Below are 72089 nucleotides of genomic sequence, written 5' to 3' on the forward strand. Positions count from 1 at the left end.
GGAACAAGACAACATGGGAACTAGAAGCAAAAGTTTATGCAAAGGTATTGCAAAATATGAGTTAAAGAGTGAAGGAAAAATACTTTTCTGATCCCATCCAGAAAATGACTTTCTATTAATTTAGAAAACAGTCAAAGTTGGCACTGAAGTAGTCTCAACAAGTAATTTAGTAAAAGATATGTATTTTATTGTAGTTTGATAGATGATAGTTAATACTGATAAGTCTAATTAGTCTTACATTTATGACTCATTCTGTATATTTCAAAAGTACAGATTGACAATATTTCAGGTAATGAAAACTGTATTCTGTTTCTGTACACTGAGTATGATTTCCTGTGAGTAACAGAATATTATAATACAGTTATATATTTCTGGCCAATGTAAGAAATACATGCAGCCTTAGAACTACCTGTTCACATGAGATGCTACTAATCACAACCAAGTCAGACTAATTAAACTTCACTAATTTAGTTTGTACAGCTATTCACATTAGTATGCTTGAAAGACAAACTTCTTTGTTCTATTTCATTTTATTTTATCTTGTGGCTCATAAAATCATGGTATTTGGCAGCATGGAATAAGGGACATTAAATCAGCTTTTATGCTGTTGTTAAGAAACCCATAGAGGATGGGATTCAAGCAGCAGGACATCATGCCCAGCAAATGACATATGCAATATACTAATTTAAAATGTCTGTTAGAAATGAGAGTGGCATTAAAATCTGTCACAACATGGAAAAGGTGAAGAGGCATCCAACTGAAACCAAAAACAAGGATTAGCACTGTCAGTCTGCAAAAAACTCTCCTAGATCTGGTTTTAATTCTGACGATGGATTGGGATACTGTAAGCATGTCCTGGATCTCTGTGTTTTCTTCTGGTTTCATCTCAAAACAGATAGGTACCCCTGGGATGAATTTACTGGAGGAAGAGAGCTGGCTTTTTTCTGTGCCAGAGGTTTCTGGGAGGTCTCTGAAATTAGTATTATCCTGATGGTGCCTTAAAATAGCTGGCATCACACTGGAAGTCTTTTTGCTGTATCTCCTGTGGTGCTTTCTGACCAAGGCGCAGCTCCACCTGGTGTGGCTGGAGGGCTGTGTCTGAGTGCCTGTACTCTTAGATGGGTGAAGTGTGAGGTTTATCATCTCGTTTTCTTGGAACTTGTCTTCCTTGTTGGACAGCCTGGCACCTACACTCCTGCAGACGCTGGTGTGACTTGCAGTTAAACACACGAGGGGGAGTATATACTGCATGAACAGTAAGGATATGGTAAAGGCAATTCTGTATGAGTCAGAAGGCCATGACTCAATACACAAGAGCCTGTTTTCCAGTGCCTCTAAATTCAGAGTTTTGCTGAGGTCCACAATTTTGTGGAAAACTGGCAGAGGGGAGCAAATGGCACAACCGAAGGCCCAAATGATTACTATTAAGAAATAGCCTTGTTTTGCTGTTAGATTGCTGGCGAGGGGATATTTTATCATACGGTATCTGACTGCGGCGATGGATATTAGCATTAAAGTTGAAACTAGAACGGATGCACATTGGAGGAAGGGCATTATGTGGCACATGACAGTGCCAAACATCCACTGGTCAAGCAGGACAGATGTCAGTGTGAAAGGAGAACAAAACAGCACAACTAAGATGTCAGAGAAGGCCAAGTTACCGATGAGGATGTTTATTATTGTCTTCTGCTTGCGTTTTGTTAGTGCCATTAGTACAAGCAGGTTTCCCACAAAGCCAGTCAGGCTTATAAGTGTGTATAGCCCAATGAGAAAGTACTGTATGTCATCGACACTGCTCCTGTAGTCTTTCCAGGCAGAAAAATTATTTGTAGCAGCAGAAGCATTCTTGGTGGGTGTCCTGTTGTTGTGGTCTTTGAATCCTAAATCCATTTTACAGTCCTGCTTAGAACAAGAAAGGCATTAATTACCAACTGAAGTAAAGATGATACTGGCATTAAGCAGACTGTAAAAAAAATAAATCAACAACAACAAAAACATTAATTTACCTTGTATTACCTTAATGCAAATGAATTAATAGTGGTGAAGCAAATCCTGAATAACTTCAGGTTAACGCAAATTCATTTTGTAGGTTTTGTCATGTGGCATTCAGCACACCTGGGCCTGGTAGCTGGCTGCTGAGACTGGACAATAACAATGTAAGGATACACATTATGAAGCTGGCTTTTAGCTGTGCTTTGCTATAGACCGTATTGTCAGCCTTCCCATGAGGGAGTGGTTAGCTACAAAAGCAATCCATTTAGAGCCAGGGAGATTACTCATGTGAATAACAGCTCATTCATATGAGTAAGGAAATTACAACCACCATTTGGGCATGTGCCTACTCATTACATGACAGCAAACTATAATGAGCGCACCTGAAAACATATGAAGTTTTGACATATGTTAACAACTGCTATAGTATTTCTTACCTTGCTAGTAGAAAAGTGACACAAAATAGGTAAAAGATTTCAGAAATAATCAGTTTCTACAGAGATCTACTGTCAGTGCTCCAAGATGGAGCTCCTAACGTCATGTGTATACCAACCATCTTCTAATAAGTGTTGAACACGTTTTAACTGTTGCTCAGGCAGAAGGGAAAACTGCCTCCAAAACAGCTGAACAAAGCAATTTTACATAATACAAAGAGGGCAGTGTTAACTATATGCAAACCCCACCAATCATTTGAAAATTCAAGAAATTTTCAAAGTATTCAGCACAGAAACATCTACCATTGAAATCTAGCTCTACACAAAGTTTTTCTGTGTACAGAATCTCCACGTGATTCGTCCTCATTTAAGAGGAAAAATAAAGACAAAAAAAAAAAATCAATTTAAAATTCTGGATTAACTTTAAAACCCACATGTATTAAAGTTTCAAAGTCAAAATTCCCCAAAGTGCCAGTGTCCAAATTGCTTTGCATTTAGAAATCTTAGGCAAGACAAAGCAAAAAGATCTAAACAAAACCAAAACATACATAAGTTGAGCGGAAGGCTAAATTTGGCAACCAAAACTGGCAGATCTCAAGAATGCAGCTATTCTTAGAGGCCTGTATCATGCAGACTTCTTCATAGCGTGATAATATTATTGATTTCCTCTATGCTTGCAGATGTGCTCCTTCCTTCACATCACTACATGTACATTCCTACCAGATAGGTGCCATAGGGGATGTTGAACCATGTAACACCCTCAGAAGATTCACTGGCAATGTGTTGTGAGGTAATCTCAGGTAAGATTAGAATTACTTATTTTTTAAATACATTTCAAGTTTTTAGGTCTTCACTAATGTGTCAGGGGGAACTTAGCCTTGCCAACTTCTCACAATATTGAGCTAAAGTGTTTTTTAAGAACGTATAAAATAGACATAAGGATTGGATATGTGAATTTAGGTAATCTAAATATTACAGTTATGCTTGTATGAGCTGGGTGGCACTAATGCAAATCACTGCTATTTAATTTTTCACAGTCTTTCATGAAATAGGGAAAATCCATGTAGCAAACAAAAAACGTCATCTGAGACTATGCTCATCTTGAGACCAACTTTAAAGGAGCAGACTAGAGATTCTGTAAATCACCCAGTCTCTCTTTATTCGATACTGATAATACCGGAAATGTTCATTTTGGTTGGATTCTCCTTATACAACTATTAGCTTAAAAAGTTTTTTTTTTTTTTTTTTTTACTTAATTTTCCTGGGTCAATGTATCTGAGTTGCTAGCAATCATCTGAAAACAGTATTATCTGCAGACCACAGTGACTTCCACCATCAGCTGAAATTTCTTTCTGTTCTCTAAATGTGAGTCAACATAATTTCTGTCTGAGAAAACCAGAGCAGGTTTCTGCCTTGGATGAAATACATACCCTTACCTCAGTCACATGGAATTACATCCCTCACATGTCATATGTCTATCTTTTTTTTATTATTATTTTTATTTTTTCCTTTATTCAGCATGGAGGAAGCACGGGGTTGACTAATGACTGATGCTTTTGCAGACTTCGGAGTGTGCGTGCAGCTGTAACCTGCAGACTTTTTTTGATTCATGAAAGTCATTTCAGCTGTACATTGCATTTTGAAATACTGCCTGCCTGACATTTTCAGGGTGAACAATCCATTATCTTTGCATAAAAACATTCACCTTGGCTAAGAAGTGTGTAGGAAAAACCCTTGCATATAACTGAGGAGTTAATAATGAAAAAGCCATTGGTGTAATTCTAGACAATTTTCTTTTTATTTGCCTTCCTTTTGTCTTCCTTTTCCAGTTTATATTTTGCACAGACCAAGAGGGCATTACGAGCTGAGCATCCCATTGCCAACTTGTCAGTTTGAAACTAAGCAGGAGTTATTTAAGAAATGGAAATGAAACTGTACTCAAGGGCTAGAACTGTCCAAGCCTTGGTTACTAACAAACTAGTCATTGCCTGAGAATAGGAAGACTAATAAGAAAGAGAGAAGTAAATCCAGTAGCATCTCGATACTAAAAAAAAATAATAAATAAAATAAAAATAATAATTCTCAAATTCTTAAACTGTTCTTGAAGTGATGAAGACTCTGAAGGAAGGAGCTCTTCACTTCTTTTGTTTGCCTGCATATGTTAACCTTTGCAAAAAAAAAAAAAATCATTATGCATTTTCTTCTTTTTTAACTGATACTAGACTGAAGGACTACTCTGTAAAGCAGAAACAAACTGCAGATGTTTCCCTCTCTTAGGAAGATTAAGATTGCTTTTAAAGTACCTACAGGTATTTTCAGTAATGGTTAAACTCTCATGTAGTCGAATCTGCCCAGAGGTCATGCCGGGTGGTGACAGTGCACACTGATGCTTAAGTTAAAGTAGTGAGCTAAGTAAAATAGTAGGCCTCTGAGGGCAGTTATGTATGTACTGTGAAAGTTTTGTTGATCCCTGTACCCAAACTGAAGTTTCCTCCCTAGACTTTTTGGTGGTATCAGCTGTTATTGACAGGGTTCATTGGTGCATGGAGAAAGGGCAAACATCCGTGTTAGTAGAAAAGACTCTCTAATTAGTTCATTTCATTCCAGCTATGTGTCTAAAGAGAAATCTGTATAATTTCATTCACTTTTGTTTAGCTGTGTTTAATTCTTATTAAGGAACTCTGAAGAAAATTTAAACACTCTGGTGGCATTGCTGTTATTTCCTACTGCCATTTTCACCTTTGGGTGACTTAAAATAAAAAGGAGAGTCTCTCAAGACACATCACAATTATTTTCTCTCCCAAGAGTTTATATTCAATAGATGTAATCCTAAAACTAGGGTCAAGGAACAATGTTTTGTGTGTGTTGCTACACTGGAACATGTTTATTAAATGAATGTTTACTGGCTTCTTAAAGGCTTAATTAGATGATTGTTGGCAGATTCTGTGGATTCCTGCCTTCACTTAAAGACTGCAGTATGGCTTTAGCAAAGTTGTTCGTCATGTTTTTAATGTAATTCTTGAAAAACAGAAAGTGAACATGTTGTTTTTGTTGAAGAAGAAATATTTTGCCAAGACACATCAATACTGAAAAAGCTTAGCAGGAGTGCCTCTGAAGTCCAGCCAGGGCTCACCAGCTGCATCCTACCAGTGCTGGGGCTGCCCTCTGTCCTGGGTGAGAGCTGGGAGGGCACCATCTCCCATATAATGTCCTGCTTTTCATGAGGAAGGAGCATGGGAAGAAGGCACCACGTGCACTGGTCAGGTACTGATTGGACACTGTACACCAGAGCTCTGCAACCACTGCCTGCACCCTCGACCTGTAGATACAGTTTGTTTCAGACTGATAGAAAGAAAGGGAAGGACAGGCATAAAACCACAGTCTTCTGATTTCCACGGAAAACCGTTGTGCTGACAGAAGTTTCCTTTGCAAAATACCCAAACAGGTTTTATTTTCATTTTTGGTTGTGTGAAATGAAAGCAGGCTTTTCTCCAAAAATTGCACAGTTTGCTCTCCTGCTCAGAGGAAACACTTGCTCACTCAGCCTGAGTGTCACTGGCAGTAACGGTGCAAAAGGAACAATGTGTGCCTCCCATACTCCCATATCGGTGATCCGCTGTCCCCAGGCTAGTCTTAGCATACCAATGACTACACAGGGATCTATGCACTTATTGGTATTTTTCTTTTTTTTTTTTTTTTTCTTTTTTTTTAACAGTTGCTTCTCTTTATTTATTTATTTATTTTTAAGGACTCACTTACTCTCCCTTGATCATTGGAGTTGGGCAACTCCAAGGTAGCACGTGTAACGTAGCTTTCAGAGAAATGAGGATTCCTGAAAGTCCTACTGTGGAGAATAGAATTAAATGATATAGCTGCTTTTGAAAACATTGTCCTCAAAATTGAAGTGTATTTCTAAACTCAGTGCACCACGGTGCCAAGGTGTTCTTGTGCCTATATTCAAGTTCAAATTTGATCAGTCTGAAGGTACCTGATTTGTTTTTAGCTGGTAGTTCCAAAATTTGGATTGTTTTCATCTCCTATATCAATCAGTCAGTAGCATTTCCTGAGGGCATCTGAGCTCCCCCTTCTGCATTGCTGGTCTGCATACATCCCCTGGGACTGAGCTCAGCTACACCTGTAGCTCCCACAGTGGGAGCATCAGCCAGGTTTGCTCTGGTTTCCTTTCGTTTCAATAGGATGTGGGAGGCAGAAGGCTCAGCCACAGGAGACTGGAGGGACTGCTGACCCAGGCTGGATATAAACATTTACTGCAAGAATCAGATTAGCTCAGTAAACATTAAATGCAAGGACTATTTGCAGTTAGCTTTTACAGTATAGTGTATTTTATGATGGCTGATATACCACAATCTCAAAAGACCTTAGGCTATACCTCCTTAAGTCACATTCATCTGTGATGTATCTTAATGTTACCCTCAGAATGCTGTGGCTCTTGTTTTCACCAGAATTGTGCTTCAGAGATGTTTTCAATTGTAGTTGATGTAAGGTCTGAGTAACAGATGGAACTTAGAATATTTTTCAGGTTTAGCTGGATTAAAGATATCAGATAACATAGAATATGCTAGTTTAATACTTAACATCTTGAAATTCATCTCCTTATTCCACTTAAAGCTGTTGCTTAAAATACAATATCTATAAAACAGAATTTAGTAGAGTGAATACACCAGCTATTTCTGTTTCTTTACGTATTTAAATGGAAATTGTCAGGAATATGCAAGTTAGGCAGGTAACCGTCCTCCACTGAAGGCATTTGCTCTGTCAGGAGATCTTCCTTCTGCTCGATGAGATGCTTATATTAAGGCTTATTCATGGATAAGATCGTGTATCCTACGATATTAATACCTATTAAAATAACTGACTGGCTGGTGCCTGTACAGTCTGTTCAGTCTATGTCAGAGAGCCTATCCAGGACAATTTATCTTCACTGCTGAGAGCAACTTAGTCTTGGAAGTGCTTCCTCTACCTTAACAACAGGAGAGGATATACAGGGAGAAAGCAAAACACAAAAAATTCCTTTGAAACACAGCCCCCCAACCCTGTATTACTGGAGTGTATAGGAAAAAAAAGTCAGAGTCTTTTTTAACTTCTGTGTTATAAAAATTGGCTGATGAGCTAGGCTGCACTGCCTGTCCACCTAAGCTTAAGGGAAGCACTGAGCTGTGTCATTACTACCTGAGCAACTGTGCCCCATCTCAGCAGACAGTGTCCGAGCCCCACACTGAAACCACCGATGAGCTGTGTTCACAGCACGGTCTGAAGATCAAATGCTGCTGCTGAAAACGCAGCTGCTCTTTACGTGCAACAGCAAAAGCTTGTCCATGGAGCCAGGAGAGTTCAAAAGATTCAGCTCACTTCACAAGCCCAGAAATATTGATTTTTGTGCGAGCTAGTGATAGGTCTCTTGACATGCCTAACTCAAAGAAGAATTGCAACATTATCCCGGAACACGAGAACATGGCTTCCCAAAACAACCAAAAGCCATCTAATGAGATTATTTCCCCAGCTCCAAGGAAGCGCGAGGCAACTTAGAGGGGCCTTTGCTGGCCAGAAGCAGCAAACTTGGGATGTGCTTCTGCATCCTGTGGCACGGGGTCAGCAAAGGATGGAGTCACAAAACCAGGTGGGACAGTCACCCACCCACCCTGGTATCCTTTTGCCCTTCCACAGCCCTCTCGGCCACCCACACTGAAGTGAAACCTGGGCTTTCTGCACCCACTGCGTGGCCTCGGCACTTACATGCAAATTTACACCTCTGCCCCCTGCCCACCCTGCTGTCCCCTGCTCACCTGCAGCCACGGGGAGCCCGCTGCAGAAGGGGCCACGAGTGCGCAGCCCCCAGGCACTGCTCATAGCCCCGGCACGGCTCTGCGGGAGCAGGGCAAGGATGCCCGGCAGCGCATCTTATGCGGGTGCTGCGAAGGCGCCAGGGCCAGGCACCCGGCAGCTGCTGCTGCTGTGGTGCTGAGCGCTCGGTGCTGGGTGCTCAGCCGGCCGCCGCGCGGGTGCATTTCGGGAGAGCGCTCCGTGCGGGGTCTGGAGCCTATTATTTCCCTGCTGCATGCTCTGACAATTAGAGTTTCCATGGAAATGCAGTGAGACTGTAAACAAATCCCGCGCTTGCCTGTATTTAAGGGATGCTTTCTCTTAATTTTTTTTTTTTTTTCTTTCTTCCCTGTCTGATTCCAGGACGTTTTGCAAGGGTGAAATTCTCTACATGTTGTGGGACATCGGGAAGTCTGAACAGAGCCCGGCACTCACAGGGAGCTGCCCCAAGCACTCTCCGGTTCCCCCCACTTTGGCTGGAGTGGAGCCTTGGAGGCATCCATCCATACTGCTCGAACAGGCTTTAGGTTTTGCCATTATTTTAGAACAGGTGGGAGGTGATGGATTCCCCCAGACAGTTCTCCTTTCTGAGGTGAGTAACTCAGTTCTTACAGCAGCAAATATCTGAAGGGTGGTTTTACTTTTTTTCTGGGCCATCAGCAGGAAGTCAAGCCTTTTATTTTTTTTTTTTTTTTTTTTTTTTTTTTTTTCTTTTTTAAGCAAGCAATATTTTAAAAATTGTTGGGCATTTCATAGCACAAAACATGAAAAGACAAATTTTGTCGTTTGCACCAGCCGCTGCCTTCTAGCACGAGCAGTGCCATTGATCATAGCCCAATTACAGGACTAGCGGAGACCTGAGTGATGTGCAGGTCTCTGGGAGCACAGGTGGCAGAATGTGACACGAGGATGTAATGACTTTTCCATTTGCCAAGGCACTCCTTAGACAGTTGATATTAACACAGTACTGCAGAAAAGCTGTCAGTATAATTAGCGAGTGACAAACTGTACCGCACAAAGACAAACCAGCTGGATGAACCATCTTGTGAAATAGCTCTGAAAGTCCAGTTAGGTTCCTTATTTAATTTATGTGGAAAAAAACATTCATTTTAGGGTATGTGCTAAAGGAACAATTAACCTCAGTCTTCATTGGCTGAGCTCAGTATGGCAGGGAAGATTGAGTCCCATATTCTTTCATCCGCTCCTGCATTATTCACCACCCACTGCTGGTGAATCACTGCATGTGCAAGCGGAGCACAGGGAGCTGCCAGGTGGAAGTGACGTGCCAATCCATCTCATCATTTTAAGACAGCTCTCCTGTTAGTCACAAAGGAGACCTAAATTAATCCTTGTTAGGGCTGAGCAGCAGTTCTTAATGATTTTGACCATCTTCCCACCTAACACTGGTGCCTTGGAAGCTTTTCATGCACATATTTGACCTGAAGATAGAAACCCACTCTAGTTCTCACTTCTTATGCAGGGATTTAAGACCATCTCCCAGGGCACAGATTTAACTGGGTGCCCCGTGTTCCAGGGGAGTTTCCCACATTGCTGACCCTTCTGCTTGAAGTAGGAGTTCCCTCCTAGAAAGAGGGAGTCTTTAGGGACACCGTGTCTTTCTGACTACAGCAAGCTGAGGTGGCCTTTAAAAAAAAAAACAAACAAACCAACCTGAATTTGCTGGAAAAGCCCACAAATGGGAAGTGATGGGATCTTGCATCCCCCAGCTATGATTTATGTGGGATGCTATCGTACCTTTGTGAAGGTACAAACAGCCTACCTTCAAGCTGACCATTTCTAAGGTGGGCATTCACCTCTTATAGTTTCCCAAGCAGCCTCTAGAAATTACATGCTCCTTAGTAAAAGCAGTCAGTAAGAAAAGTGTTTGTTCCTCAAAGCAATTTTCTATAAGAACAAAACATCCTACCCATCTTATTTCAGGAGAGTTCATCAACCAATAATGTACTGGCAGGTGGTTTTTTTTTATTATTATTATTTTATTTTTTCTCCTTTAGCCCTGGACCTGTAAATAACACCAGATTCTTCCTCTCAGCTGTATTTGGACAATTCACTGCTAATACTTGTGTCCATGAGAGGCAATTACTATTCAGACCATTAGCATATTTTTCCTTTTCAGTGGTTGTGAACCTCTGAATTACCAGTAATACTACTGAATAATAAAATAGGTGATCTACAGATAGGAAACGTACTGACATTAGAGGACTGGCAACAGATAATAGCACAAGTTCCCTAGAAACCAGCCTTCATGGGGTTGTTGAAACCATGGAGGAGTCCTTGAGGAAGTGAGAGATGGTGACAATGAAAGATAGCTGCTCTGAAGGAGCTGGGGAAGAAAAATGAGATTTCTGATTCAGAAGGACACAAAAGAAAATGCAGGACAGAACTCTGCTGTTATAGAAATACAAATGAACTGTGGCATGTTTCTAACCTCATTCCCAAAGATATCTTTCTTTTGGGAGTATTATCCCAATATATTTGAGAATTTAGCTTCTAAAGGCTAACTGTGAAAGAATGAAGAATCTAAGCTCTATCTGAAGTCAGCGATAACCGATGAATGCCACTGAAATAGCAAGTTGTAAGCCACTGAACAACCAAATTCCACAGCATGCAGTTGTTGCCCTCAATCGAAGCTCGCCATGAGTCACATTCTGATGTTATTTTAAAGTTTGCTACTGATAGAACCCCTATCCATCAACAAGACAACCCAAAATAGTAGGATGTAACTACTGCAGAATTTGAGGTATTTTGTGAGATGCATATAATGCATTCTTGTTGGTTAAAATTTTCCCCACATGTCCACACAGCTGATCATCCCACACATGTAAAAAATGCAATTAAAAATACTGGCTGTGTTTTGCTTCTGTGGATACATGTTTGGCCTGTCCCTTCCACAGGTTATTACCTTGTGTAAAGCAGCTGGGTGTGAAGGCAGTGAGCCATGGACTGCTGAAAAGGTTGCAATGCTTGAGATGTCTTTGTAATGAGACAAGACATCTGATGGTTAACTAGTAAAATACTTCTAAGGACGAGCATTTTTGTTGCCTAACAGGCATTGTCACGTTTGTTGGCTGGTGTTGTATGCATTGAATATTGATGCCACTTCTGGATCATCATGTAAGGGCCTATTTCTGCTTCATTTGAAGGCAGATGGGAGCTTGTGTTTGAGTGTATGTGAGTTCGGTCCCTGAATGCACAGAAAGCAGGATAGCCATAGCAGAAAACATGACTTAGGATTTTAGCCAGGTAACATCTCAAGCTGTCTTTAAGTAGCATTGCATATTTTTGGGGTAGCTTTATACTAGTTAGTTTGAGTTTATTATTGAAAGTGGAGCTGCAGCAGCAAGACACTCAGTTGAGATTAACCACATAATTATTCACACAGCTTCTTTGCATTTGTGACACCAGCCTTCAAGTGAAGTGTTGTTATGTTTGGTGTCAGTTGCAGTCATTGCAGAATAAACATGCTGTTAGCCAGAGAATTTGCTGCTGTTCTTATTGTACTCAACAGTAAAATGTCTATTTAGTCTACTGATGACAGGCTCTTGCCCCAAGGACCAAAAGTTCCCTTATCTGTGAATAGTGTAACGTGAAATGAAAGCTTTTCAGTGGTACTGCAGTTCCTTACTAGGAAATGAAAGCAATAAAAATAAATAAATAATACAAAAAGCAACAACCACAAACCATCAGTGTTTCCACTCAAAATAGTGGCAACTTCAGTTTGTTTTATATACAGTAAAAACCACAAACAACTCTCAAGGTGTTCTTTTACTCTGTGGATATTAAGTTTTAGAGAGGGATTGTGTTAGCTTAATGCATGACAATACATTGTAGTGAAAGTGACAGCCTTGTTTTATGATATCTTTTATGGATTTGAGAGTTACAGTGAGAAAGCATTTTAATGGGTTGATCTCTTGGCATGTTTTTTCCATGTGTTTCTGCAAAACGTCTTGTTCCTTTCTTTGTCCTATTACTTCAAAGAAATTCTGTGTTCTTTTACTCATGCTGTTCTATTTCCTTAGTTAAGATGATTGTCTTCTTTTCATTGTACTTCTCTTTTTGCAGTGTCACGTCTTCACACAAACACACACCATCAGTCCTCCAGCCTGGGGTGCCTGTGATGCACTGAAATAATGTGCTCCAAGGAAGAGGATAATCTCCTACACGGTGCCTATCTTGCTACTCCAGTGTTCTCACATCCTGACAACAATTGGCAATAGAATAAGAGTTACTGAGGAATTATTTGACATCTTTGTGAACTTGGTGCTCCAGTTGGAGACAGTCAGCTGCGTGCTGAGACAAGATGCACAGAATGGCTGAGAACTGCTAAAACCGGAGTTTCCTTCAGAACTTACCTGATGCTATGCAGCTTTTAGTGCACAACATGCATTTTATATATATATCTAATGAAAAACCTTTGATAAGAGCATGTTTCTGTGTTTTAGAGTGATTATGTATCAGTGTGTTTTATTGTTCCCATATATGTGAAATTCTTTGGAGAAGATTGGCATAGTTCCTACAGATTCAGTCTTCTGAGGTGAGCATACAGCACAGAAAGCAAGTATGGCAGAGCAGGAGGTCTGTTGTAAGACTGTTATAGCATGTACTTATATATATAGATAGATATATACACATACACATATACTATATACATTTGGAAGACGCGCACAGCCCTTTCTATTGCTCCCCTGCTCTGTTTCAAGCACCCACCTGCAGCATGAATAACTCCATGAATGATTGTTGCTATAACTGTGAGTTCAGGTCACTGAGTTTGTGACGTGTAAGGTCTATCTTCTGTGTCTTTTAGGTAATAATTATTTTTATATGGTATAAAAAAGTATTGTGTGGCTTGCTTCCTATGTTTATATGATGTATGAAATTCTTGTGTAGACTGACCACTATGACAAAACATTATGAATCACTTCATTTACTGACGAAATGGAGATTTCTGATGATTAATGACAAAATGGAGGAAAAAAGATCTTACCTGCCAGAAACTTTTCTCTGGTGGGCACAATGTCATTTCTCTGTTTGGATTTTGCTAGGACACCAAATGTAATGCCTGTGTGGTGGGTTTACCTTACCAGGCCCTACCACACCATTCTCTTACTCCTGTTTCTCCATAGGACAGAAGGAGAAAAAGCAAGATGGAAAAGGTCATGGGCTGAGATAAAGACGGGGACATCACTTATCAATTACCATCATGGGCAAAACAGACTTGGCTTGGTGAAGATTAAATTAATTTATTACCAATTAGAGTAGTATACTGGGAAATAAAGTCAAAACTACAGAAACCTGCCCCATTCTCCCTTCCTCCCAGACTTAATTTCACTCCTTCACTCCTAACTCTTCTACCTGCTCCTCCCCAAGCAGGAGACTGCAGGGCAATCAGTAATACCTTGGATTGTTCCACACCCATAACAATGAGCGTCCTCGTTTGTACATGTCCTGAACTGTTACCAGTTTAGCATTAAATATGTTTTTTATGGGATCCTCATCACTAGCTTAGTTTTTTGGGTTTTCTGCCTAAGCACATCCACCTTTGCTCTGCTCAGACGGATTCTGGTGCATGCTAACGATCCACACATAACTGAAGTTCTCAAGAGGCCTGCACTTATCTCCTGGCTGCTGGTGGTAAATGTCAGCAGAGTCAAGCAAAGCTAATTTACAGCTATGTTCAGAGCAGCCCTGAGGTATGCCTGCACTTTCCTTCCTCACGTCGAGGGCTGCAGGTTAGATGCAGGTGAGCTGAATGCCTGGAAATACAGGAGGAACACGAACAAACCTTCCCATGAGGCTTATTCTGCAAAACATGTTACAATCATTTATTGCATGTAACTATTTTTTCTTAGCTATAATTAACACAGATACTTGCTTGAGAGCTATCCACAACATAACAGAGCATTGTCCTATAACAGAGGTATTGTAACTGGAACTCCTTGCACTTGAAAAATTAATCTGGATCCTTGGAAGAGTCAGGGCACTTCTGCTTTACATGAGCCGCAAAATCCTAATACAGCCTGCAGGGAGACATTTTTCAGGTGCTGTTCAATAAGCCTGAGTCGATCTGGGTACCTTTTCTCAGACTTCTGTACTAGCTTCCAAACTCCCTGTTGTTCTTGTTTGTTGTTGATGGTGGTTGGTTGACTTTTTTGCTTTTTATTTTTTAATGCATATTAAAATAGATCTTCTGCAGAAGTGCCTCTTGTGTGTGAGAGCAATGTATTTCACGATTATCAAAAGAGCGAATGGCAAATAAAATCATTATTTGCTTTTTATGAAGTTGCCCCATAAGCAGTAAACTAACCTCCTACAGCTGCTGGTAGTTTGCAGAGCTGTTCAAGCCAGCTGCATATAAAAGTCTGGTTGATGGAAACTGCAGTTTGTAAAAGCAGCAACAGAGCTAGCCAAAGCTGCAGTCGCTGACTTTCCAGCCCTGCATCCACTAAGGAGCTTTGCTCTCTGCTGCCAGGGTCCCATTTTCCTTCCAGCCCCTTTGGATATTCCCCTGCTGTGTATGAACCCCATGGGTGGGATGAATGGCCCTGCAAGAGGGCCAGAGCAACAGCTGAATTTTCATGAGGTTTGAAACGTTATTGACGTTTGGGTTTTAGAAGAGTTTTATATTGCATCTAACTGGAAAAAAAAAAAAATAGCAATGGTGGCAACTTGACAGTTCTCCTCAATCCATCCATCTCCCTTCGTGCAAAATGAAGACCAGGAGCTGGCTGTGCTGGTTTACAAACTTTGTGAAGTTGCTCTTCGGACCTGAAGCCGGTTCCTAGCTCCCTTTCCCCAAAAAGCTTCCCGTTCCGTCCTAGCTTTGGCCACGAGGTGGCAATAACTTGCAAACAAAACGCTGAAACTGCCAGGCAGCAACTGGAAACTGTCTCCCTCCCTGAGCTTTTCGCTGAGCTCTTTCCCCTCCTCTTTTGTTTCAATATTTAATTGCATTTATTTCGGAATTACTAGGCAACCCACCCCCAGATGTGTAATTTAAAGGTGATGTGCTTGCAGTGAGATTTCCAGGATCCGCTCAGCAGAGCACCATCCATCATGTGATGCTGGGATAAGGTGGAGTTCGGCTTTAAGGGGGAGTCTCCAGTCTTCCTCACCCAGCTTTGGGATCTCAGCTGGAGGAATATCACAGGATCCTTCCCCTCTCCCTGCTCCTCAGACAGCCCCAGAGAAGACCAAAGGCAGGCAGAGAGCTGCAAGGTGAGTTTCCCCTGGGGTTGCTCCCGATGCTGCTTGGGCTGGTGGTGCTGGCTCTGCTACATGCAGGTGACAAAGCCCCAGGTGCCAGGTGGGACCTGGCCGGGTGGACCATGGGCTTGGGCTGACAGCATTTAGTCCTTTCTTTCAAAGAGCTCCAGGAGTTTTTGCAGCCTGCTGCTGGTCGACTCACACCACCTTATTTCTCCCTTTCCATCCGTTGGTGCTAAACTTTTGACTAAAATCCTTCCGGAGAGTCGGAGCAGTGTGTGGTGTGGGGGAGACTGTGCAGCCACCCAGAGGGATCTGCAGAGCTGTGGGCTGCCCCCGGCCCATGCCAGCTGCTGGGATGGGGAGGAAAGTCCCTGCTAGACGGGGAGCCAGTGGGGTGGGAGACAGGGGACAGCACAGTGGGCCAGGAGAGGTGACTTCACCCTTCCTGCTGTCTGGTCCCTTTGGGAGAGGTGGACAGGGAGGGATGGAGGACTGCTTGCTGCCAGGGCTGTGTTTGTGAGCTGTTTCCCGGCCGTGGTCCTAGGCTGGGTCTCAGCTGTGGAGAGCAGCAAGGTGAGGAGCAGTGGCATTTTCTGTGTTTGAATTTGTTATTTAATAAATAAGCAAGAACAAAGATTGGCTAAGGAGAATTAAAAACAAGAGCCTGGAACCAAGGCCTGCCCCTGTGCTGAGGGCAATGAGCTGGTGAGAGAATCTGGCCAGTTCTCTACTTGTTCCCTCACCTGTCCTGCTTCTGCCATTTGTCCCATCGTGTCCCAGGCTGGACCGTCCACCTTGCACAGTACAGGTGGCAGGGGAATAATTAAATCCAGATGTTGGTTTTCAGGCTGGGGTAAAATCATACCTGTTGGAAATTAAGGAGTTCTGACTCCACATCACCTGCATGCTTGTCCTTTGGTTAGAGCACCTACCTCAGGCTCTGGCTGAAGCAACGCTTCAGGAAGCCCTTTGGGAGGCTTTTTCTTTATTGGGCCCTCAAGCAGACTATGTGGGATGGGGAGACCTGGTAAATTTAGTTAGCAGAGGCATCAGGTCTGAGAAATAATGCTCAGGTGCATGCCTAGGTAGCTTGCAAATCAGAGTAACCAAACCTCAGGCAGAGATGCCGTTCCTCTGAAGCCGCTGATGTTAACTCTGTCAGTAAGATGTCACTCGGAGGCAGGCTGCGTCGCCTGTCACGGTTCTACAAAGCCATGTGGTGATTAGAGACAGCCTGCAAATCCGTCTGAGGTGAGCCTGGGGCACCGGTGACAAGACATCACGATGGCAGGGTCATCTTTTTGCTGACCCTCAGGAGGAGCTGGAGCTGCAAGCCCAGCACGGGGCTGGCTGAAAGGGTGTCTGCCACCTGGAACAGGTAGAGGGGACTTAGATGGCACCAGGATTTATACCAGATATCATTTAGGACCCAAACACACCCGTTCTGGGTAACTTTTAATGAAGTACAGTTCTGTGTGCTATGTTTTTGCAGCTTTTGTGACAAGTGCCATATGGAGCTGGGTTTAGAACCCACTTGTGTGAATTTTAAGTGGCATCACTTTCTTTTCATTACCATAACCTAGGGTTACATGAGCAACAAATTTAGCTTATGGGGAAGGGGGCAGAGGCAAACTTCCAGATTCAGGGTGGTTGCTGTTAACAGTGAGTTGGAGTACAGGTGTGTAAGGTTATTTCTTTTTCTTTTTTTTTTTTTTTTCTCCCGAACACATATACCCAAGTTTCTCTGATTTTAATACTGAAGGCCTTGCAAAGCAGTGCTTATTTATCCATGCCTATTTATATTGCACGGATGTGTGCTCTGCAGTGCTTATTTTTTGCTGGCTTTTTTTTTTTTTTTTTTCCCCTTTCATTTTGTATTGTTCTTCCTTCACTGTGCAATCCTGCTAGCTGAGATTAAGGTGTTCAGAGCTCCTGATTTGCCTTTGACTCAGCACCAGTGCTGCTGTGGGCGCCCGTCCACTCAGCATCCACTGTATGCATTAGGTGAAAAAGAATGCAGCAGTTTGTGTCGTGATTTTTCCACCCCTCAGGTGTGGTTTTCCCCCCTGTTATGCTGTGGCTGGGTATAATTGCACTTAGAGCAGCCTGAGGAAGCAGGTCTTCACAAATAAAACTTGTAAGAAGGAGACCTAAAACATCAAACACAGGTTACGCTGCTGTAAGACTGAATTTGATTCTCACCTTCTTATTTCATGTAACTTGTGCTAGCGAGGCAGTATTGGGAAGGGCTGTGGTCCCAGATGGCAGACTCACATTTTGACTTGCCTCCTTTCTTTCCCTGGTCCTCTGCCCCTGATCCTGCTTAGGACAGGAGGCTGTGACTACCGCCCACCTCAGGGACCTCCCTGCTCCTCTCCATGGCCCCACGGAGAAGTGGTGCTATGGGGCTCAGGATGGTGGCAGCTGGGGGGTGGGGGTCACCCTGGGGTTTTCGGATGCTGGGGCAGCGTATATGCCGGGGGGGTGACTGGTCCTCCTTTTTCCCCCCAGGTCCTGCGAGAGAGATGTGGCACCAAGGGTCTCCTCGCGGGCTGACGGGCACTTTTCAAACATCGTGAGAGGTTTGGATGAGACCTGTGGCAGCTGGGAATATTATACGGCAAGTTGGAAACAACATGAATGCTTCAGTTCTCGGCTCCCTGGGAAATAGTTCCAGCTACCTGAATTTTTCAGAGAAGAACTCGCAGATCTTACAGTTTGAGGATGAAGATTGCCACGTGCCTTTGGCCATGGTCTTCACCTTGGCCTTGGCTTATGGGACTGTGATAATTCTGGGAGTCTCTGGGAATCTGGCCCTGATTGTCATTATTTTAAAACAAAAAGAAATGCGCAATGTTACTAACATCCTCATTGTCAACCTGTCCTTCTCTGATCTTCTAGTGACCATCATGTGTCTTCCCTTTACCTTTGTGTATACCTTAATGGACCACTGGATTTTTGGGGAGGCCATGTGCAAATTGAACCCCTTCGTGCAATGTGCCTCAATCACCGTCTCGGTCTTTTCTCTAGTCCTCATTGCCATTGAGCGCCACCAGCTGATCATCAACCCCCGAGGCTGGAGGCCAAACAACAGGCATGCCTACATGGGGATTGCTGCCATATGGATTTTAGCCACGGCTTCCTCCTTGCCTTTCCTGATCTACCACGTGCTAACAGATGAACCCTTCAGAAACATAACATTTGATGAATATAAGGACAAATATGTGTGTTTGGACCTCTTCCCCTTGGACACTGCCCGGCTTTCTTACACCACGACTCTATTGGTGATTCAGTACTTTGGACCACTTTGTTTTATATTTATTTGCTACTTAAAGGTAAGAGAGACCCCCCTCTGTGATATGTCCTTCTTTTTGTCTGATGTTTGTTTATCCTTGCAAAGATTACAGCTGTAGGTTAAATTATCCCATATGTTTCTCTTTGTTGAATTTCCTGCAGATATACATACGATTAAAAAAAAGGAACAACATGATGGACAAGATGAGAGACAATAAATACAGATCCTCTGAAACCAAAAGGATCAACATTATGCTGATCTCAATAGTGGTTGCCTTTGCCGTTTGCTGGCTGCCTCTGACCATCTTCAATATCGTGTTTGATTGGAACCATGAAATTCTGCCCGTTGCTACCTGCAGCCACAACCTCTTGTTCCTCATCTGCCACCTCACCGCCATGATCTCCACCTGTGTGAACCCCATCTTCTATGGGTTTCTCAACAAGAACTTCCAGAGGGACCTGCAGTTTTTATTCCACTTCTGCCACTTCCGCTCCCGTGAGGAGGATTATGAGACCATAGCCATGTCCACCATGCACACAGATGTTTCAAAAACCTCTCTAAAGCAGGCAAGCCCAGTCGCATTTAAAAAAATAAATAGTGATGATAATGACAAAATATAAAAAAAAGTCATAATTCTACACCAAACCTCTGAAAGCGTGATCACAGGTGAAATATGTCCAAGGACAAGCACAACTATGTAACAATTGCAAAATGGGTAATGCTTTTCTTCTTTTTCCAAGGAACTGGGATTGTTGTCACTCTGAAATTATACGCTGTGCATTTTTGCCCCTTTTGCTGCTTTAATGTTCACAGCAGTTATATCTGAATCTCATTATATGATGTAGTTGAACCTGCTACTACCTATGGTTTTCATCAGCTGTCTTTTGTTCTGTTTTCTTTGTACAGTTACGCACTTTAGCTCAAAGATATATTTATTGATTTTTATTTAAGGAAGTAGTTTTTGGGAGTGTCCATCTAAGATCATTAGAAATTATAAAATTACATGAGCCACAGGGAGACTGTCACTACAGAGCACACCCATCCCAGCTTGAAATTAGGACTTTTTGATCTGAAGAGTTGTTCTTTTATTTATTTATTTTTTAATCTGGCTTTTGATCAATGCTAAAATCCTGTAAAATCAGTAGAGGCATGCAGAAAATGATTCTGAGAAACCTGTATAATATGGTAAATGGGGACATGCATTTGTCTCATTCACAGGGGCAATTTGGGCTGTAATCACTGAGGTTCAAAGACAGGATTAGGAGAGAAATTCTGTTCTCATTTACAAGAATAAAAACCTAGAGTAACTCTACAGAGCACAATGGGATAATTCTGATTTTCACCACAGCAAATGAAAGCACAAATGAGTCTTTAATCCCAAATGATTATGGCTGACTTTAACAATGCGGGCTTTTTAATTAAAAAAGTAAAAAATAAAAATAAAAAAACAACACAACAAAAAAGCCAACTGCATTTTCATCTGCTGTCTCCAGAAGGCTGGGATGAAATTTCCTGTCAGTCCCGAGCTTATGAACCCTGAAAGTCTCCTTATGTCCTGTATATGTCAGAAATCTGAAGGGAGATGGGAATGTTTGCTTTCTGTACAAGGTGCAATTCCATCCTTGCAGGTGATATTAAAAATCCAGGATTAAATATATATACATATATATATGGCTCTAGCTACCTGAATCTTTTCATAATAATTAGTGCTGATCTATATAAATTATGTATAGCCTCATAATGTTCTGTGTTCAGATGCAACGTTATAAGCCTGGATTTTCTCCAAGACGATGGATGGCTTAATCAAAATCTGCAAAATTTAAAAGGAGGACATAGTGTGGTTGCAATCGGTATGTTTAGCTTCTGAACTCAGTTTCCACAGTTGACTGAAGTGCAGAAATATTTGCCAGATGTACACAATAGAGCTCTGTGTGTTATTGCTTAAAATATATAACCTCTAATTACACAAAATATATGTGACTAGATCCCCAGCTGAGGGAAACCTGCATAACTTGACTGCTGTACATGAAACTATAAAAATTTCAGTCAGCTGAGGTTCTGCATCATACAGTGCACTTTGCAATATAATCAATGCCTTTTTGAATAATCAGCTTTTTAAAATACAATTTAGTCCCTATTTTTATTTAGCAAGGTCGTTTTAAACCATTCTGGCAGAGAAGAGGGTCTTTAAAATGGATATAAATGTAAATGTAGCATAAATGGGACTCAGATATGATATGTCTCTGAACAAAAAGATCCCAGGATGTGATGGTGAATTTAATATGTTCTAAATTTGACATGGATAAATGCCTAAGAAATGAAAATTATTTGGTTTGCCAGTATTTAAAAGTCAAAAATTGTGCCTTGTGCAGTCTTATAAATAGTGTAGAATATTGAAGTAGCAATGTCTTCTTGTGTATTATAATTCCATGTATTTCTTTACTGACAGATAATTTAATTAAAAAAGGAGGCTTCTGTAGTTGAAAACAGAGAGGGAATGTATAAAATGAATTATAAGACAGAACTTTCTTTCAGAGCTTTGCCCTTTTGTATTTTATGAGATTTCCCCTTTCTATGTGGTTTTCTGTGGAGTGTGTTGCTGATAATTTGACAAGAGGCTCCTGGAATTATTCCCGTCATTTTATAGTCATTTTATTATGCAAAGGGGTGTGTATTTTCACAAAGAGATACAATTCAGAAAACTAGCTATGTGTTTCTATTAAGAACGTCACAGTAGGTTTTTCTTATTGGGGGAAAAAAAAAAATCACCGTGCATTTTTTTTTTATTATTGTTATACCTATCGGGGTGGGGGGATGAGTATCGCTTTCTTCCAAACCGGTGGGAGAAGACAACAGAACAATTTTGAGAAAGTTACCAGCTAGTTGGTTGGAAACGTTTGATTGGGCTGAAGAAGATGTTTGCATGGGGTAGGTGTTGGCATGACTTTAGAGTGCTGGTGTACAGAGACCTAGAAGTGGTGTGTCCTGAGATTTACGGGCCTGCAGTGGGATAGCAGCACAATTACCCCTGTGTCAACCTTCCTCCTGCTTGAGGTATGGTCTCAAATCATAGCGCCCATCTGATGCCTTCTCATGCTATATCTCCTGAGAGTGTGTTTAGTTTTATTTTTTTTAACTTTCCAGTGCCCAATAAACAAGCTGAGGCTGTGCCAGCATGTGCAAGTTCAAGCATGCCTTTGGCTGGTCTGTGCTCAGCTCAGAAGCCATTTTTCAGCTGCACTGCTGTCCTAGGATCAGGCCTCTTTTCTGTGCTTCCTCACGGCCCTGCAAGAAGCACTCTGCCTTCCTGAGGTGCTGCAAAAGACGCAGTCCATGCGTGGTCACTCGAATAGCACAGGCCATGGGCACTGTGCAGACAGTCTCAGCAGGAAAAGGCATTTGCAGAATTTCAGAAGCAAAGTCATCACTATTCAGAAGAAGTTTTTATGAAGACAAGGATAAAAGTAGTCTCTCTGAGGTGCTGACCTGACATCTGCAGGGTGTACATGACATCTACTGAGAGCAGTATTTTTGTCTTTGGTTGTATGACGACACCAGAGTCCTCAAAACCACTGGAGACTTTCTCCTACTGACACCTGGCTACAACACGAATCCTCTTTTTCACTTTCAGATCTCCAGCATGGCTTCTCATCCTCTATTAAATTTCATTATAGGGTGAGCTGTTGCGCTTCACGTTTCTCAGTCATTACGGTTTGGTATTTTTTCCTTCCATGTGCTGTTTTGTCAAACTCTCCACACTTCAGCACATACTGAGTCCTGTCCCCAAAACCTGAAGATCTCTCTTCTTCTTTCAGACTGGAAGAAAAATTTTACTGACAGAAAAACATGGTGAGGGATCTATAATGTATCTCACTATTTGTGTGCAATACATTTCATGGCAAATCTACAGCCTTAAATGACAAATGTAACTGATTAATAAACATTAATATCTGCTTCATTTGCCTGTTATTTTATCATCTTACACTTCCCTTTTGTCTGCCACAGACATTTGAGTCTTCTGCATAATCATAACACCAGCATTGTGTATGTCATTCCTAATAAACACTGCTGTATTCCCATATTCCCTTTTTTCCAATATATCCCTTGCGCATGTCATTGTCACTATGTACAGTAATCCACAGGTTTCATATTTTCATTTTTTTATTTAAAAAAAAAGCAATAGGAAGAGGTGAATAATTTACATTAATATCTGCTTTTGGTGGGCTAGGAAAAAGATGGATGTGAAAAATCAGTCCCTGTCCCTATTTTTTTTTTCCTCCCACCTCTTTTAAAAATCAGTTCTAAACCAAGAAAAGGAATTAATGTGACTGGACCCTCAGGTCACTTGAGCTGATTCTGACTGCGTTTCATCTCTGATGAAGGTGTGGAGGGCTAAGGGTTCATTTTTCCTGACTGCTGTCTTGCAATACTGTACCAGCTATTATTAATGTCTCTCTAAGGCAAAATTTGATACTGATTTATACTCAGACTGCAAATCAGCATACGTGTAAATCCAGCCCTCTTCATCCAATTCTGATTCTTACTTTAGGTACTGAGATCAGTGAAACCGGAGAATTCGCTTAAAGGTAATCATTTGCCTAAGCACTCTACTGAATAACAGTGAACTGTTGGCATTCACATTCTTTTTTGGATTTCAGATTAATACAGAAATAAATTAGTGAATTAGTGGCATATGGTTTTTCTTGGCAATTTCTCTCTCTCTCTCTTTTTTTTTTTTTTTCTTTTTTTTTTTTTTTTCTTTCTGTAGTCCAGTGCCTGTCAATACTTCAATTTGAGGCTTTGGTTCAACTCTTCCTAGATTCTTCATTAAGGAATTTAATCAATACATAGAGAATGAAGACATTAAGGAAATTGTATTTTTTCTGTTTTTATTTTTAAAGCATAAATTACAGTAGGAAGAGTGAACTTAAATAATGCTTCTGTCTGCAACAGGTTTAACTGTTTCAGTTGCGGAGAAAGAGTGGAGAAATAATAACTATAACTAAACAATAAGATTTGCTGACAAACTTCAGCTGAAGGATGTATACGTATCCAGGCTCTACCATGTTGTCTTAATTCCTGTGTTATTTAAAATGTGGTATTTGCCTCCCTGAGTTGTTACTACTGTTGATATGAAATTAAATTATTTTCTTCCGTTCCTGTTTTGGAGAATATCAAATGTTTGAGGATTACACCTAAGAGAGTGAAAACATATGACCAGCTTTAGTCTCTTATACTTGAATTTGCCTGTGGCGCAAAATAACGCTTATACAGTATTTCTGCCAATGCTAAACCGTGCTAATGGTCTAATTGAAGGTGATATTTTTAAGATTAAGGAGAGCATTCACAAAGACTAGCTTTAGCTGGAGGATGGTAGTTTTCCTAGCTTCCTTCAGTGGCTACTCAAGGGCAGACACATCTGCTCTAACCGGTGCTATGCTGCTACCAAAATGTCTTTCTCTCTGTTACCCATACAGACAGCTGAGGGACAGACAGCTTCCAGGACCAACACGAGACTAGTGAATATTGCCTCCCTTCCTCCACGCTCCATGGTATTCCTCATGCCAGCTCATACCTCACACCCTTAGAAGGTGCTTTCTGAGGAAGTCCCAGGAATTTGTGCTCTGGTTTCGTAAAATGCCCAAGCATACGTAAAGTGCCAAGCATACGGTAAAGGACATTGCTTCAAGCATGAACTAAGTTTCAAACATTTTCTTCCTCTAAAATTCTTTTAGCAAGTTTCTTGTAGGCAAGTTTCTCATAATTTGTACTCCATATAATTCTATAATTTGCAAAACCTGTGTAGGTTGGAATTATGTCCATATAGGATATCCTGCTCATTACAGCAAAGCTGACAGCACTGAGTTCTGTCTCATGGTTCCCAAAGATATGGGTTGGTGATCTGGTTTCCTAACATAGATTAGGCTTTGTCACAAGAAACTTGCACCAGAGGCAGAGGTTTTTGAGAAAACTGCACTGAGGAGGCTCCCACAGTTAAATAACTTGACAAAAATTACACTAACTTTCATATATACAAGGAAATAGATAGTTTAAAAAAGAGTAAAAAAACAACAGGTCTAGATGAAGCCTTGATGCATTCTCTCAGATATATACAAAAAAGATTTAAAGGTAGACTCAAACATATATTTATATTCAGAGTTAATAGATGGATATGTAAATGTTTTCAAGGCAAAATAGTGGTCAAAAGGTCATGTAAGATTAATAGGTTCTCCGCCTCTGTCTACAAAAAAAGGGATATGGAGCTTTACAAATGACTCTGAAAATGTATTTTAAGATTCTTCATCTTAGATTAATCTAGATCTTTTTTTTTTTAGATGAAGGAAACAAAATGTTTTTGGCACAATCAAAAAAGAACAGCTTTTCATCGCACCCACCCACAGCACATGGGTCCATTTTCCTTCACTTCTGCATAAAATGGAGAACATTTGTTTATGGCAGGAGAAGTAACCTGATCAAAGCTCTCCTTGTCTTTCTTGGTTTATGTTACTACTGATATTGTGCTGCTGTTTTTCACTCTGCAATCTTTTTTTTTTTTTTTTTTTCCCCCACAAGCTATGTCATTTTTATTATGCTATTTATATTGTTTCTTAATAAAAGCCCTCTGTAAAAAGATATTCTTGCAAGATCCTGTTCTATGTGTGCTTGAGCATATGGGTGAAAGGCTATGCAGGATTTGCAGGAATGTGACTGGCAATGTGATGATGTTTCAGGGGGTGGAAAAGTAGAAAATGAATTTGTTGCATGCTGTTATTCACCTTTTTTTTTAAGGGAGGGAAGGGGGTTGCAGTTTTAATTCACATAATTTAAATGTCAGCTGAGTCCATGTATCTAGTGTTCCCTGTTGGTGACCAGCCTCTAGAGACAGCTAGTTACTAGGAAACAACGGGTAACGTAACTTGTCTCCTTACTTATGGCCTTCACGATTGCCTACAAGCTTCTCATTGTCTGCAATGTATTTAGATATATAAGCAAGAGTGTTCACTTTTTTTCTTTAAGACTAGTAAATGTTGTACATTTAATAGATTTAATAGATTAGACTGGAATATCTTTTCTGACTTTTTTTGCCCCATTATTATTATAACTGCAATGTTTGAGGCTCTTCGCTTGGGTCTTGATTTATTATGATTTTGGGCACAGGGGTGGTCACGTTGGCACAGTTACAATGTTCATGTGCTTATAATTAGGCAGGTGCTAAAATAAGAGCCTTAAAGCCTGCCTTGTAGCACTGCAAGGTTAATGGAAAGCCTCCTGTTGACTTCAGCAAGCAAGCTTCAGGTAAGGTCCTTGTTTCAAGTGACACCGAGGAGCAGAAAATGTCTGAACATCTATTTCCTAGAGAGGGCAGCAGGCCATAAAAAAGTGGACTAAGCAGAGACACGATGCCATGGGCTGCCATATAATTCCAAGGGATACACCAAAAAGTCACCTTTAGCTGGTACTTATGGTAAGGTTATCCCCTTAGATTCTGTGAGTTTTGCTGTGGTGCATTTGCTTGACTTCGTTACAAGTTGAATGTCTCTGCTAAACTGTCTGGCTTGCTAATTTACAACAATTTCCTTCTCAGAAAATTGAAGAGGGCACTAGCAATTCTGAATGTAGTTTTGGTTCTCAGCAAGCATACATACTTAATAGATTGTCACTGCTACAATTGTTTTATTATTATTATTATTATTATTATTATTATTATTATTATTATTACAGCTGCTTTTTTCACTTTGTCAAAAAATATCACTACCACCTGTACAGCATAGCTGACACTTAAAATTCACTCCAGGTGGTAAAGCATCTCAGCCTGCAGCATGGGCTGAGGATGTAACTGGTCATGGTGTTCCCACGGCAAAAACATCATGAACAAAAACACTGCAAAATGTTACTTACAGGAGGTTATCTTCAGACTTAGGAAAGGACACCTTTAAAACATCATAGAGAAACTTGAATTCAAGTACTAATGTTTTTGTAGTGGAAATAATGCATTCAAATAACTCAGTGACTTCATGAAAATACAGAACCCAAGCCTAGTCTCACTCATATTAGTCCAGTGGTGCAGTACCACCTCTGACAGTGTTGAGAAGATTAAGATTATGGTGTAGATGAGATCAGTCTGTAAAGGCTGTCAGATATTTTTGGGTCCATAAATCTTATATTACCTAGGGTAAGGATAGGGTCATGAATATTTAACCCTGTTTTTTCTTAATAGAACAATATACATGGTGGGCCTTTTGTGCCTGTACTCGCATACTTTCAATAGCTTGTGAATTCCCTGGCAATTTTGACTCAGATCTGACAAATTTGTCAAAGGTAACAAACTGTCTGAGTCTGAAATGGTATTGCATAAGGTGAGTACCTGTTCTTTTAAGAAATTTGTTCTTTTAAGCAGGACAAGCATATTATTTCTATTATTGTGGGAAGCATTACATACTACACAGTAAAATACGTGTATATATAGTATCACTTAAAATAGAATTTTAAAAAGCTGACTTTAGGCAATTTGTAGATATTCTTTAAAAAGTCATAAACCATTAGCATTTCTTATATTCAGGGCATATTTCTGTGGTTTGGAAGGAAGAAACCAAGTTGTGTTGGTTGTGCAGCTGGTGTCAGCAGCAGGATTTTGTCTCCTATGGCCATGGGACCCTGGCTGATCATCAATATCTGCTCAGGAGAGATGGGATTAAGTGGAGCAAAAGTCTCTCTGCTATCAGGATGGCTTACCTGGTAATTAGGGGTTTCAGTTAGGAGTGATGTGTAATGGAGAGAATCACAAGAAAATGGTCTAGAGTGATGTGAATCAAGGGAAAGACAAAAACAACAAAATAGTTGCACCATTATGTGAAAAAGCTCTGGATCCTTTCTGGGAAATCAGCATGCGTAGGTGCCTCTCTGAAGTGCCCACACACTGATGTGTGCAGCTTGGGGAATAAATGTGGGTAAGCAGAGGTCTGCATGCACTTGTTGCTGTCATGTAGATGTGGTGAGTTGGTTTTTATGACCACAGAGCTGCAGTGGAGGGAAGTGGTCTCTTTAGGAAGAACAGGTTGGGAAGATGAGGTGGGGGAAGATATATCTTTTATATAAGATAGCAGCTGGAGTGCATGGAGCTCTGCCTGGGGATGGACGATGAGCCAAATGAGAGTGTATGGGTGAGGATTAAAGACCAAACCAGAGTGTCAGCTATAGGCTACTTGATCAGGTAAACAGTACATGAGGCCTTCTACAGACAGCTAGGAGCAGCATCATGTTCACAGGCCCTGATCCTTGTGGTGGACTTTAACCACCTCAATATCTGCTGGAGGGACAACACAACAGGGCATAAGCAATCCAGGAGGTTACTGCAGAGCATTCATGGTGAATTCCTGTCACAAGTGATAGAGGAGCCAAGCAGGAGAGGTTCTCTACTGGACCTCATACTTACAAACAAGAAAGAGCTTGTTGGGGATGGGGAGGTCAAAGACATCCTTGAAGAATCCTAAAAGTGGGGAAAAGGGCAAAAAGAAAGATCACAAGCCTAGACTTGTGGAGAGCAGACCTTTTCCTGCTCATTTATCTGCTTGAAAGAGTCCCAAAAGATGAGGCCCTAGAGCAAAGAGTGAGCCAAGAATGCTAGTTGATATTCAAGGATCATGTCTTCCAGGCTCAAGAACAGTGCATCCCATGAAGTAGGAAGTCAAGCAAAGATGCCAGGAGGCCTGCAGTGGATATTGGCTACCTAGGCTTCAGCAAGACTTGCAGCACTGTCTTCCATAACTTCCTCACAGAGAAGCTGATGGAGAATGGGCTGCATAAGCAGACAGTGAGTTGGGTTGAAAATTGGCTGAACAGCTGGGCCCAGAGGGTCAGTGGTACAAAGAGATCAGTGGTACAAAGCCTAGTTGCAGGCCATAAACTAGTGGTTTACCGTAGGGTTCAATACTGGATCCAACGCTGTTTAACACCTTCATTAATGACCTGCATGATGTGGCAGAGTACACCCTTAGGAAGTTTGCAGATGACACAAAATTGGGAGGAGTGGTTTATATGCCAGGAGGCTGTGCTGCCATCCAGAGGTCCCTGGACAGGATGTAGAAACGGGCTGACAGGAACCTTCTGAATTTCAGCAAAGGGAATTGAGAAGTCCTGCACTTGGGCAGGAACAACGATGTGTACCAATACATACTGGGGCTAACTGTCTTGAAAGCAGTTTTGTGGAAAAGAACCTGTGGGTCCTGTTGGACTCCAAGTTGTACATGAGCAAGCAATGTGTCCTTGCTGCAAAGAAAGCTAATGGTACCCAGGGTTGCATAGGGCAAAGTATTGCCAGCTGGTGAATGGAGGTGTTCCTTCCACTCTGTTCAATACTGGTGAAGCCACAAATGGAATAGTGTCCATGCTCCCCACAACGTGGAAAGTGTAGCAAAGGGTCACTGAGGGGATGAAGGGACTGGAGCACCTTTCCTGTGAGGAGATGCTGAGAGAATTGGGACTGTTCGGCCTGAAGAAAAGGAGGCTTGGGGGGATCTCATCAAAGTGTACAAATACCTGAAAGGAACATGCGAAAAGGTTGGAGCCAGGCTGTTCCCAGTGGTGCTCAGTGTCAGAATAAGAAGCAAAGGGCACAACCTGAAACACAGGAGATTTTGTCAACATAATAAATTCTTTTTTCTGTGACGGTGAGTGAGCACAGGTTGACCAGAGTTTCCGTCCTTGGAGATATTCAAAAGCCACAGGGCAATCTGCTCTAGGTGGCCCTGACTGAGCAGGAGGTTTGGACCAGATGGGCCTCTTTTCCAACCTCAGCCATTCTGTGTCTGTGAACTTACAGCAATTTCAGAAATTTTTTCACAGAATAGAGCTGCTTCTCTCTTTAAGTAAAGCTCTCTGAGAAGCTGTTTTTTATCTCCAAGCTATGAATTACTGTGTGTTTCTAAATTGTATCTATTGGCAATTGTATTTATTGTGCTGTAGTTAGTGTTAGCTTTCCATTTAGTTTACTCTGGTTATACAATACCTGAGAAAATGTTCTCAAATGTCAATTCTTTAAGGATCTTGAAAAATACAATCTGATTTCACTAATCTCTTAAAAGACACTACACACTGGAAATATAATTTTTACTTATTTTGTAGATGTTTCAATGCTAACACATGATGTGATGTATTGCTTTTAGTAATCCATTAAGTAAGATCCAAGTAACCAAGTATTGAAGTATTGCCGCTTACTTCACTCTGATGTACAAATTTGCTATAATAAACTTCTGGATGGACCTGTTAAAACTTTATTTGATTTATATACTCACCGTTACAGACACACTGACTGTCAGAGTAACTTGGTGTAACTGTACTCTAACAAGCTTGGGGAAGATTGGGAGCTATGCTGATAAAAGCATTTCTATCAATTTCTAAACAAGGAAAAGAATAGAAAACTCACTCTTGTCTGCTATATTGGACAGCAAGCAGCTGGCCAGCATTATGTGGGCAGTGAGTACAATTGCATGCCTAACCCAGGCAGGGCAACGCAGGAAGGAGTATAATGGTGGAATTTACATGGAAGTGCAGTGGTATTGCAGAAATGGTTTGCATGGGAATACAAGGGGAGAGCTGAGGCAGATCTGGTGCACTGAGGAGCAGTTATAGGGCACAGAGACATGGAATCCAAATTTTAATTCTGTTATTTACAGTAACCTATGGTAGGAAATCCAGGATAGTCATCAGTTTCTAGGCCAAGCTGTAGTACATCACAGATTTTGTTTTGGCCATTAAAAAAAAAAAAAATAAATAAATAAAAATAAAGCTTGTGATTATTTGCATAGTAAAATCCAGTTTAGCATGGTTCCCATGTTAGAGAGGAACTTGTCGGGGAAGGCGCTGACAGTACAAATTATTCTTTTGCAACTCTAAAGCCAGCTGAATTTGAAAGAGTTCTGATTGCTCTAATGTACTTTGCTTACATGGTATAACATATTTTTTTAAAAAAGCTACAGACAAATCAGTGTTTCTGATGAATATATATACAATACTACTAGCTGCATAATAAAAAAACAAATGTTATTAAAACTAGTGTTAGTCCTGTCGCACTGGATATTGCCATTTGATTTCTTACATGGTTTCTTAGAAAATCAGTACTGTTTGTACAATGACTATGATTGCAACTAGGAGGGAAAAAAAAGAAAGAAAAAAAAGAAAAGGCAAAAAAAAAAAGCACCAAACAAAATCTCTCTGCTCAGAAGGTATATTTTTACATGATTTCTTAAACCCTCCCCCCTTTCCATCAAACACCTTTCTAACTTGTGTTTTTAGTTCAGAGTAGCAGAGAGATTTCTGATGACTTTCAGCAACCTCATGAAAATCCTATACCCAATCAGAAAGCTATGCTGCTTTTTCTGTGTGAGTACCTGCTAGCAGGAGTATTTAATTAGACCTCAGACTACTCTGCCACTTTGTCCTAGTAGCCAGAATTCAAGAGCAGATAGAACTGTTTTCATTAGACAGAAACTGTGAGGAATATATTCTTTTGCAACACATTCAGAACCATCTTACACAAGGTACTGTTTATACATGGTATAAACAAGCAACAATAGAAGACTTCTTGGACAACAAGTTCCCAGTGAACCTGGGTGTCAGAATCTCTGTCTCTGTGTTGTTTTTGCAGCCCTTTGCACTGACCATCTATATTCTCATTGCATGTAGACGGTATTGCAATCACTGAAACAATGGTCACACAGACCTCTTTTAGGTAGGGTTCAGGATTAAGCAATCCCTATCTCCACCTTCCTCTCTTCCCACGCTTACACATCACAATGACTTGTCATACTGAACAGTACACTAAGCTGCAACATTGATCCAGATTGATAATAACCTAACGACAAAGAAGAGATTTGAATGAGGGAACTGGTCCAATTTACCACCTGGATACACAAATGCTTACTCTGCTGTGAAGTGCAGAGGTTAAGGGGAGGATGGAGCAACTCACTACAGATGGGTATGCACTGTGCTCAGGCTGGCATGGCCACATAAAGATGTCAGTCAAACTGTGCTCTGAATTTGTAATAAAGAAAATAAACGCTAATCTATCAGGGTTAGCTGTGACCTGCTGTTGTTTTGAGTGGCCTCCATCTTGTGAGCAGCTGTTTGTGCAGGACCAAATGTCTGCGTTGGCCTTTGTCTAGCACCTGGTGTGCTTACTGTTTTAAGTGCTCATCTTTTTACTTAAGCTTTATGTGATGACAATCATTATGGCCTTTCCATATAAAACCACCTTTCACGTACACTATGCAGTAGAAGCTGTAAACTCATTTCCAAGAAACACAATAGTCATGGAAGTATGCATCTTCTAGTGAACTCCACAGCCATGTGCGGAGATTCATGGTATGGATTGTTGGATTGCAAAGACTGGTATTTCTATGATTTTTTGTGTTTTTTTCCTTCATTGGAAACTACCTGGAAGAAACTGATTCCTGCAAGACTGCATCCAATAAGGGGACATTTATCTGGATTACACATTACTACTTTTGCATGTAAGTGTGTAATATATACATACTAAGAATAGAATTAGATGGGTTGGAAAGATAATTTTGGATGGGAGAGTCACTGAAATCAAAATGTAGAGATTTTTAGAAAAATGTTATTTACTGAGTTTTCAGAAGTTTCACAGAAAAACAGAACTTGATTTTGACACAGAGTATCCTGTCAAGTATTTGAAAACACGTGTCTAACGAGAACAGGGGGTAGCCTGGTATTTGGACGTATGTCCTTTTTCTCAGTAAATTGTTCTTGCTCATAAAATATGCATGATCAAGATGGAGTTCCACTCTGGTTTCAGTATGGATTTTGCCAAAGGAAAGAATAGCAGGAGTTGCTGGTTTTGCTTCATGTCCTGTGTCTATTTTGTGCCAACACTTCCATTCTCTGAAGTGTTATATTTTATTTTTTAATTAATTAATTAATTAATTTTGGTGGAGTTTCTTCCACTGTTTTGCTTCTGTTCCATTTTTCATTTTAAAATGCTTTCCTTTTTCTTCTCAGCCCTTCAAATGATGTTACTTGCTCTCTCACTTGCAACATGCAAAGAATTTGCTGCCTGTTTGTCTTAAATTTAAAATAGATTTTATGATGGTCATGGAAGATAACTGCCTGATTTATACAGTGTATGACATAAACCACCACAGTATTCACATCACTTATGTAGAGAAGAAATGGATCAGTATTTTCTAGAAGGAATTTAGCATTTTGCAGTATGCAGCCTTTGGGTTATTTATTTTCATTGTCTTTTAAACGCATTTTACAGTATTTACAGTATCTACAGGGTCAATTTAAGATCTATACCATGGTCAGCATTTATACAGGGTCAACATTATACATGGTCAACATTTCAACATTTACACTTAACTGTTAATCCCTAAAAACCTTGTTTAGGTGCCATCTGTGACTGTAGAAGCACAAAACTTTTTGAGAACTCAAAATGGTATAGCTTGTCTAAAAAGAGATATGGTGGTGTTACCTCCTGCTATGTACCTTGTCTGTCTTTGGGACATTGCCACATGTGCTGTGAATGTTTCAGATAATTTAGGTGACAGCTGCTACATTTGTCCCCTGCAACCTGGAGGATTAAGATAACCAGGCTATGAACTGTGTCAATACACACAACATCTGACCCATTTCTATCCCCATGCTGTCTTCTATATGCTCTCTCCCCCAAACTTTTCAAGTAGAAAGAAAACTTCCTTTACATTTCAGTTATAACTTTGCGTAGGATCAGCACAATTCTTATCATTAGCCATTTGTATAAAAGTCTTAGTTTTTATTCTCTGCTCATCCCCTCTAGCAACATTTTAGAATTGATTTGAATTTGTAATTTGCAATATAGGGAGTTTTAAATGTAGTACTAGCTTACATTTGATTGATTCAGTATTAAATACCAATGCCCTGCTATGGGGTGTACTAAAGTCTGTAGGGAAGTAGATTTCATTGCAACATGAGATTGAATTCTTCACTACCTTGTTGAACAACGTCTTCACTGCATATGAGGTGAGCTCCATGATGCATCCCACATTTTTAATTTCCTGATCATTTGAGATAGAAAACATGCTCAAAATGTTTTTGACTTCCTCTCAAAGACAATTGGAGCACAGCCTAATGGATGGCCCAGCAGACATCTGGATGAAGGGTACTGGGTGCTGGATGCTGCCTTTTGCTGCCCTCTTCTAGACAAAAGCTGAAAAGGATAAATCTTCAAGGAATGATAAGAGGTAAGTCCTTCTTCTGTACAGACTGCTTGAAGAGACACTTTTTAATTGTTTCTCAAAGTGTTTTTTTTTTTTTTTTTGTTTTGTTTTTTTTTTTTTTATGAGAGGCTTGGCCTTCATTATAATTGAATACACAATACATTCCTTAAGCACTGCTAGGAGCCATGTTGGCATGATGCTATGCTTGAGTTAATCACCTCAGCTTGGTTAGGAACAGTTCAGGTTTGTCTGCACTAATGCACTGTGATATTTATACGTATGTTTCTGTGTTGCAGGACTAACAACACTCACAGTAGATGTCTTAATGTTACTGTGCACAATTCCAAACAATCCATATCATAATGCATAAACTAGTATTTTTAATACTGGGGAGACTGAAGAAACCACTATAGTGGGTATTGGATAGTACAATCAGTTTTCTTACAGCTCAGCAAGTTAATGGAATTATAGCTCTAAAACCTTGCAAGTCTGTCTGCTAGTTCTTGAAGTTGTGGCACAATTTGAGAGGCAAGCCTTCAAAATGTTATGGGGGTAACAGGTGACAATTGGAAGTATCAAGAATGGAGTTGTCTTTATATGTATGTGATTTATGTTGCCTTTAGATAGCTTTTTTAGAAAAGCTTTCGTCTTCATCCTGGAACTCATGAAGTTTTGTATCTGGAAGGAGTAGTTTCATACCCAAGTAAGATGGGTGAGGGCAGTCTGTCACAATGAGTACTGAACCCATGAAGTCCTGTTATGCAGATTTTATGCAAAACAAGGCAAGAAAATCAGAAGTCAGGAAGGTGGCCATCAATAAGGAACTGCTAGAATGGCGAAGATAAGAATAGAAATAGTTTTGGTAACAAAAATTACTGCCAACAAAGATTACTGCCAATGTCCTTTATGACTAGGGATCAGAGAGAAGACGATGACTAGGATCAGAGAGAGAAACAATATTTGCAGCTATCTCCCTACAGGCAGTAGGTTGCCAATAGAGAAAAAAGAGCATGGAAATCCTTTGGCAAATACCCAGCATGGTGAACATATGAGGAGAACATGCAGTAGCTTCATTGGACAGTGAAATAGGAGTTGAAGTAATTACAGATCATTCTGTTTCATGATCAAAGGGAAAAAATCAGGGAAAAATACGTTTTGGATTATGTGAGAGTTCCAGGTTTGTGTTTCATTCAGAAAACAAAAAAACAAACACAAACATCTGTACTCTTCAGGGTTATTTAACCTTTTAAGACATGCCTGTCTCTTAATCTGGATAACACTTTGATGAAAAATGCTGTTGTGAAACAAGAAAATGGCATTTTTTAAATCTTCAAAATGAATTTTCATCTTTTTTCAAATAAAATGTTACATTTGCATAACACCATGAAATTAAGCACTAAAATGCTTTTAAAATCCCTTCCCCCCAAACAAACAGACAAAGAAACAAACAAACAAACAAAAAATTATTGGTGGCATAAAGCCCAACTTTGTTCGAAATAAACAACATTTCTGGTGGCTTTCTTACTTTATAAAGATGCATGGTCCTTACCCACTATCATAATATTACTGAATCACTGATGTTAAATGCAATCTCATAATAAATTCCACCCCTTTTCATGTAAATTAAAATCATTTATCTTCTTTCCTAATTTTTCTGCATGAAATATTGTTGCATTCCATGTTTGTGTGTGCTGAAATATTACTTTATTGTTAGAGAAAGTGATCATGAAATATGAAAAAGCAGGTATCCTATTCAGTATCTCAGAAATAATGGCATGGGACTATGAAGCCCCATCAGGAACATTCTGTGGAGAACCAGGTGGGAGATTCACAAAAGGATACCGAATGTCTGTGCTATAACTTTTCATCTCTTTTTCCTAAAGGGGGCTTTAACTCAAGGAAAAAAAAAATACAAAAAAAAGAATAATAAAAAAAAAGAAAAAACAGCATAACCAAAGGAACGGTGAAGGAGAAATACAAAAGAAGCTTGGGAGCATGACCTTTAGATCACATTCATCTTAGAATCTGTAACAATGTTTGTTGCTTTAGAAAATCAGTTTGCAAATTGCCTAAGGTGAATATGACTTCAGAAAAAAAAAAAAAAAAAAAAAAAAAAGATATATCTTCATTTTTTCAGATGAGTCCTTAGATGATCTTTAAAAATATAAGATGAAAACTAGAGCGACACAAATCCCTTGCAAACTCCTGTCTTCATGTTTCCACAATTATTCTGAACACATGTGCAGTTCACACTCTTTTCTGTTATTTAAAAAAAAAGAAAAAGAAAAAGAAAAAAAAAAAAAACACATATGTACTGTACTTATTCTGTGGTACTATGTATTAAAATGTTTATACCAGGAAGAATAAGCTCAGAGATGTGTGGGCGATAGCTTTGTTATTGTAGAAAGACTAAGCTTGAGAAACAAGCTCTAGTCACTATGGCAATGAACTTAAATTTGCCATGTGCCATTGTAAGGTTTTGAAAATTCAAATTTTATTTTCCTTTTTTTTTTTTTTTTTAATGTAACAAATGTAACATACAAACAAGGACAGAAAAGTGTTGGTTTACTGCCCAGTTCTGCAAACCATACCAAGCTTCATGTCTGTACATACTGTGGTGCTGGAAAATGAATCAAAATTGAGACAGAAAAGGCAAGAAAAAAAAAAAAAGAGGCAAAATGAGATAGAATACCTACATAATATTTCATCAGTCTTTCTTGGAAATAGTTTTGTTAGCTTCAGCTTTATAAGCTTTTGTTACTTCTGTTCAGCAGATAGTTAAAACCTAACTTTGCTTAGAAGTTTGGCATGTAGAAATGAAACACGTTTTTCTACTCTGCTTAGTTTCAGGGATGTGATCGAATGTTGTAATTCCCTCACTGATAGCTACTGTTCCTACTGGGACTATTCACAGGACTATTTGTCAGCTTCCAACTATTTAATATTTAGTAATATGCAAGCTGCTGACAGGATGTAGAAAAATGTATGTTCTGCCTTTAAAGGTGAGCCATACCAGTAATGAAGTGTTGGTGGAACAACACTTCATTCTTTATTCAGAAAAATAAAGATTAATATATGATTTTATATATCCTTAAACATACATTTATATATATAAAACAAAATTCATTAAAAAAACTTACAGAAGAGGGTTTTTTTTTTGTCTCTTTCAGTGTAATAGCTATGTCTGCATAACCTTGTAATGGAACACCATCAGCAGAGGTAGTACTTAAAATACCTGCTCATTGATTATGTTGCCATCATAAAAACTTCTGAAGAACAATTTTCAATCTGTAGTGATTCACTGGTTTTGGATCTTCAGACCTTGGGTTAGTGTACCATGTCTCATTTAATTTTGACCATATCCATTACTATAATTTAGATTTGTTTAATTAGAGTGGGAAAAACAACAACCGCAACCAAAAAAAAAGCAGTATGAGATTTATAAAAATGCAGCTTCCAAAGCTTTTGTGCTTTCCTCTGGGAAAAGGAAATTCCTCCCTCATTTTGGAGCATACAATACTAGAAGAGATGACATGGCATATTGATGACTTGGGTCCACTGCAACGGTGGAGTTGTTCTTTGGTCTAGATGTAGACCTTCCCTTTTGATTTAGAAATACATTTCTGTACATTTTCTATTATAAATTAGATGAAAGTGTTAGAAGTAATCAAAAGTAGCTAAAAGAGAACAAATTGCTTTTGTAATACCAATAATTTAGTTTGTTAGCTAAAAAAAAAAAAGTATTAGATTAAGCACTATGTGAAATAGTGCTTACATAGACAGAGCTATCAGATAATAAAGTAAATCAATGTAACTTACTAGTTCTTTGTGTCCTTTGTTTCCCTGGCTCATGTGCATGTGGTATGTTAGTAAGGACAGCTAATATCTGTATGTCCAATCTACTACTTTTCTTCCCCTTATCTCTGTTATTTGTGGACCCACAAGTCATCTTCTTCTTTTCTCCATCAAACTGCAGTTTTCATTATATTGACAGATACCATTAGGCAATAAGGAAGTTGATTGCTAAGTGTGGTGAAAATAATTATGAGTCCATTGGGGTAATTATTACCATCTTAGGGTAATAATTGTTTTCTCTGTTTAACAGCGTAGAATTCAGATGACCAATATTCAGACTCTCTATTTTTTTTTATAGAGAAGCAATGATTGAACCAATTATGAACACCAGGAACTTCCATGAAGTTAAACACTCTAAATCCATATTATGCATTGGTTTTGTCAAAATAATGCACTGTTTTGTGAAGTCTAAATAAAATAGCCATTGCTTTACTTTCAAGGTTACAATTCCTGTTTATTATTGTGTAGCATAATTATCTACATAATTTAATCACAAATCTGATGCTATTTAAAGATATACAACCACCCACAAACACCTTTGAATTGAAGGCAAGCATAGGTTTATTACAGACTGAGTAACAAGGAATCCTTTTGTGATACTGTTTTGGGAGTAGTAACTCTTGGCTAGTATGTGGAAAGCAGCAAACTGGTACTTGATCATAACAGGAATGATAGCAATAAATTTTGTCAGGATTTAAAGAGATGTTAATATTTTTATTGTAAAAATGTACACCCTTTCTGTTTTCCCTAGTTAATTTTAATTTGACATAAATTCCCATTGGTTAGACTACACAAGTTCAAAATCTTAAATTTTTAAATTCATCAATGTATTAGCGTTCAGGTAGGAAAACATGCTCCCAATAACTTAATATCAAAAAACTCCCACAAAAACAGAACTTCCATAGGTATATCTTCCTACATTCAGTTGCAACTTTTATGAAAGATTGAATAACTCATAGAAAAGAGCAAAGCTGAATTTATGGAAATAATATAACTCTCTCACCTGCCTCCACCATAAATAGATTGCATCCATCTTAGCTGCCCTCTCCTTGATTACATTTCATATTTGAAATGATTATTATCCTAAATTATTTCCTGTTTGAAGTATAGATTTTCAAATCAGCCTGACAGGCATGCATCTTATGGAGGTGCCTAATTGCCTTTTATACTGGAAGGTTTTGCTTGAAAAGCATGTGCTTTCTGCATCCAGATTGCTTCATATGTAAGAAAACATCTTGACTATTTTTTTAGCACACAGTACAAGGTAAGTATGTGGTACCTGATCAGTAGACTACAGAAAAGGAATCTCTGAACACTTTTAAATGTCTTCTTGATGCTGTATGATAAACTAAGGATTGAAAATAACTTCTAGATACTTCAGAATAAAGGGTAAGAGTGTTATGTGAGAGACTGGGTTTTGCCTGATCATCTTAGCTGGGACTGTAAGTAAATGCAGTTAAGAAGAGCATTAGAACACGTCCTTAGGCAGTCTCAGTACAGCCTATGTGAGAAGGGTTATCCTTGTGTTCCTGTGCTGCAAATGAAAACAAGAGTTCAGGTTCAAGACTGCTGGACTAAAATATTTTTCAGGCATTTAGTTCATTTAACTACTTCCACTGTTCCTCCCCTTCTTAAAAACAAACTGCTTGCCTTATAAAGTAAGCAGCACAATACAGCCTGATTCCTTTGCTGTTCAGTATAAATGGTTATAACACCACAGCAAAATTAAAAGATGTGGTACATGCAGCCTTTTCTGTTGTGTCTGAAGGCCAACACAAGGGAGGGTTAAAGTGTAACACACATCAGCCCAGAAATGGAACTAAATGCAGGATATTCATGCCCCTGAGTCAATTTTTTATCGTGTTTTCACGTAGGGAAAATTGCAAAGGAAAGCCTGGGTAAGCCAGTGTATCTCAGGAAAGGAGCAAGCAGACTTGACACAGATAGATGAGGTTGTTATATTTTCTTATTTTCTTCCAAATGTATGTAGTTCAGATTTCTACCTTGTGTAATACAAAAATAAAATAAAATAAAATAAAATAAAATAAAATAAAATAAAATAAAATAAAATAAAATAAAATAAAATAAAATAAAATAAAATAAAATAAATCCAGTGATGACTGCAAGGGACACTACAGGTTCTCTCTTACTCCAGTGTAGCTTATTAAACAGTATGTGTTTGTGGAATTAGATGAAACCCCTGATAACTGAAAAAAAAATTGAAAAGTTTATGTTCTCTAAGCCTGTTCTCTTCCCATCAATAAACATATTTTCACATTCAATTTCTCATTAGAGTTTCTAGCATCCTAGTGGAAATAAATGCCATAAGATTGTTTTTTCATGCTAAGCTAATATGCTGGTTTTGCAGACTGGAGAATGTTTTCTCAGCAGGGAAATAATAACTCTAAAAACAATGGATTTTTCTTAATGACATCTAAATTTTTATAAGACATCCAGGGCTTCAAGCCAAACCATCCACAGCATGAGTTTTCCTCTATTTCATCAGTGATTGTGTTGGTAACTATGCATTGGCAATGATCTTCATTTTACTTTTAGGTGTATAATTAGATACATCCAAAAGCTAGCACAGTCAGTGTGTTGGGATAAGCCTTTCCAGATATCTGTATAGAACCCAGAACCAAGATAAACCAGGTCCAAGAAATTCTCAAGGTTATGATACTCTCACAGATTACAGTGTAACATTGGCTACATCTCTGACATTTATTTATTTATTTTTTCTGAAAATAATTAGTTTTGATGCCAGAATCACTTAACACACAATGGATATAAGGGGAAACAGCTGCATTTATTGTTATTGATTTGTCTTGATTTATCTCCTCCCCCTCCCAGTGTACCCTTAATGAATTTTTAACCAAGTGCTAACGGTTAAGCTAACTCGCCAGGACATGGGGCTAACCTTATATTAGTCCCACCTGGGGCAATTACTTTGTTTTGGGGGAAGGATTTCCAGATCTTCAGCAACTGGGTTCAAAGTTGTTTGTGGCCTGCATTGGTAGTTCAGCCTGGGTTGCTGAAAAATTACCAATCTGGTGTAAATAGCCACATTGTACCAACGTGTCCTGCCAATGCTTGTCACCCCTACAGAAGACACAGGAAGCATGTGCTTGTTTAAATGGCATTTTTCAGGCAGTAAGGTGCTGTGTGCCATGTTACATGTTGTACTGTATACGTTGTAAAGCCTAGCGTGGATTGAGGCAGCATCAATACCTGCATCTCTTTCACTGAAGAAGCTATACTGCACGCCAAATAACAAAACAGGTAAGAAAAATGCTGTCTTACTTTGATGTCACTATTCTAGACCACACATAATGCATAATAAATAGGGATGTTAACTGTTTTATTCCCAGGTTTAATAAATGAGAGTAGTCTGAAATACTGTAATTAATATTTTCCTGTACAAAGAACACTTTGGATCTCAATTTCATCTCATCCTTTTAGCTTTAGGATACTTCAATGCTATTAACTAAAATGAGGTAAGCCGCATTAGGCAAATAGACCTCAGCAATTTTCAGTGCTGGGGGAAACTGGAAATTGGAGTTGTACTCCAATTCTGCAGCTGTACTTGCAGAACAGAAAAAGCACATTGGATTCATTTCTAATGAGAAACAGACCATGGATGAAGTAAACTAGATTTTGTAATTCATACATGAATGAAGACGTGATGAACCATGGTCAATTTTACCAGTGTTGAGTAAAATAAAAATGCAGTATAATAAAGCAAAGTATGTGATAGGTAGTGATTCCTACAGTGACAAAACTGAGACAGGATGGTTGGCAGAAGGAAAGGTTTTCTAGTGTATTGGGAAAAAATATGCTAGAAATAAATTGCTAGCATGTAAGATCTTTGTGGAATTCTAATTATTTAAAGCTTCATTTTAAATAATACATATTTAGAATTTTAGATTTAATCAAAAAGTATTTTATTGGGAATATTTTCATTTATGCAATCATTGTCACTCATTATTGTTTGAAGTAATTCATTATTGTTTAATGTGATTATTTAACATAACGTTTAATAGAAGTTACTGCCTGTATCTTCACTAAATTCCCTGAATCAATCTGGTTTTAATATTGCCAAGCTACTGTAGATTTTTAACCTTGGAGTTTGACTGAGATAGTTGTTACAGTTTACCACAGAAGCAAGTATATTTAATGCCTCAAATGATGATGATCCACTACTGTAAAAACATCTTTCCATACGAAATAAGTACTATCACAGCTTGTTCTCTGAGGTCAGGAATGATTAGGGAATATCTTTGGAGAGTCTTTTTTGCCAGGATACTGGTAAAACTAATACAGAGATGCTTATTTATTGAGTACTTACTGCATTGAATGTATATCCATTTTTATCTACTTTCACCTTCTTGAATAATTACAATAAATTAGAATAATATTTTCCTTTGTACAAAAGAAAAAAAAACACTTTTCTGTTTTGCTGTTCTCTACCCTTTTTCCAACAGAAATGAGGGAGACTGTAAGGGGACTTTTTTTTCTTTTGTCTCTGTGAACCAGGTATTGTTTTTAACACATAGTTAAGGCTCACAGAGTTTCTGGAAGTATGAGGTTCCTGTTAAAAAAAAGTGTATCCCCTTAGAAAAAGTGGAAAAGTGTATCCCCTTAGAAAGCTTTCCAAAATGTCTTTAATGCGATGGGAACTTCTAACTGGTAAGAAGTTGAAGATTTTTAAATATTATGTACAACATATATCTCCATGAAACCAGTAATTTAACTGATGACCCATTTCATTTTACTTATGCGATTTTAAGTGTCTGGCATTGTCTAAATTGTTTTGGTGTCCTGATTTATGAATAAAGCAAATAAGAATTTTTGAGACTATGGAATCTCTTACACCAACCATGCAGTAGCATATTCAAAGGGAATACGCCTCTTAGAGTCAGCCTACAAAAATGTGCTGAATTTCATGCTACAATAGACTAGGACAGTGCATATGGTCAAAGTATCAGGTTTTGGCATAGTAATAGTAATCTCCATGCTGAGAAGAACTTTCCAAGCTGTGCTTATTCAAGTTCTTGCACTTATCTGGTTATTTCCTTAGTGCTAGCATTGAGATTAGGATATCCTCAATTGTATTTCTGCCAAAGCAGAAATTTCACAAATGGGAGTAATTGTATTAAAAAAAAAAAAAAAAATAAGAAAAACAGTAAATGTAATTAAAAAAAAAAAAAGTAAATCTGTCACAATGTTTACCTAGAAATTCCTTTCCTCTTTCTTATGCTCACAGTACAAAGCATAGAATCAAAAACACAATGTATACAACAGAACAACAAATCATAGCATTATCGATAGAAAATACATGAAAAACATGGCACTGAGGGTTGCAAAGAATCCTATATACACAGCTTTTAGGAAGCAACATAACATGATTGCCTGTTTAGAAAAGTTCCTCTTTCTACTTCCTGCCTTTATCCAACCTGTAGGTTTCCCCCAAATTACATGGATATTGATGTAACATTTGGATGCATTAGTCTCTCTGTATTGCTAAGTATGACTGATAGACCTCTGTTTTCTTTTTTTTTTTTTTTTTTTTTTTTTTTTTTTAAAGCTCATTATTTTAAAGTGATGGTGCCTCTAAAATATATCCAGAGGGTTTTGGTCATATAAATCTCAAGTGTCAAGCAATGGGATGTGTTTTTTTTAACAAAAAGCAAGTGTTGCATATCATGTAGCTTCTCTGAAAGCCTCTCTGGGGAAATTGTTACAAGCTTCAAGATCTTACATCTGAGCAATATTGCATTGTCAAAGAGGTCTGCTGTGAACTGTACCATTTCAAATTGTGGACAGTATGTCATACCAGTCCCTAAAGCATCTGCAATGCAGTATTCATCTTTAACAATTAAAAAATACTTTTGCATTTATCTTTTTGGGTTCCTCAAACTTAGAAATGAAGAATCCTTATTATATTTTCTTCAAAGATAGTCATCAATGTTCAAATTCTGCTTAATTAGTACTGATATTACTTTAAATGAGATATGTCATCTGTATAATAGAAAATAGTAAAGCTATGCAGCTTAAGTATTTCTGGGGAGGGGAACATTCCTCTGCATTAATCCTTCAAAATGCTTTTGAAGCACTACCACTTCAATTTTGCATAAAGATCTCTATGGGATGCCACTGATCATCCGTGGACAATGAGATGTACAGGTTGCTGCTGTTTTTAATGTGCTGTTGACTGCTCTGTGCTCACTCTTCCTATAGCCTTCTGTGGACAGTATAGGAGAAAATGATGAGATTAGATCCATGTAAGACTCTAAAAAGCAGAGTTTTGAGCAAGAACAGCTTCTGCTAACCACTATTTTCTCTGAAAAGGAACAAGATACAGTGGAGCAAATAATATGCCAATATTATGAATGAATCTGTTTGAAAGTCACACTTCTAGTGTGTATGTGTGCTTATCTTTCACTTAAAAAAAAAAAAAAAAAAGACACTTGCAGGAAAAAAAGCCCTGGTTTGAACCTGGAAACTGAATGATAGGCATTTAATGCTTGAATTAATAGAGACATACCTCAGTGTGGACTGTTTGTGTATGTTTTTTTTAACACTGCAAACTGTCAATTGATGCTCATGAGAAAGAACATTTAAATGTGTGTAGAACACTTAAATTTGTGCAATAAAGTGCTCTCTTATATTTTCTAGCAGAGCATTATGGTTATGATCACTTCTAATCAAAGTCTAAGAATCAAACTTTCTTTTTCAATCTGTGTGTTGAATCTTTGTGTTAAAGATTCCTGCAGCAGTGATAGGAAGGTTCACTGATACAGTGAGAAACAGCATAAGAAAAAATACAAGTGAGTTTTCATTTCATTTTCATTGTAAGGTTTACAGATGTTTACATTTTCTCTCGTAAACCTAAGAGAAACTCCATATTTTCTCTGAATTTGGATTACCTTAATGTGACAGGAATCAAGTCTTTTTATTTGCTAGTTCAGAATAACTGCTAGTGAAATTAACTATGAGATTGATTTGTGAAATAAACAAGTAACATTTTTATCCCAGTGTGCTCTGGTCAAAGGAAATTTTACGGTCTCTTCAACAGATGTTACAGCCCATGACTGGATTTTTCTCCAGTCATTGCCCCTTTATGAATTTGTAGAAATTCAAGCTTGGTAAGGTCCACCATGGTGCCTGCAAGCACCTCAGCTACACATTGCCCTTCTCAGCCCAGTTAGGTGGGGAAAAAGGGACTGGAGAAGCCAGCAAGGTGTTGAGCTTCTTATTAACTTTCAGTAACTTGTCCCTCATTAACTTTCCACATCAATACAATTGCATGTCAGCTAGCTTTTATATCTCTCAAACTGAAATGTCCATGAAACACCGTATTAGAACAATATGGAGAATACATCAATATATAAATACTGCCTTTCTTCAGAAGGGTATCGGCTGGTGCAAAATGATTTAGATTACATGTTCACTAAATGGAGATCAGAAAATGAAACATTGTCTGTGAAAAAAATTTAAATCAGAACAAGAACTGTAATTGGTGAACTTGTGTTCTGAACATGCTTCAGACAGGGTTGTACCATCTGGAATTATTAACAATTTGATTAAATGCCAAATTTTTAGTTTTGAATTCACTGATATTACTGGAATCTGTTCGCTGTTATTTATTTTGAATTCATGACTAACATCACAATCTACTTTTTATGGAACAAAAATAAAATTTTGCCTGACAAAAGCACCTAGCTATTTCTATTTTTTATCACAGTTTATTCTTAGATGCCTCCTAATTATACCTAGCTGAGTAATCTAAACAAACCAGTTGCAATATGATAAAAGTTCTGTTAATACTATTCCTTCATCCAATACTGGTTAGCTTCATGAAGGACACCAGCCCCCTAAAACAAGTTTCATTGATCTTAAATACAAATCACAGAGTGATTTTACTATATGGCATAATAACAGATGACAAAGAAGAAATTGAGTGCAGAAAAGATTACATGCATGTGACAAAGAAGTAATTAAAATGAAGAACATGCTGTTTATTTGCATGAGTAATTGTCCTTCAAGGACCTTTGTATTTTCTTGTTTCTTTAACCATTGTAGGTTATCTTGCTGTAACCTGTGTAAGTTACTAAGAGTAAGTACAATAGCACTGGATTTTTAAAAAATGAGAGAAACGTTCAATATAGTTGCAAAAATATCTGCTTTCCCTTTGTACTTCAAATTTACTCAGTCTTCTGACTACGTTTTATTTTTATTTTTGAAATTAATATGGGTATGTAGATGACTAAAAAAAAAATACTTTACTGTTTGATTATTGTTCCCCTCCCCAGTATTCTAATGTTGCTCTCTTCTGCTCTTGTATATACATTTCTCAAGTAGTTCAGTAGGTTAGCTTGTCCATGAAGCTTCATATGCCAATGTCACATATCACAATGTATAGTCTAGTAACTAATGCTCCTAGATTAAGCCTTCATATTCACAATTACTGCTTCTCTTTTGCTAATAGCCAGATTTTCCCTTGCTACCAAAACCAGTCTTCATCTAGTGCTTGATGTCAGTTTTTTTCCTCTATGAAAATAATTGTCCTTTCATTGTTTTTCTCTTTATCTTTTAAAACCACTGATTTATTAACTGATTTTTAACACCACAGTGTGACCTCTGATCTGATATCATTTGCACACACATTTGTACTTACCATTTTAACTTTGTGTTGGTTTTACCCAGCTGGGAAAGAGAGGCTTATGGGTTGGGATAAGGATAATTTAATTAAAGGGAAAGGACAGATGGGGGAGAAAAAAAAAAGGCAAGCAGGGGCTGTGACAAACTGAAGGGGGGGTGGGGGAACACAGTTATTCTCTACTTCCCATCAACGAGCCATGTTTGTGTGCACCCTGGGCAGCAGGGTCTCAGTATTTGTAGCAGTTATTTAGGAGGACAGATGAGTTCATAGTAAGAAGTCCTCTCCTTCCCCTTTTCCAGCTTTTGTTGCTGCACCATATGGTATGGGACATCTTTTTGGTGGGTTTGGGTCAGCTGCCCTGGGGATGTCCTCTCCACACCTCTTGCCCACCCCCAGCCTGCTGGCTTTGGGGGGTTTGGAGGGAGTCTTGGTGCTGTGCCAGCTCTGTGCAGCAATAGCCAAAACATTGGTGTGATATCAGGGCCCTTCTAGCTACAGTGCAGAGCACAGCACTGTATGGGCCGCTGCTGGGAAAGGTAACTCCATCCCAGCCAGACCCAGTTCTCACTCTTGCAGTGAGATCATCCAAGCACAATGACGCTTCTATCTCATTGCTGGAGAGAAAAGATATAAACATCAGTATTGCTAAGTTAAGGTACTCTATTGAGTTCTAGAGAATGGATAGATGAGAAATCTGATCAGAAGCCCCAGCTGTCTCAGTGAGGAAGACATAGATTGAAGAACAAGGAAGCAAGTCTGACGAAATTTACTAACTCGCAGAACATGCTGTCCAAAACTTCTCTTTATTTTCCTCGTGAATTCATCTGCAGCTGAAACTGTCCTCTATTCTGGTGCACACACAAAAAAGTTACCTAAGAAGCCTAAAGAGTAGCGACACAAAGCTGTCTTACTTTTGTATGTGTGTGCACGTAGCCGTTTTGTGTATGAGTGATTTCAGCTTTGTGGAAATAAGGAAATCATTTCCAATAGGCAGAATTCCCAGATGAATAGAAAAACGAATGAGTATCTCTGGATTGTATTTCCTTTGAATATATTGAGTTACTTGAGAAAGCAAATTCAGTTAAAGAAATTATAGGCATCTCTGTCTTTTTTAAGAGACAGCCATGATTTTTTAAAGTTCAAGTGCCGCTCTCTGGCCACAAGATGAAGGATGTCTTTCTCACTGATGGGATTAATCACTAATTACTTATCGAGGAGCTCATCACAGGTGTGAAATCAGATGACAAGTCTTCTAATAATTTTGTTGAACTGTTTCTCTACTCAATTTTTTTTATAGTGGTCTGCTCTTCCTTCTTCCTCACTTTCTTGAAGAAAAAAGAAAAAAAAGCTTTCTTGGAAAAAAAAAAAAAGCAGACTAGTTTCTAATATCTAACAAACTATGATCTTGAATAGGGGCAGCACACATTGGACAGCAAAGTACACATTGCTTCTGAGTGGAAGCTTCTAGTGAAGTTATGCTACTTTTCCCATACTGTCTCAGAATTGTTTCTGATGGAAGTACGTTAAGTACACCAGATTATAGCAAACAGAATCTGAAGATAAAAGAGAAGGCCCAAAAGCACAAACAACCTCCTGACTGTAGAGACTCTCTACGTGAGGATAAGTCCATTCAATTGTAACTTTTGCTGGCATATGACTTCTTCTTTTTTGCTTTATCCATAAATCAATCAATACTTCTCTATTTTTTTCTGAATTGATCTTCAACAGCAAAAGCAAAATAAGTCTATTGCATATCTCAAAAATGCAAAAAAAACCAAATCTTAAATACTGACAAATGGAATTTTTGACTTCTTTGGTTTAATTAATCTAAGCAATAAGAGAAATAAGTTTATTAAGACACAACTTTTCCTGAATTAAACTGAATGATTTTTTTTGTGAGAGGCATCCACTAATTATCACTAAAATACAACATGAAGACATAGTACTTTTTTTTTTTCCCAATAAAAATGCTTTGTGCTTTAGAGAGCAGATTGTGATGGAAATTAACCTTCTGAGTAGGAATAGAAAGCCATTTCTGAAAGTGTATTGATTTTTATTGTCGGCTAAGATGCATATATGTCTCTCAGGAAAATTCTGCACAGAAATAAAGCTAAACACACTATGCAGCACACATCTAGTATATCTGACTCTTAGGCAATGCCAAGCCAATCATGTATATGTTAATAAATTGCTCTGAGTGTCAGAGCATTGCTTCCATATCTGACTTACTATGTATATATAAGCATATCAGGCAGAGACTTCCTGTGAAGTAGCCATTGCTTCAGGACTTCTCGTTGTTAGAAAGTCTCAGTGGAATTGGGTACTCAGAACTGCCACTCTGAGAACACAAAAACATCTGTATTTGTTTAGACCTAAGACTCATATAGATGAATATCCTGTCTGCAGGAATGGATGATGGTGACTGTCTAAAGGAAAAACGTAATTAACAAAGATAGCATAGGTGTTTTTAGCTTGCAGCAATCTGTAGCTCAGGAAATTTCTGAAGCAATGATGTTATTTTTCCAATTAATAAAATCTGGTATCCAGAAAAAAATATGTGGAAAGGAGTTCCAAAGCTCACTTATGTGTGTTGTGTAAAATAAATAAATAAATAAATCTGTCTTTTTTTTCCATTTTGACTTGCCTCAAGCAGGTTTTAATATTTTAATGTCATTATTTTAATGCCTCTTGTCATTGTAAAGTGTTGTTTCTTATTCATATCACTCATAAGCCTCCCTGACAGTACATTTTGGTTGTCTTTTTTGCAGACTGGAGAAAGCTGTCTTTTTCGTACAGAACCTTCTCCACATTTGTTCCAGTTCTACCTGATCCTCTCTGAGATGAGGAATTGCATTGAGTATTCCAGATGTACAGGCAGAGTGGATTTGTTCTGTGGTACAATATTCCTTCTGTTTAGTTCCCTGTTTCATCCCCTCCCCTCCAAAGGGAGACTGGATTCAACAAGGCCAAGTGCTGGGTCCTGCACCTGGGGCGCAATAACCCCAAGCAGAGCTACAGGCTGGGAGAGGAATGGTTGGAGAGCTGCCAGGCAGAGAAGGACCTGGGAGTGATGGTGGATAGTCGGCTGAATATGAGCCAGCAGTGTGCTCAGGTGGCCAAGAAGGCCAACGGCATCCTGGCTTGTATCAGAAACAGTGTGGCCAGCAGGGCTAGGGAGGTGATCGTCCCCCTGTACTCGGCTCTGGTGAGGCCGCACCTTGAGTACTGTGTTCAGTTTTGGGCCCCTCGCTACAAGAAGGACATCGAGGTGCTTGAGCGGGTGCAGAGAAGGGCGACGAAGCTGGTGAGGGGCCAGGAGAACAAGTCCTACGAGGAGCGGCTGAGGGAGCTGGGCTTGTTCAGCCTGGAGAAGAGGAGGCTCAGGGGCGACCTTATCGCTCTCTACAGATACCTTAAAGGAGGCTGTAGCGAGGTGGGGGTTGGCCTGTTCTCCCACGTGCCTGGTGACAGGACGAGGGGGAATGGGCTTAAGCTGAGCCAGGGGAGTTTTAGGTTAGATGTTAGGAAGAACTTCTTCACTGAAGGGGTTGTGAGGCACTGGAACAGGCTGCCCAGGGAAGTGGTGGAGTCACCATCCCTGGAGGTCTTCAAAAGACGTTTAGATGTAGAGCTTAGGGATATGGTTTAGTGGGGATTGTTAGCGTTAGGTCAGAGGTTGGACTCGATGATCTTGAGGTCTCTTCCAACCTAGAAATTCTGTGATTCTGTGATATTGGCACTGTTGATCCTATTTGCACTGTACCTCTCCCTTCACCTGGTCAAAACTGAGGTAATTTATGTAAACAATGGCCGCTTAGTGCTACATGAATGACTTTTATCCTTTCACATAGTCTGTTTTACTTTCTTCTGGAGGCAGTGCAGTGGTATTACTTTTTATCTTACTGCACAGTTCATAAAACAAAAATAAATTTTCTCTTTTGTGATGCACAAAGTGGATGTTTTTTCAGTCCATCTGGACCAAACACGAGTCATATGATTGTCTGAGATTGCAGGAGACCTGGAATTGATGAGCCAGGTCTCTTCTGGGTCTGTACTCCTTGGTTCCCAAAGAGCTTTGTATCTACAACAACAAATTGCTACTATCAAAAAGAGATGGGATTAGATCAAACGAACAAGAAAAGACAGGAACATAGTATGACAGGAGAGCAGAGGGTATATAAAATTCCTGGCATTGTAGACAGGGGGACAGAATGAAAAACAAATTCCCTAGATAGGTAACCAAGAATAAGGAGGCAAAGCAGAGGGAGAAATTTTATGACATCCCTAGAGGCTAATGAAGGTGCAAGTATGTCATGAAGGTAGCTAAATTATTTAGATATGTTTCTGGAAAGAAATGGAGATGTGTAACTCACTGTTGTGAATTTCTTGGGGAAACAAACTATATGGACCCTTAATTAAAAGTGACACAAACATTCAAAATCACAATGTGTACACAGACTTCCCTCTAGCTACTTTTAAATGACTGATATGGAATATTATTTCATCCGGTAGAATGAATAACCTGTGTAATATGCTCATCTAATTTTTCTTTCTGCTTTCTTTAGATTGCTGTGGTACATTGAGTACAACTTGTGTATCTAATGTGAAATGTGCTTGCTTGCTCTCTGACTCTATTATGTCTGAAAAGTCATTGAGTAAGTGCTCTGAATTGTGATTGTTTCCAGTATGTTTTGCTGGTGGTGTTATCGGAAGGCAACTCTGTCTACAAGATTTTCAGTTTTATCTGAAAACATTGAGCTCAGAGGCATCAAATATGAATGAATGAATTCCATATTTCTTCAGGTGGCTTTCCAAACAGACTGCTTCTAGCCTATTGGGGAGGCTGACTTCACTTGTAGCTCTTTTATTTGGGAGAGCATTACACAGATCTTACCTATCACTGAGAAGTCAGTGATGAGATTTGAGCATTAAGGCAATGCGCTTTCAGCTTTTTTTTTTTTTTGTTAGGCAGAAGGATTTTTGTTTTCTGAGATTTTTTTTTTTCCTGTAAAGTTTTGTTTGTTTTGTAGCTACAGAGAATTACAATAGGAGAGCCGAAGGTCAAAAGTACACTGGTTCTCTGTAGTTAATTCTGAATGCAATGGAAACACAATTGTGTTCCAGCCAAACAAATGGAGAAATCAGTATATTTTGTGGAAGGAGTACCTAAGTACCAAAAGAAATGTGAAGAACAAATGGGAATATAATTTATAAGGATGTAATGCTTTCTCAAAAAGCATTCAACAGTAAGTCTAAATTGGCAACTTTCTCACCTGCAGGTTTCCTGGACCTTCTTGTTATCTTAAGTTATACTGCTTTCTTCAGATGTTTCAAAGATGTGTCTTTATGCTTTTCCTTACAAAACAGGTTTTATCTCAAAGGGAATTTTTAGAATTTGTTATAGTCCTTTTGTTCTTCTGTTTTTTAACAGTGGTCCATTGGAGAGGGAAAAAAAAAAAAAAAGGAAAGAAAAAGGCTAGTCCTTCATAAATAGGAGGAAGCACAAATTTCAGTGCTAGGAACTTGGATATGGTTCCTTAACTCTTAAATACCCTGGGTCTTGACAGAAGATTATTAGCTATGTAATTGTCTTGGTTTTAGCTGGGATAGAGTTAATGTTCTTAATAGTGGCTGGTATGGTGCTGTTTTGGATTTAAGATGAAAATAATATTGATAGCACACTGATGTTTGAGCTGTTGCAGAGCAGTGCTGGCACAGAAGCGAGGCCTTCCTAGCTCCTTGTGCTGCCCTGCCCTGCCAGCGAGGGGCTGGAGGGGACCCAGCCTGGACAGCTGGCCCAGGCTGCCCAAAGGGACATCCCACACTACCTGGCCTCACACTCAGCAATAAAAATGGGGCATTTGGCCAGGGTGGCTGCCGATGTTTGGGGACTGGCTGGTCATCAGTTGGCTGGTGGTGAGCAATTGCATTGTGCACCACTTGTTTCTTTTATTCTATTATTATTCCTTTTCCCTTTCTTACTAAACTGTCCTTATTTCAACCCAAAAGTTCTTGCACTTTTACCTTTTTCTGACTCTCTCCCCTATCCATCTGGGTCAAGGGAAACAAGCATAAGGCTGTATGGTGTAACCCAGCAAGCAGCCAAGCACCATAACAATCAAAATCTGTAAACAGATATATAACATCCCCATAATAGCATGTCTTTCAGATTAATTAAAGCAGGAAATACATTTCAGTCACCGGTGAATGACCAAGCAGGTATCTGTAGGGATGTGTGCTTTTCTTCTAGTTTTCCTTTGTGACATGGCAATTTACAGAAACATGAGAAAAACATGCTGAGATTGCTTTGCCAAAGCTGGAATAAATCTAAGATACAATATTATAGAAGGATTATTGGAGTGTTGGTACTTCTACAATGACCATCATTATGATTACTATTGTACTATGCCTCCACAGAAGTCAGTATTGAGGTATGAGCAAATACATCATTTAAATGCTTATTTGATTGTGTTTATTTGCATATAACTTTACAAAGTCAGTGCTTTGATAGGAGAAAAAAAGTATCTACTAAATCCTCATCCTGCATCAATATACTCTGAGGAAAAGACTGACTGTGATTTTTCCTTACTGGAAGAAGCCAAGTAGGAGGACTGGTTACAAAAAGTAGCCTCTGTCACTCAGGTGGTGACCCACAATTTCAGAACAAGCTAAATCCAGCACAGAGTGGTACTGGCAACTAATGTCACAGTCTTGCCTTTGGCTCCTTCTTACCTGCTCACTGCGCATCCTGCAGCCCCTTTACACTGGCCCTAGCATTTGTAGAGCTACAGTGAAATGTGGGATCTGGGACTTTAGTGTCTGAAACTAACCTGGTGGTGCCTGTTTTAATTTTTACTGGATCACTTCCCTACCCCCACTCACTCATGTCTGCATGAACATCAGTGCTGGCACAAGGAATAGGACAGAAAATGAAAACTGGGGGAAGAGCAAAACCATCTATTTTGTTGGCAGTGCCAGTTTATGCTGCATTAAAATTATGAAACTGCAATGTAAGAAACACTACCTGAGATGTCAAGTGTGCAGAAATCTACCTCAAATCATCTGAACACAGAGAGAAACATCTTTTAGATTCAGTGATTACATAAGTGGATTAAAAATTACATTCTTTAATTTCTTCCTGGATTTCATGCCTAATGTCTGTCAGATATTGACACTTTAACGAGTGCCTGTCTACCCAAAACACTGTTGCAAGCACTGAAAGAATACTAGGCTGTGCAGCCAAAATGTGATGGATTGATTGAGAACATGTATCAGGACAGAAAAAAAACATCTTCCAGGTTCCAGAGACAGTCAGATAAAGCTCTGATAATCATGGAGTCTTCACAGAAGGCTGTGGGAGACATGCTGGAACCACAGGAACCTACGATAGTCAGATAAACAAGCAGGTTACTGAAACATTTTCTTTCTCTGAGGTGATTATATATAAGCCATGTTCAATTGTATAAAGCATATTACTCCCTCCAAATATGATTCCCTATGAAGATTTCAGCTATGCAGATGTTTTAAATATCTGAGCTATTTATACATAACAGAATAAATCACATTTATAGATGTAGCTTGGATGCAGTTGGTTTGGCAACTAATCAAACTATGCTTATGTTGATATAATTTCAAATATTGGGCTGAAATCATAACTAGAAAAACAATCTAATATATTCTAATAAAAGTTGATAAATGAATTGTACAAACTCTTAGAGTAACTGGAGGTGAGCTAGTCAGCCCACCAGTGAACAGTTTTGAATTGTTATTGATGAAATTGACTGGGCAGCTCAATTATCAGAGAAATACTGGCTACATTTGGAAGGAGAAATTAAGAGGAAAATGGGACTGTAAGATGAAGTTGTGTATTTTTCCATATTTAAAATATATATTTTTGGGAAAAAGTCTTCTATACTAAGCATATACTTATATATATACTTACATATTGTTTCTTTTCATCTAGTTATAGCATGCCTAACTCTTTATACACAGAAGGAAAAAGGAGTGTGTACCAACTGTACAATAATTTGAAGCTTTGAAGTGAGTAAAACATTCTGTACTGTAACTATTTTAATCTTGTTTCAGAACAAGATACCTCACCTGTGTAAGCTATAATATTGATTCATCTGGTTGCAATGAAATGTGACGAGCAACAATGATACAGAAAGTTCTGTTGATGATCTGATTTCTGCTCCTGATCAGGAATACTTTCATCTCCCTTGCAATTTAGCTGATGAGTGGAAAAAAGGCTCAGAAATAGCAACAATATTTTCAAAATTGTTGAAATTATAACCTGTGTTTTTCCCTTAAAACTGGACTATATATAAGGAACAACATGAATTCTTAATGCTATGGAGGCACCAGTCTTTGCCACCAGAGGCAATGAATATCCCACTTAACATATGAGCCTTCAAGCAGCCTTAGACAAAATCCTCCCTGCAAATTGGTGTACAAGTGTAGTAATATAGATGTATTACCAAGACCGTCTAATACAAGAGAAGTGCCAGCAACTGTTATGTCTTTCTGACCTTCTCTAGTAAGAGATTTAGTAAGTCAGTCTTCCTATTGTTCGCTCTGAAATAGGTGGAGTTCACGTGCTGCTTAAGGGTACCTTTTGTAACAGCAAAGATTAGTTTTCTGAGTTTTCTTTCTTCACTTTTTTTTTTTTTTTCTAAGAGTCTGCAAACAGAACTCAAAGTTTTAAAATGACTTTTTCACTTCCCTTGAGTAATTATTCTCAGATGTCAGAGTGACAATTCAGATGTTAGCACTCTAAAGTGCTGGTCAGTTTACAAGACATTCAGCTCATGTACTTATCTATTTTTGTAGGTCTAAATGAAAGCAATTTGAGGGACTACAAGAAAAAAAATATCTTTCCTTTATCAATTTAAAAACTGAAGTATTATGAGGAGTGGTGTGAAGTGCAATCCTTTTACTCTGGACCACTTGGGGAAAGTCTAAGTAGAAACTAGAAGCACAGCAAAGACACATAGGGATGTGGGTTTTTGATGTCACTGTGCTGGCAAAAAGCCCTAGTGTAACTTCAGTTTTGTGTGTTTCAAATGCTTTTTCCAGTATCGTTGTTTCAGTACTCATCAAATTCATAAACGCTCTCTCTATCTTTTCTCCTATTATTTATAGGAGAAGGACTGGTGCTGACCTGAGCTAAGGACTTGACAAGCTGCATAACTGTACCCACATCATGTGAAAGAGCAGTAAATGCTGTTCTGAACAGTGCTAATAAAAGGCTCAAGTCATTTTAGTTCTTCAGTTAATCACTTGAGAACTCAAGCGTTTTCTGTGATGTGATTTGGTTCTTCACCATAAGTTTTAGTCCTGAGTCAACACTAGCAAATTCTAGACATCACTTGACCCAAATCAGAGAAGAGACATCTTCAGATCTTCTGAAGGGTTTCTCTGACCCACCACAGGATATTAGAAGACAAAAGCTTTTTTATTAATCTATTCATACTATACCTCTGAATGTGTAAACAGATTTCCTAGAACTGGTATCATTTCATGCTTCTTGGAGACCTTATTTAGACCTGTGAGGAGCAATTTGTCACTGTTTCACTGACTGCAGTTTCAGATAATAATGCTACAGTTGCTGAGAGGTAAATTGGGCAGTAATAAGAAATGGAAGAGTATATGGCAGCTGAAACCAGTCACTTTACCATTCTGTTTTTATACACCTTCAAAAACAGTATTTCCTTTTTTTTTTTTTTTTTTTTTTTTTTCTTGTTTTATATGTTGGCAAAAATTCTTAAGTTACACAAAAATCTCAAGGAAGATCTAACTAGCTGATTATAGCGATGAAGCACTGAAATTGGTTACACACAAAATGCTGCCAAACTACCTAAATAAACTAACCTAAAAGTTAAGAAATGTCTTCAGAAGTATATTTTCAAATTTATTGTGCTCATTCTGTTAATTAAAATACTCTTCTTATTCTACATATAATCTCTCATATCACTGTGTATTGTCAACTAGAATAAAAAAGCATAAAAAATATAAATGCTAAATGTCACAACAGTATTGGGTTTCATATTTCAAATATACTAGGAAACTTGCCTTCCTTTCTTATTCTTTTTTTTTTCTCCACTTAAGATACAATAAGCAGTGTAAGAAATCTCCAAGCAACTTTCAATCTTCAAGTTCAGGAGAGAGAACAGGATTAAGCAGCGTTTTGTAACAGATTCCTCAAGGAAATTTAATAAAACATTTTAATAATAATTTCAGTGGTGTCATTTTAGCTTTAAAAGTATGATGAAACAATTACACACACGTCTTAGTAGCAGGAATAGATAAAATAAATACAGAACACAACACCTCCAGAGAGCTTCATCAAAGAAACTACAGGCAGAAAACAGGCCAGCAATCACTTGCAGCCCTCTTTCAACAGATGACATTGGGTTCCAATACTAGCAGTAACGTTTCTTAAGTGTTTAAGTCTTGAAAACAAGTGCTTTCACAGTTACAGCTACTGCAATTAGAGTGTTCATCTATGAAATGATTCTTTTCGTAGAACATCTTCATGTTGGTGTTTCTGCTTTTCAAATTATTTGAAATGCCCTGGTTGAATGGATGATGATGTTTATTATGCATCATGCTTTTCACTACCCTCATTCTAAGAGAAGTGCTATCTTATATGCTGGAGGCTAAGTTGCAGTGTTCAGATGAAATAAAGTCTCTTGTTTGGAAGATGCTGGGAGTTCTGCACAAATATGAAGGGAACTGTCAAAACACAATCTACTTGCCAGAGTACAACTGCAAAACACTTAACTAAAATACTTTAGAAAGCAGGAAAGATGTGATTTGTGAGACAGTCGAATGATTCTACTTACATAAGTGCAAGATAGACTTGAATGTACTTTTGCATTGATAAGAGGTTTATATTTAGCAAATAAAATTAATTTTCGTTTCCTTGTTATTCAACTAGTTCAATCCGATATTGACATCAATTATTTTACCTTTTGCTAGGAAGTGATTTGACCACACGGATCAACTTCTTCACAGAAACTCACAAACCCTGTACTATGGTCTATTTCAGGTAAATCTCAAGTCCCAAATCTGAAAAGCTAATAAAGTAACAATAAAGACCACTTTAATAATAAACCCCCCTTGCTTAATTTTAAAATTAAATATTTACCAGATATACTTTAATTGCATATATATACATAATTTTAGTCGCTTTATTAGGGATGAAAACACATTTGTCACTGAGATTCAATATAAACCAATTTTATGAATGTTCAATATTTAATCCCTGTGCAACTGACATCTAAATGTTTTATGAATTGTACAAATTCCCAAAGTTCCTGTTTGTTAAAGGGCTTACAGCATAGGGCAGTAATATTTAGACCATGTGCCTTACATACCCTAACCTCAGAAACTCAATGTAGTCCCTGGAGAAAAGCAGATTCTTTTTTTTTTTTTTTTTTTTTCTCCTTTCGCATGGGATGAGATGTCAGCATGGGGCAAGGTGGTGTGAGTGTGGTGAGTGTGCAATGAGAGAGTTTACTTCTGTGTATTGTTTATATAAGGCTCCTCACTTAGGACAGTACAAAAAATACCAGTTGCCAATGACGTTAAGCCTTTTGTGGAAACATACATTAAAGTGTCTATTCTGCTTGGCTTATATATAATTCTAGATAAATATAAACAACAGCAACAACAAACCGTTATTACTTTATACGCATATTTGTATATGCTTAATTTTCCTACTAAATTCAGGTTGTGTATACTGTGTCGTGTTGTGATTAACTAGTAGAACTACCAGAGGAAGACATCTATTTCCTGTCAGATGCTCACTTGAGCCTGTTTGGGATATTTGTGTAGCACTCTTATGGCATTTTAATCAGCATTGCCCAGGCAGTCTGGAGGACAAGGAATTGTTTTGAGCACCCTTTGAGCTCTGAGCAGAGAGTTCTCTCAGAGCTGGAGGGGACGTTTATCACATAGAAAATATGCACGGGGAAATGAGTCTCATTCTCCTCTGCTCTCATCATACTTTCAAATCCCAGTCTTCTTTGCACTCTGCCTTCATCACACGTAATTCTCTTACATTTTTATTCATGGTGTTCCTCTTCAGAATTATATTACACTCTGACGCTCACCTGTTGCCTGAGAGTGAAAACAGGTTTAGCTCTTGATTTGGAAGCCAGTCCACAGGACAGCATGATGAGGCTCTGTCATGGTTGGGAACAAATAGTGTTGGCAAAACGCTGTCAAGTTCTGATTTGGAGTCTGGTTTAAGGGGCTTTTCTGGGGGTTCACAGTCCAAGTGACCTCTAGATGTTGCTTGTCTTTTGCACACCTTTTGGGTTTTGCCATGGATGGATTGTGTTCAATAAAAGGCATGCATTTTGCCTCCCAAGTCACTGTCATTGGGCAGAACTTAAAGTGTGAACATGGAAAAGAGCAGAAGGAATTCCTCTTTTCTGTCCTACATGGGTGGACACCACTGTATGTCAGATCCCTGGGCACTGAGAGGAATGACTCCTAATACACCAGCAGGCTACCTTGTGGAGTTGTGCAAGGCACTGGATACGCACCGAAAAAAACCTGTCTCCAGAACAGCATGTATTTAAGGCAAATCACCCACAGAAATGCTCATTTATGTTGTGGTGAATAGTTTGGTGATCTGGAGGATGTGGTTCAGCGTTATAGAGCTAGGTATTATTATAGGGTTACTGTTTTAACTTCAGATATTATTATAAGAAGTTGATAACGGAGAGCTTTTAAACTTTTAAGTTCTAATTAAATAAATCTGCTGTGTGTTATTAGCATATTCAAATTACCGAGACTCACATACCACTAGGCCCTCAAAGCACACCCATGCAAGAGAAACCCCCTAACTCCAACTTTCCTTCGTGGGCAAGCCTAATACAAACAAAATACACGTGGTAAATACCGATTTAATCATAAAATTTATTCGGCGGGACAGGACTTCACGCATCAGGACACAACACGTGGCAGCTGCCCCCACTTTATAAGAGCAGCCCCTACCCTTCCCAAAAACCGGCGTCCAACCGCGGTGCGCCCCAGGTCACCCCGCCCAGGGCCTTGACTCCCCGAGCCCGCCTCCGCTCCTCCCCAAATGGCGCCCACGGTCGCCCGCCCCTCGCGCACGCGCGCTGCTCCTCCTCGGGCCCGCCCGGCCCGGCCGAGGCGGCGGCGGCGGCGGCGACCACGTGGGTAGGGGGGGCGGCGGGCGCGCGGCCGGTGGGGCGAGATGGCGGCGCAGCAGGAGGTGGCGGCGCAGCAGGAGGTGGCGGCGCAGCTGGAGGCGCTCACCTTCGGCCCCGGCGCGGCGGCCCCGGGCTCTCCTGGCCCCCGGGAGGGCGAGGGGGGAGATGAGGCCGTGCTGCCGCCGGGCGAGGCGGCGTGCTGCTCCCGGCCGGCCGCGGCGGCGGACTCGGAGAGGTGGGTTGGGGAGCGGGGGAGCCGCGCGGCGCTGCCCTGCGGCGCTTCGAGGGGCGGGAGCCGGCCCCCGGTCGTTAGTACACCTCCAAAACAGCGGCTGCGGGGCGCAGAAATCAATGGGAACACGAGAGTTTGGGCTTGTAGAGCATCGTGGCTCGTTGGGCCGCCATCATGTTGAGTGTGGTGCTGGTCCTGGTGCCCCCAGGGTGCCTCTGAACTGCTTTCTGTGACGAGGCACCTGAGGAAGTCTGAACATAGGATTCTTCATAATGAAGGATAACTCTGCTTAGATGTAAGCTGCCTTTCAGCTTCTGAAGCCTGCACGCTTTTAATCAGCTTCAGTGAGTTTCGTGGCTACTTTTTGTTGCAGTTCCCTAATACGAGATTGCCACGTGCCTCTTCTAACCATCAGAAGTTGATGCATAAGAAGTCTGAAGTTCTCCCCATGAGCTTCATTAATGGTTTAATAGCGTAAAGCTAGATTGTGGAAATAGTTGGTTTGCTCAGTTCAAGTAGTCCTAGAACATCATAAAGTACAGCAGCGAGTTTCGTGACTTAATCTTTATGTCTGTAGGGACTTCTTTATTGCTTCCAAAATCTGTTGCAGTGATTGTCATCATAATCGTTTATCTGAAAGCTTTAAGCTACAGCACATAGCTCACTGTTCTTCTTACACTTCATTCTTTTATTTTTCTCTCACTACTTGATTTTCAGTAGTCTTTTTGCTATGTTGATTTTGTTCCAAGAAGTCCTTTTTCAAAGGATCTGTTCAGGAAAGTGTTACTTTTAGTTGTCTTTATTATTAGCAATTATTAGAAAAAGTACAACAACAGATAATTGAAAGCCATCAATATGCTTGTTAAGAAGGTGATTTAATATTAAAATAGGTAGAAGGGAGCGTTTTTTGTTTTTATTTATTCCTGTTTGTAAATCCTGCACTATTAACTGTCAGATGGGGTACTAAAACATACATGCAATCCTACAAATGTTCGACTGTCTCAGTGTGTGTTTGTTAAAGGTTTGTAAGTAGCGTTTTCAGTCAACAGGATAGACTGTTCTGTGTATTTGTTTTTCCCTCTGACTCTTGAGGAAGGAAACTTTTTGCTAAGTGAAACGTGAACATGAGTAATGACTGCTTTTTTACTTTGCCTTTTACTTCAAACATTAAGTGTCCTGGGCAATAAATACTTATGCCAGTGAAAATTACAAAAAAAAAAAAAAAAGCCTTGCAAAAATTTTATATTTTTTTTTAATAGTGCAAGATACATCAGTTGGAGTAAGTACATATATTTTCTACTTCCACTTAGCATTGTGCTAATGTTGGGATTGTGTATCAAGAGTGACTGAGCTATAGTAGGCAGATTAATATGTTATCTTTCAAAACGTCTTGTGGGCACCCAGGTGAGCTGTTACAGTTAGCGTTTGTTCTGAAATGCTGAAGCATTGCTTTTCTCAGTTTTTTAGTGATCTTGTCCAGTGAGTTGTTGGATCAGGAAGGATTGGCGTTCTTATTATACATCTCAGAAAAATGCCTGCTGTCCAAAGGTAGTTGAGTAATGCATGATTTAGGTGTCTTTTTTTAACTTCCATGTATGAGTCCATATTTTAACTCCCATATTTGTTTCATTTAGTGACACAGATTCAGACAGCTCAACTACATCCTCTTCCTCTTCGTGTTCTTCATCAACAGTGTCTGATGAAGATGATCATCCAAATGAGAAGGATAACAGAAGACATTGTGTTAAAACAAAAGATGAGTTGCCCCTGGATGTAAGTAAAAAGTGGTATCTTTAAAATCTCATCAAGTAGCCTATCTTTAATTGAATTTGATATGCTTTTAAGTTGCAAGAAAATAAACCTAACCTAGTGATTGAATGTACACTAGCTGTACACTAGCTTGCAGTGTTTCTAAATTTGTGTATATTGGCTCTGATTCTATGTTATGTAATCTGGAAAAAATTTGGCCTCAGTTTGTTTGTCGAGAAATGAAGATAAGGTAAAGTGTTGATGAGAGCCAGAATAAGATTCTTTTGTTGGAGTGAGTCTTCTGCTGGTAGCTGTTATGTTTCTGGAGATGAACTTGTAGAAATACAGTTAACTGCTGAAGTTTGGACACTTTTTCCGAATTCAGATGATGTTGAAGGTAACTTACACTAGTTGCACATAGGTTTCATTCCATATAGTCAAAATAACAGCACTGTAACTTACAGAGAAATACTAGTGTGAGTACATTGGACATGACTAATGAGTTTGTTCAAGTTCAAATACAAGTGTTAAAATCTGCTATCAAAGGCAAAGTTTAAAATTCTGTGTATTCTCTGTGTGGTACTCATTTATGTAGCTGAAGTTCTGTGCTTTTCTCGAAGCTCCTCTCTGATTATCCTCCACTAAATAGAACTTTAAATTAAAGATAATACCTTGACATCCTTCATATTGGTCTGAAGTCAAGGCAATAAATGGTCTGTTTTGTGGTTACTGATTATCTAATTGTATGTTGAAAGTGATTTATTATTTAGTTAGGAAGACAAATATGAAGAAATGAAAACATCTATCAGTTGCTGGCTTTATCCACTTGAATAAAATTAGTGTCTACTTCAGTTGCAATGGAAATACACAGAGTACTGTCTTAATTGAAAAGATGTCTTAAAAAGTGACATTCCCCCAGGATGAGTTCATTTAGAATTATTCTGAAAGATGAATCAAACTAGATTTTTAATGAAATCTTCAAAATGCTAGGCGGTTTTTCTGATTGTCAAGTTTATGTAGCAACAAATTGGTGAATTTATGACGATTATATTCTGAATGTTGATTTTGTGTTTTCAGGAACTGCCTCCAGTTGAAGACTTATCTTTAATTCTACCTGATAATATTGAACTGAAGCTCTTTGGGACAGTTTCCAGTATCATTGAGCAGCTAGGTAGGCAAGATGCATTTACCTTTTACTTAAAATTATGTGTTCATCTTCACATTAGTTGTATATTTAATTGTTCCTCCAAAGTTTCAGTACTGCAGCATTCTGTTCCATAGGGCTGTTAAACATTTCTGTTGATTACCTTGCACTTCTTCAGAGAAGGGGGCAGTAGGTTACCACCTGAGAACTGATCTAATAGACAAACTACTACTAAATGAGTATTGTTTGCATATGCTTTCGTGGGACTTCAATGTTCTGACTTTTGTAAGAAGCCTTTTCTCACCTTGTGTTATGGCCTTTGTATTAATCCTGGCAACAATAAGATTGAGCATGTGCAGTTTTTTGATATCCAAAGATTTTAAATGCTACATATGAATTACATCTGAAGATACAGGAGGTGTGTAAGTGAAAGCACACTGTACAATGCAGTTCCAAGTGCTTGTTTGCAACGCAGCATCTGTTGGATAATTGGTATTTTGAGTAAGTTCATCGTTTTGGCCCCCCGTAGTTCATCCCATTTCTGGCACCTTGACCAAATGCAGGCTGCCATCGTCAGCAGTCATAGGACAGCATGACTAACGTGATTTATAGATGCTGGAGGGTAAGCTTAATAAGATTGAGACACATAATAGATGTAGGTTTGGCTGTAGGCAGTATGTGTTTAGGGATCTTTTCAGCTCTACCTGGCACGTCAGTTTTTGGTATGTGAAATAAGTTTTGCAGAAGCTGGTATTAATGAAACTTCCGTAGTGCATTTGTATTTAAGCGTATTTGAAGTGCTCCATGCTGCTTGAACTGCTTTTAAAGCAATTTTCCTAGGAGAATTGGAGATTTGAAAATAGTATATTTATGTTGAATGGGAAAACAAAAAGAATGAAGCATATAGCTTTTGCTATTAAAACTTTTATATTGTAAAAACAAACAAAAAACTCCAGGGGATACAAGCTATTCATCCACAATTTTGTTGTTGTTGTTGCTTTAGAGTTCATCTCAATCTTTGACCCGAAGCTGTCTTGAAAGAATTGAAGGTAGTTGTCTGGCCATTGAAGGTAGCTGTCTGGCCTATTTTACTCATCTTTTCTCACGTATTTATAATGATGAGGGCTGTTTTCAGCTGAAACAATAGTTTGAAAAGAAGTTGAAAGTTAAATATTCAAGAGAGAGATTACAGCTATTCTTACCTTAGGTTTAGAGTGTGAATGCTTAAATGAAGTTACTTTTAAAGACTTTGGTTTTGAAAATTGTCCTCATTTTTCAATTGTTACTGGTGAATAGAACCTCTACACATCCTGTCTGTATACTGACAGGTGACAACTTTAATCTGCATTCTGCTTTGTGTAACTGGAACATGTGTACTGCTGATTTTATGCTGGTTGGTGAAAATTAGAAAACACAACAGTAAACAAGTATGAAGTAAAGATTAAAGTGTGTAGTAAAACCCCAATATATGTTAATTCCTGTTTTTTCTGCCTTGCTTTGTGGCTTCCTCCATCTGCATGTTTTCTTTTCAGTTCTGCTGGAAACAGGTGTCTGAGAGGCCTCAATTTCAATTGATTATGGCCATATCAGGGGTTCTGTCAGTTAACTTCAGATTGTTTTTGATTTTTGACCTAAATAGAAACCTGTGTATACCAAATTTGTATCAGGTACACATGTGTTGAAGACTTGGAAATTGCAAAACTATTAACACAGTAATCAGTATCCTGAACTCCTTCTGCCCCTTTGATTATACTTGGAAGATTTCTACAGAAAACAGTAGAGATTTCTGATAAAATCTGCAATGTCTGTATGCTGATGTCTGATGTCTGTAAGTAGGCATACTATGAGGTCAAGTTAGGGGTAGAAAAACAAGATTAATGAGTGCTTCACAGTAGTTAGGAGAATGGTAGTTATTTTGGTGAACATAAACTTCTGTTCAGTGTATCAACGTTTAACAGAACTTCTGCTGTGTTTTGCTTCAAGGTGCTTAACAGAAAAATTCATCTCTGGGTTGTAGCCTGGAAAGTAAACAGCTTTGGTGTGTGTATATATATAGCAAACCTGCCTTAGGATTGCATTCTGTGGTCCTGGAAGAGTTGAAGTTTAAGGATTTTGTTAGGCTAGGGTAGGGGGGACTATAGGTCAAATCAGTTGTAGGTTAAAATCTCATAGTGGTTCTACCTGCTTTTGTTGGAGCTTATGGTTGCTAGAATGCCTTCCTTGGCATACTTGAAGACTGGGATCTGTAAGTGGTCAATTCGAGTTGAGAACTTTGTGTGTATTTGCCTTTTTTTTTTTTTTTTTGTAGGATATATTTCTCATGAGGATTAAACAACATACTGGGCTTCTTTCACCCTACATTTTATCATATAGGTAGACACAAAACAGTGATTTCCCTATCTCACAAAAGTCAGTAAACTGTTAAGTCTGTAGCATTGTCACAGGCTTGCTTGGCATATCACGCTTGCAGATCGAAATAGCAGCTGAGCCTTAGGAGGTTTTGCTTGAGGAGGTGTTTGCTTTAAGTTCTGTTACATAAGTTTGGAAGATTTTTGTTAGTTTTTGGAGGAGTCTGAAAGTGATGTTAAGGGCTTGAATATTTGATGATTGAGGAATTGAAAATAGTTAATTTAGCATTATTTTTTAAGGGTGGAGAAGATCACCTTCAGAATCAGAAGTTTTGAGTATGATGCTCCTAGACCGCTGATAGCTTTAAGTGTAGTTTCTACTGAATGTAAAGGAAGACAATATTTCTGTTTTCTTAAGCAAAAAAGAAAAAAATGAGTGAAGCATTCTAAAGACTCCAGTAAAGAGTAAGCTATTTATCCTTGAATCTGGAAAACCTAAAAATAAAGTTGATTCATAGGCTGTATATCATCAAATTGTGTATTTAACACAGGAAAAGCATACTTCTCTGTCCCTTTCTAAGTACGTAAGTCTCCTAAGCGTTTCATCTTTTAAGGTGCTAGAATGACTTGATCAGTTTGACCACTCATACCATCATTAATCATGAATTAGGCCCAAATGTAGGATGAGACTACTGTATGACACTGAAGTGCAAAAATACTTCAAATTGCGTATCTGTATACAGAACTGATAAATGACGCTCCTGGTTACTGCTGTGATTGCACTGTTTGGCATAATTTTTAACTTACTAGGGGAAATTAATAGCTATTTCTATTCTTTTTTTTTCTGGTGGATTTTTTTTTTGGAATATTAAGGCAGAACATGCACATGCATCTATACTCACATGCGAAAAAATCGCAGCCTCCCCCACAAATTACTGTTGCTGTTCAGAAACAGCCTGAGGAAATGCAATAGGTAATTCACATACATGTATCTGAGACTTCTGTTTTGTATCTGATAGTTCTATAAACCAGTGTGAATCTTCTCACTCAGATCACTGGAGAATGTTTTAAATGACTGTAAGAAATTTTATACGTGCGCAATAATTTTGGGGTGAAGCTGACGATTAGTTTATAAATAGAGATATTTTTCTTGTATTCCTCTGCAATTAAGTACATACTGCTCCTGAAACGTAAAATTCTAATTGCTTTTTTCTTTCCATTGTAGTAATAATTGAATCTGTGAGAGGCCTACCTCCAATAAATGAGGAAAGCATAATTTTTAAAGAAGATCGGCAAGCTGCAGGAAAGGTGTGTGTGTAAAGCGTAAAAACCTGTTATTCTAATATTAAATTCAAAGTATTTTATTTTGCAACAAATAGTATTTGAGTCAACTGAGAGACATTTCCTTTATGCATAGTTTTTCCTTGAACTTTAGGGTTTTTTTAGTCATCTGATTTCTTTAATCTTAAAAATTCCGAGCCTGGAACTCATTGCATCCATATAGAATGACAATATGTGGTCTGTTATCTGATTCTGTCATTTGATATGACTGCTTATGGAAATAGAGGTTGCTTTAATAATAATCTTTGCTCTTTTATTGCCAGGATTTGTGGCAAAGATTGGAGAAATTAAAATAAGCTTTCCAGGAAAACACAGGAATAGTTATGTATGTGTACTCTGGTGGTACAGGTTTAGGCTAGTGTGTGCTTTAAGAAGAATGTTTCCTGATAGGGGTATTACATTGAATTCTGTATATGCTATGGAGAAAGTGACACCTCTAGGTGATGGCTTTCTACCAGAATATTTGTCTGTACTAGATGTGAGTGGAACACTGGAAAACATCAAATTGCAGGTGTCCCATACATCTCAGATGTTCTCCATTGAAAAGACATGGAAACTAACATAAAGGCATCTCCTAGAGATGGACTTCAGGAGTAAACAGTCAGGAGATTGTTCAGGTGTTGATTTACTCAGATTTGAAAGCATAATCAAGAGAGGAACAGAAGTCTGACAAAAGGAAAGATTACTAAAGTGAAGGAAACAGTGAAAGCAGTGCAGTTGGGTGGGTGAAGGCAGTATTAGCATGTGAAAATACACTGTCAAACGAATGTAGTAATAAAGGTAAAACATGAGAATCACTTGATTTGATGCTGCAATTTGAAAACACATCAATTCAAGTTGATTAACATAATGCAAGTTATGTTAAAGCTTCACAGTTGTTTGTGATTAAATTAGTTAACTAATCTTGGTGGTGCATTTTAAAATGATTTTTTGTCTCTTTCAGATATTTGAGATATTTGGTCCTGTTATGCATCCCTTCTATGTGTTACGATTTAACAGCCCAGAGCATATCAAAGAGAAAAGTATTAATGTGCAAGATAACATGTATTTTGCTCCATCGGTGCAGGACTTCACCCAGTATATATTTGCAGAGAAACTGAGACAGTAAGTAGCACATCTTCTCTAGTCTGGTTATAACTTTTTTTAATGTAGCTGAAAATGCTGAATCGAAGTTTAGCCTTGAGTACTTCTTCATAGTATCTGCCTGCCTGAGGAAAGTATGATGTATGAATAGGGTTTGTTGCCATCTCAAAGATGAGTACTCAAAGCTAAGGACGAAGAAACAGGGCATGGTAACTGTTGGCTAAACATTAATTTTCTAATAATGAAATGTCTGAGATAACTCTTTTTAAAGAAGTTCTGTCACATGTGACTAAGTCCCTATTTGTTAGGATTAGTTCTCATTTGACTCACTATCACAGAGAAAAATTGTAACATTTGGTGTCTGTATAAATTACAACTTCAGTCAGTATTTTTACTGATTTATTTTTTTTTTATTGACCAAGGATATAGCAAGGCCTGCAAGGTTTTTTCTTTGAAAGCAGCAGGTATTTTTAAAAAATGTATACACCACTTTCAGCGGAGACCTTTAAAATAGATGGAAGCAGTAGGGTGAGAAAGCTTTGTTTTTCTGCATCCAGCTGGTCTTCAATAATTTGCAAGTGAACTTTGTTGCTTAGCGCAGTAGTTGCACAGACTTAATAATCTGCTTACTGCATCAATAACTGTAGGCCAAACTCAGCATCTGAGATGTGAGATCAGTTTTATAATTTGTTGTATGCTTTGCAAGTAGTTCTGGGAACTGCTTGTTTTATTTCAGTAATACTTAACTACTGTGGTACGAAATTGAACACTAGGTAAGATGTTCAACACTTCCACGTCTTATCACTGCAGTTGAGCAGCATGTCAGACCTTGCTCCTTGCCTTGCATAAAAATGATACATGTGAACAAGTCTAGTCCAAAGTAACCAGCATTTGAGAATGGTGGTCCTGTTTCAGTTTTATTTCACTGAAACTTTTATTTTTGATGTATTTTGTCAGTGAAGGTTCTTAAGTTTTTGTGACACCATTGGTACTATCTGTTGAAGCTACCTTCTCACAAAGCAGGTAGGATAGATACATTCTGCCAGTGGAAATGGATAAACAACTTCCATGTCTTATCTCTGCTGTAACATCTATATAAAGAAACCAAGATGGCATGGACAGTAGAAGAATTCAGCTTCAGTCAGTGGTTTATGGTAGGGCTTTTTGGACTGTGGATTACAAATTTGATGACGAGTGATTTTGTTCCCTGCTCTTGATTAGATTACTTCGCTCTGCAGATTGGTCTGTGAAGTGTTGTCAGCTTAAAAGTTTTAAAAAAATGCTACTCAGAACTGTAGTGGTGCTTTGAAATGGAAAGCAATCAGAATTAAGATGTAAAAAAAACTTAAGTTTGAAGCTTTTTAAAAATCTGCTTGCATTGTGCAAAATTGCAGTGGTGTGAACAGGCTTTATGCATTAAAGGAGAAGATAATGGAAGTATCAGTATTTAGTAGATAGTGCCAAGTTTCTTGAATGCAAAACGACTTAATAAAAGTAATGTGTGGATTTTTGTCTGCATTGACTGAAACACAATAATTCAAAGAAGCTCATGTATTTTCATGGTTCCTATGAGTCACCTTTTTGTTAGACTTCTAGGTTTTACAGTACCTGAATTCAGAAATCTAAGAATTAGTGTCCTGCTCTTTGCAGAAGATTAAGTATCTCAAAGGATGGAAATTGTTCTGTTGTGCTGAAATGGTGAAGGTTGCCTTGGCAGAGTGAGATAAACTACTTTAAGATTAGGAAAACTTAAGATGAATTTTGCAGTTAGTAGTACTACGTATTGCCTAGTGATGACAGGTTTTGAAGTCTTGTTTATGCTCTGGTATTTCTGGAGGGAGTTTATTACCCTGAAACAAGAAGGTGAGAGGAAGAAACAATGAACTTTGTTCATAATAAATATTCTTCCTTTCTTCATTGCCTTGTTAGTGTTTTCTGTAGCCTAGAAATTAATGGGTTGCGTTCTGAGGTGTTTTCCTGATAATCACGGTGGTGTTGTCTTTAAGGTTTTCTAACCATACATAAAGATTGAGCTTCAGTTTTACGGGTAGGGATTGAGGCACAAAGCACTTCGAGATGAGGTGCCTGTATTCTCTTGGGCTGTCTTTCAGGTCTGTTTAAATCCAGGCAGCATGGAGTTGGTCATGTACATCAGTGTTGCTGTTGTAGCTTGATTTTTGTTGACTTGCTGATTACATAATGCTTGGTTATTAGAGCATTGTTTGTAGATATTTCATATAGAACACTTTTCTAAACTTACATGGCTCCATTTTACAAGTATGCATTTTAGCATTTTGTTTAGTTTGCATAAGTAAAGATTGTCTTGAAATTACAGACCAAAATATATTAAATTTTCAAGAAGCATATTTGACAGACTTCTAAACTAAACTTGTTCCAGAGTTGCTACCGATCAATGAAATTGCTTGATTTTTTTAATGGAGTTCTTGAAGTGGTGAGAGAAATAAATGGCACCAATTCAGAATTCTTTTGGGGCAAGAACATTTTTTGTGAGTTGTTTTTGCTTCTTCACATGTCTTTTGTCTTAAATTTTAATTTTATATTTACAACCATCTATCAACTGATTATCTAGTTAATGCTATCTTAATAGAATTGTAAGCCAAGCCTAGGGTTTTGATTCTGAAGTTGCTTTGCGATAGATGGACTTGAAGCTCATATCCTTCTAGACAAATTCTTTACTCTTTTCAACTGGAGATAACAGAATAAGGGTATAAGGGAAGAATAAGAAATTTTATGACGGTAGTTATCATAAGAAATTTCTGGTGACTTGTCCCAATTATTTCAAGCAATTTAGGTTTAAAAGGACGTGTTGGGAGGATACTGGTCGCAGCTTAATATTAGCTGTCTGAAGTGTTTTGTCTACTCAAAGGAGGAAAGTGTTTTCAAGTGGCCTGTCTGGTGAAGCCCTAAGTTGACACATATGTTACTGTTTGTTTAGAAAAAAATGTGGGAAAAAAACAAATGCTTCTTTAAAAACAGGCATGTATCCTGGTATATCAGATAAGTCTGGAAGAAAGTATTACCCTACTTGCTACACTACAGTTTTCATACAAATTATTTTTTAACCTGAAATATGTTACTATACCACAAGTGAAACATGAGATGTTTCATAGCCTCCTTAAAACTTCTTACTTCTTGATTGTGTAACACTCTGTGTTTTTTACTTTTAGGGAGAAGGGGTCAGATGCATCTTGGAAGAATGACCAAGAACCGCCACCTGAAGTAAGTATATATAGTTTGTTCTATTGTTTTTGAAAATGTATATAGAAAACATTCTGTGCAGTGAGATTAATTACCAATTTATTTTTTTTAAGCATACAAGAGTTTGATATAACTTTTGTAAAGAGCATCTGCTTTCCTTGGAGAGGCCTACCAGTCAGTAGGAGAGAGATTTAGTTATCTTTTTTACTTGCTTTTTGCAGTTTGAAATGTATGTATCTTTATTTTCAGTTTTTCCAGTTCTTCAAGAATGCGTTTGGAAACCTGAATGATCAACTTTCAGTAGCAAAAACTATTACTTTGCCAGATAGTTCTGCTTCTGCTAGGGCATTTTTGTCTTTGCTGTGCTTTCACAGTATCTTTGCCTTTCAACCTGACATAACCAATCCTTTGTATATAAAGGTTTCCTAGTATTCTACAAGGTTGGATGTTAGTCTCTTAGATTAATGTGACACCTGTTCTGTTGCATTCTTTGAATGGCTCCTTGTTAAGGTTTCCCTACTGTTTCCTATTAAAATGCCAGTGTAACAAGATGAGCTTTTTCCATACAAAGGCAGTCATATATGATGATACAGAAACAAGAGCTCTTCACAACCATCACTTATTGTAGGATCTCTAATGACTTCAGTGACCAGCCTTTCTCTCTAGTGCTCTTTAACACCAATTTTAACTGATTCGTTATTTTTCATGACTATTTGCCTCTTTATTAACAGCCACAAACGGTGTTTTTATTGATGTGACATCATGAGACTGATTTTTCTGGCTTAAAGCTCCCATTTTTCCATGCAATTTTTACTTTAAGCCTAACTTACACAAAATAGCTCAAAGTCCTAGAAGCCTCAAATAGTGTACTAAAATGATCTTAAAATTAACTGCTTTTTCTGAATTTTATGAAAGTTTGACAGGTTAGTGTAGTTCCACAGAACATGGTTCCAAATATAAACTATAGGTAGGAAAGGGCTTTTAGTTGTTTGAGTGGGTTTCCATGTTTTTGTTGTTCTAAGCAATACTGCATTAACATACCTTATCCTGGTTCGTTGTTCTGGCTTGAAGGAGAAATATGTGAGTTTTTTGTAAGGTTTGAAGATACGTGCTGTAATGATGTATCAGTTTGTCAATCCAGAATGTTGCTTTATTTAGTATGGGGTATGGATTTCAAAATACTTTTTCTTCCCACAAGCTGAATTAAGTTGAGCAGTGTGAACTTCTCACAAAGAATGCTTGTTTAACACTTCTGAATGTAG

The 72089-nt window shown here is 38.6% G+C and overlaps 3 protein-coding genes across 3 annotated transcripts in view; 2 read left to right on the forward strand and 1 right to left on the reverse strand.

Moving 5' to 3' along the window:
* Window positions 1-343: 343 nt before the first annotated feature.
* Window positions 344-8284, reverse strand: NPY5R (neuropeptide Y receptor Y5). Its single transcript, XM_032186971.1, has 2 exons — window positions 8231-8284; window positions 344-1899 (listed from the first exon to the last, which is right to left on the reverse strand). Exon 2 carries the CDS (start codon window positions 1888-1890, stop codon window positions 556-558), a length of 1335 nt encoding a protein of 444 aa, XP_032042862.1. The 5' UTR covers window positions 1891-1899; window positions 8231-8284; the 3' UTR covers window positions 344-555.
* A 9826-nt stretch (window positions 8285-18110) lies between these two features.
* NPY1R (neuropeptide Y receptor Y1) lies at window positions 18111-21556 on the forward strand. The gene is made up of 2 exons (XM_032185956.1): window positions 18111-18829; window positions 18951-21556. The coding sequence occupies exons 1-2, from the start codon at window positions 18131-18133 to the stop codon at window positions 19407-19409; spliced, it is 1158 nt and encodes a 385-aa protein (XP_032041847.1). The 5' UTR covers window positions 18111-18130; the 3' UTR covers window positions 19410-21556.
* A 38199-nt stretch (window positions 21557-59755) lies between these two features.
* NAF1 (nuclear assembly factor 1 ribonucleoprotein) overlaps window positions 59756-72089 on the forward strand; it is an 18459-nt gene continuing 6125 nt past the window's right edge. The window contains exons 1-6 of the mRNA XM_032186239.1: window positions 59756-59946; window positions 61578-61716; window positions 62770-62863; window positions 66410-66492; window positions 67469-67629; window positions 70797-70848. Coding sequence (XP_032042130.1) covers window positions 59756-59946; window positions 61578-61716; window positions 62770-62863; window positions 66410-66492; window positions 67469-67629; window positions 70797-70848 — 720 coding nt within the window. The remainder of the gene's footprint in view (window positions 59947-61577; window positions 61717-62769; window positions 62864-66409; window positions 66493-67468; window positions 67630-70796; window positions 70849-72089) is intronic.

This window comes from Aythya fuligula, chromosome 4 (genome assembly GCF_009819795.1).
Source record: "Aythya fuligula isolate bAytFul2 chromosome 4, bAytFul2.pri, whole genome shotgun sequence".
NCBI classification, from domain to species: Eukaryota; Metazoa; Chordata; class Aves; order Anseriformes; family Anatidae; genus Aythya; species Aythya fuligula.

Excerpts from the sequence above, each read along its gene's own strand:
- NPY5R (XM_032186971.1), bottom strand. The coding sequence starts at position 1,890 with ATGGATTTAGGATTCAAAGACCACAACAACAGGACACCCACCAAGAAT.
- NPY1R (XM_032185956.1), top strand. The coding sequence starts at position 18,131 with ATGAATGCTTCAGTTCTCGGCTCCCTGGGAAATAGTTCCAGCTACCTG. Across the intron at positions 18,830-18,950 it reads TATTTATTTGCTACTTAAAG|ATATACATACGATTAAAAAA; the intron begins GTAAGAGAGACC and ends AATTTCCTGCAG.